Genomic DNA, 70,269 nt, shown 5'->3' with positions numbered 1-70,269 from the left:
TCAAGTTCATCCCTGGGGTAATTCCACTGATGTTACAGGAGGAATTATTTTGGGCCTACTGTAACTCTACACAGAGCTCAGCTATAGAACAAGCTGCCAGGGAGGGAATCACGATAATTGGTGGACCCCCATCTATCAGGATGAGATTCAGGATAATGAACCCAATTCCACCGAGATGCTGGGGGACAAACCAGATCTAACTCACTCAATTCTGTGGTCTGAAGATGCCTGGGAAGCTCACAAAACGGGTTGCCAATGTTGACTGCGAGAGCAGTCTACGGGCTTGTCTACACATTGAGTTATTCCGGAATAGCAAGCCTTCATATTCAATTGACTTTTCAAACTGCCCAGTCAAGCTGTGAACCAACATCCTTCTAGCTCAAAGGGACATGTAATAAATAGCAACCACCTTTCTATTGAGTGTACAGATCATTACGTTGTTTACCTCCATCCTAGAAACATTCCCGTTAAGTGGATTTATTGGCTAGGAAGGACCCATTTTATTGTGTTGGGGGATGCATGGTGATATTCACAGCCCTCTCATTGTTACTATAATCCATCTCTTCTCCAACTCTCCCAGCCTCCTCAGGCCTGCCGATTTGAATATGTTGGACACGGACCACAAGTGTCACATATTAAATAATAAAAGAAACAGGGACAATGGGAGAAAATGGCTCAATCTACAAAGAAAGCCATTTAAAAGAACCCCGTGCCTCATTAAAAGACTACTGAGATGTTACCAACAGGCCACAGGGCAACAAAAGGCATACAGTGCACACCAGAAAGACAAAGAAAGAAACCAGCATTCAGGAATGCTACCTACAGACACTACCTGACACAGTATACTGTGATGGAAGACAGGAAAACAACCATCTTCCTGGGATATTACCTTCAGGACACAACAACTGGCCAATACAAATTGGGAAGACAGAGAATCCACCAACCTATGAACTTCTAGTCAGGCTATGGAGAACAAGCAGGTGTCTTCTATAAAGGGCTTTTAAGAAGACCTGCTTAGATTCCACAACAATAAGCTTAGAAAAATCTAAGATCACTAGAAGATGCCGGATGGAAGCTTCCCCTTCTTTGTACAATGCAGTTGCTTTCTTGACAGAGAACTGGTTGATTCTACACCCAGTTCATTACTACCCCACAACCACAAGGGTTTGTAATCTAGAATAGGCCTTTGGATATTACTCACTGGCTGGGGGCAGCAGGCACTCATGGACAGAGATTTCTGACAGGAGGGATAGCCACACAACAGGCAGGACAGTGTTTTCAGAAATTCAGAAGGGATCCCAGGGACCCACAGGTGGTGTGCATGCCACACAGTCTCGCACCAAGGAGGTACAGGACGCCCAGCTAACACTGAGCCTACGAGGCGCACCAGGACAGGGAAATGACTCTGAACCAGGCGGGGGGTTGCAAAGAGAGCACAGTTAGACATTCACTGAGTGCTCACATTGGAAGGCATATTAAGGATCCTAATGAAGGGCCAAAATGCCCCAAATCCTTGATGCTCTTTTCCTTTGAGCAGGGGTAGAGGATCCCTAAGTAGGCCAGCTCTGGCCTCCTATGGCCCATGGGGTAGCGCCTGCACTCCATCTTAGTTCTTGAATTCAATTCTTTCTGTACAAATTTCAAATAACTGTAGTGTTCCCAAGCAGCAAGGACCTGAAATTCCACGGCCAAGGCTCTTGGATTCAAAGGCACTCCAGGCTGGCTGACTGGAATTTCTGGGGCAGCTTCCAAACAATTAAAGTCTGAAGGCTTTGACTGAATTAAAGAAGGAAGCAAATAATATTATCAGGACAGAATTCCTTGTGTGATTTCATCCGCTATTACATGCAATTCATTTTACTTGAACATAAGAACAGCCGTACCGGGTCAGACCAAAGGTCCATCTAGCCCAGTATCCTGTCTACCGACAGTGGCCAATGCCAGGTGCCCCAGAGGGAGTGGACCTAACAGGTAATGATCAAATGATCTCTCTCCTGCCACCCATCTCCATCCTCTGACAAACAGAGGCTAGGGACACCATTCCTTACCCATCCTGGCTAATAGCCATTAATGGACTTAACCACCATGAATTTATCCAGTTCTCTTTTAAACGCGGTTATGGTCCTAGCCTTCACAACCTCCTCAGGTAAGGAGTTCCACAAGTTGACTGTGCGCTGCATGAAGAACTTCCTTTTATTTGTTTTAAACCTGCTGCCTATTAATTTCATTTGGTGACCCCTAGTTCTTGTATTATGGGAATAAGTAAATAACTTTTCCTTATCCACTTTCTCCACATCACTCATGATTTTATATACCTCTATCATATCCCCCTTAGTCTCCTCTTTTCCAAGCTGAAGAGTCCTAGCCTCTTTAATCTCTCCTCATATGGGACCCGTTCCAAACCCCTAATCATTTTAGTTGCCCTTTTCTGAACCTTTTCTAGTGCCAGTATATCTTTTTTGAGATGAGGAGACCACATCTGTACGCAGTATTCGAGATGTGGGCGTACCATCGATTTATATAAGGGCAATAATATATTCTCTGTCTTATTCTCTATTGCGTTTTTAATGATTCCTAACATCCTGTTTGCTTTTTTGACCGCCTCTGCACACTGCGTGGACATCTTCAGAGAACTATCCACGATGACTCCAAGATCTTTTTCCTGACTTGTTGTAGCTAAATTAGCCCCCATCATATTGTATATATAGTTGGGGTTATTTTTTCCAATGTGCATTACTTTACATTTATCCACATTAAATTTCATTTGCCATTTTGTTGCCCAATCACTTAGTTTTGTGAGATCTTTTTGAAGTTTGTCACAGTCTGCTTTGGTCTTAACTATCTTGAGCAGTTTAGTATCATCTGTAAACTTTGCCACCTCACTGTTTACCCCTTTCTCCAGATCATTTATGAATAAGTTGAATAGGATTGGTCCGAGGACTGACCCTTGGGGGTCAGTTACCTGATCACTAGATTAACTAATCACTAGTTACCCCTCTCCATTCTGAGAATTTATCATTAATTCCTACCCTTTGTTCCCTGTCTTTTAACCAGTTCTCAATCCATGAAAGGACCTTCCCTTTTATCCCATGACAGCTTAATTTACGTAAGAACCTTTAGTGAGGGACCTTGTCAAAGGCTTTCTGGAAATCTAAGTACACTATGTCCACTGGATCCCCCTTGTCCACATGTTTGTTGACCCCTTCAAAGAACTCTAATAGATGAGTAAGACACGAATTTTCAATGCGCTGCAGAGTTTGGTACCAGCAATGCCTGGGTACATCATACTGGTTGCCCTTGGGGAAGCTGGAAGTTTGAGTAGTTAGGCAGGGGGCTGATGGGGGTTTGGGTGTGTGTGGAAGGCAGCAGGAAGTTTCTGCTAAGGTAAACAGCAGTGAAGTAGTTAATGTAGATATTTAAGTTTCAAAGTTAACCCCTCACTAGGATGCACAGAGCAGTTTGCCCACTGCTCTCTGAGTTATCGTTTCAGGCTCTCTGCAAACTCAAGCAGGTGCCACCACATCAGTTTACCCTGGGTTCACGTCAGGAAGGTTTTCTTTCCCCAAAAGAGGTTTTGTTTTGTTTTTAAATGTGAGATTAGCGTTCACTGCCCAGTTCTGCAGCAAACCCTGCTACTACCGAAAGGCTCATAGACTCATAGACTTTAAGGTCAGAAGGGACCATTATGATCATCTAGTCTGACCTCCCGCATGATGCAGGCCACAAAAGCTGACCCACCCACTCATGGAATAATTCTCTCCCTTGACTCAGCTGTTGAAGTCCCCAAATCATGATTTAAAGACTTCAAGTTGCAGAGACTCCTCCAGCAAGCGACCCCTGCCCCATGCTGCGGAGGAAGGCGAAAAACCTCCAGGGCCTCTGCCAATCTACCCTGGAGGAAAATTCCTTCCCGACCCCAAATATGGCGATCAGCAGAACCCCGAGCATGCGGGCAAGATTCTCCAGCCAGACCCTCATTGACCATTGTTACTAATTACCAGCGATGGCACGTTATTGACCTATTGACTAAAATCACATTATCCCATCAAACCATCCCCTCCATAAACTTATCAAGCTTAATCTTAAAGCCAGAGAGGTCTTTCGCCCCCACTGTTTCCCTTGGAAGGCTGTTCCAGAACTTCACCCCTCTGATGGTTAGAAACCTTCGTCTAATTTCAAGTCTAAACTTCCCGACGGCCAGTTTATATCCATTTGTTCTCGTGTCCACATTAGTACTGAGCTGAAATAATTCCTCTCCCTCCCTGGTATTTATCCCTCTGATATATTTAAAGAGAGCAATCATATCCCCCCTCAGCCTTCTTTTGGTTAGGGTAAACAAACCGAGCTCCTCGAGTCTCCTTTCATACGACAGGTTTTCCATTCCTCGGATCATCCTAGTGGCCCTTCTCTGTACCCGTTCCAGTTTGAGTTCATCCTTTTTAAACATGGGAGACCAGAACTGCACACAGTACTCCAAATGAGGTCTCACCAGTGCCTTGTATAACGGAAGCAGCACCTCCTTATCCCTACTAGAAATATCTCGCCTAATGCATCCCAAGACCGCATTAGCTTTTTTCACGGCCACGTCACATTGCCAACATGCTGTAGCTCTTGAGCAAGATGTCCATTGCCTCAGCTCATCCTCACTCCAACACCCACCATGACGGGAGCTTTACTGATCAGTGCTAGAGCTGCATCCAAGGAGGAGGCCAATTACCCTCAAGCCACTGTGCTAGCCAAGGCATTTATTCCCAGCACCCTAGGCCCATGGCAGATCCTGTCCTATCACCCCCCAGCACATGCATTGCCTTTATCTCAAGTGTTGCAATAGGTGTACGGTTTTGATCAAGTGCTCTTGGCTCCCACCAAATCTATACCCTTTACTCATGCCTTTTATGCCCAGGAAATCCATGGCAGCTGCTTCCAAGAGTCCCAGGCCTCCGTTATGGCCACACCCTTTGCTCCCAGCTGCCCACTCTCCCCCATTTGCTTCAGAGTCACTGATTTCAAGTGCTTTAGGCTCTAAGCACATTCAGGCTGCAACTCCTGGGCTGGGACCCCTAAGCCCCCATCACATGCATCTGAGCACCCTACACTTGTGCCACCCGCAGAATTGTAATCCCAAGAGCCTCCAAATCCCATCCCTTCCAAGGGCATTGCCCTCATGTACCCCAGCCCTGTCAAGTCCAGCTCATCTTCCAGAATGGGATGCAGGAGGCGGAGAGCACAGGTACCAGGTGAGAGCTTACAGAAGTGCAAGGTGGAGGTACAGGCTGTGGGAGGTGGGGAAGAGTGCTGGGGAGTGTGATGCACAGGTGCAGTGTAGAAGACGGGGTGCCCTCATGTATAAGAAGGAATGTGGTACTTGGCTATGGGATGTAGGAGGTGGAGAGCATGGGGTTTTAGAGGCACCAGACAAGGGAATATCTGAAGGCAATAGGGGTGCAGGCGGCTGCTCTGGGGGGGGGGAAGGAAATGGGAGCTTGGAGTGAAGTTTTGAAGGGCGTTCCAGCCTCTGAAGGAGTTGGGGAGCGGGTGTGGTGTGGGGCTCTGAGAGGCACCTGCTGAGGGTATGGCTGCAGGATGCGGGACATGCCGGCATTGGGTATGCCTGCCCCTAAAGTCTGATTTCTTCACAAGGTTGGATGGAGGTGGACGTGCTAGTTCCCATCTTGAGCAGAGCCTGTGCTGAGAACCGCTCCTGCTAGATCCTCCCACTCCCCTCATCCTGAATCCCGCTCCGCCATCCCATTCCCTGGGCTCAGCCAGACAGGGCTCTCAGTCCTCCCAATCCCTCCAGCCAGTCAGACCGGCCTCCCTCGCCCTCTGCCTGGCCTCCTCTCAGCTCACCAAGGATCAGCTCTGAGTGGAAGTGACATCCATCCGGCTCAGGAGGGAGCAAGTTCCCAGAGAATTCAGGACACAGAGACTGTAAACAAACTGCCTTCCCTACACCCCACCTCTCCCTAAGAGGCATCAGGACAAGAGCTCCCTGGAGTCGCGGAGAAGGAACTGGGCAACAAACATCAACAGCTCATTATTCTACTTGACTGAAAAGAAGAAAGGGAGCCTCACTGCTCCTGCTGAATGCTGCTCGGAGAGACTGGGACTGGAGTAGCTGTGAGCTCCCCCAGCCAGTGTCCCTATACCATTCCCTGCAGTGCCTCCTGCTGTGAGAGACTGGAGTAGCTGGGGAGCCTCCAAAGCCAGTGCTCCTACATTGTCCCTCCAGCACCTGCTGTTGCTGGCAGATGGTTGAGACAGAGAGAGCAGCCCCGAGTCAACTTCCCTATGCCCAGGGCTCCTGCACCATTCCCTGCAGCTGGGAGCAGCCCGCATGGGTTAGCGCCCAGCTCCCTTGTAGTGCCCGCAGGCAGCTCCTCTCTGCTCCCCGGATCTGGATTCAGCGGCATGCCCCGCAGATGCAGAGGCGAATACGGACTTGCCGCACACACACACGCGGCGCTGATGCACATCCCAGCCAGGACAGGGCAAACTTCAGCGCTCCTCCATAGCCAGGGCCAGAAGGGATCCGACCCCCGGTCCCCGAACGGGCAGCGCCCCGCCCCCGCCCCGTGCGGTAACCACAGCAGCCGATCCTCCGCGGCAGGCTCACGCACAAAGCCCAGCGCAAGAAAAAGCAATGGGGGCATCCCCCCCCTGTTCCCCGGGTGCAAACTTGCAGGGCTCCAGCATCGCCCCCGGCCGGCGCAAGGCGGACAAGGCTGCGCGGGGCTCGGCAGGCTGCGCGCGTCTCCTGCACTCCCCTAATGCCGGCTAATCACCGGCTCCTCTGACAGCAGGAATCCGCTGCCTGCCCTGCCCTGCACAGCCGCGGCACCTTCCCCCGCCGCACCGCCGGGCGGATCGCAGCCCTGGGCGGGCAGGTGCGGAGAGGGCACGGCCCCCGCTTACCCGAGCCGGACTTGTTCCTGCATCCTCCTCCCAGCCCCGAGGCGGCTCCCCCCGGGCGCAGGTGGGTGTCGGGGCGGCTCGCCCTCCCCGGCCAGCCCGAGCCGCGGGCGGCGATGCCCTGCTGCCGGTCCCGCGCTCTGCCTGCAGAGCGACCCCGCTCCCTGCCCCTCCAGCGCGTCTGCCTCCGCTGTCGCTCTGCGGCCCGACACCGCCGGCAGCCAATCGGGGCTCGGCTCCGGGCTCGCGGCGCCGCTCAGCGGGGATTGGCCGGGTGGGCAGGCACCGGCCCGGCGAGCCCCGTGGCGGGGGGGAGGTGGGCAGGGAACAGGCGGGGGGGAGGGGAGTCCCCGTGTCGCTCGGGGAGCTGGGCTGGGAAGGGGCTCGGCGGGCAACGAGTGGGGCTGGAAACAAGGATCCTTCTGTGCTGGTGCATGGGCAGCCGCTCCCTAGGGAACAGGGTCCCTCCAGGTGTCATTGTCTCTCTCTCACACACACTGTCCCTAGGGAACAGGGTCCCTCCGGATGTCCGTGTCTCTCAGACACACACTGTCCCTAGAGACCAGGGTCCCTGGTGTCAATGTCTCTCTCTCACAAAGTGAGTCACACACGCTATCCCTAACCAATGGGGTCTTTCCAGGTGTCATTGTCTCTCTCTCACACACTCTCTAGGGAACAGGGTCTCTCTGGGTGTCACTGTCTGTCTCACACACATACTCCCTAGGGAACAGGGACCCTCCAGGTGTTGGTCTCTCTCTCTCTCACACACACACACACACTGTCCCTAGGAAACAGGGTCCCTCGGGTGTCAGTGTCTGGCTCACACATACACATTCCCAAGGGAACAGGGTACCTCCGGGTGTCAGTGTCTCTCTCACACACACTACCTAGGGAACAGGGTCTGTCTGGATGTCAGTGTCTGGCTCCCACACACACTCCCTGGGGAACAGGGTCCCTCCCAGTGTCGGCCCCTCCCACACACTGGGGAACAGGGTCCCTCCCACACACTGTCCGGAGGGAACAGAGTCCCTCTGGGTGTCAGTGTCTGGCTCACACACACACTGTCCCTAGGTAACATAATCCCTCCGAGTGTCAGTATCTCACACACACTGTCCCTAATAAACAGGGTATCTCTGGGTGTCAGTGTCTGTCTCACACACACTGTCCCTAGGGAACAGGGTCTCTCTCTCTCTCTCATACACACATACACCCAGACACACTCTCTCTCCTCTCTCTCTCTCCCTAGGGAACAGTGTCTCTCTCTCTCTCTCTCTCACGCCCTCTCTCTCTCCCCCCTTCCCCCTCCCCTGCCTCCCCAGGGAACAGGGTCTTTTCCAGTGTCAGTGTCTCTCACACACACTCTTTCTAAAGAATAGGTTCTCTCTGGGTGTATCTCTCATACAAAAACTCCCTAGGAAACAGGGTCTCTCTTTGGTGTCACTGCATTTCTCTCACACACTCTCCCTAGGGAACAGTCTCTCTGGGTGTCTCACACACACTCCAGGGTATGGGTTCCTGTGTGCACCTGTTTCTCACATCCACTTGTTAAGGAACAGGTTCTTTCTGTGTTTCACAAAATGCTGTCTAAGGACAGTTTCTCTCTTGCAGTCTCTGTGGAACAGATTTGCTCTCTGTTGCATCCACCCTCAGGGAGCCAGACAATCTGTCTTTAGAATGGGACCTTGTGTTTCTATCAGAGAAAGGGGAAGTTTTGGGCCCAAGCTTTCCAGCCACTTGCACCCACTGATGTCAACGAACGGGATGATGGGGGCCCTGGGCCTGTCTTTTCTTGGGACTGAATGATTCACTCTTTCTAGAGACCAGGACCTCAGTCTTGTTCTGCCATGGAATGATGTCTTCAGAATGAGAAGGCCTCCTATTCTGGTCATAGGGAAGTGGGCTACAGTGCCCAGATATGACCTTTTTCCTCTTGAACAATTCTGATTACTGGATCAGGCTAAACTGGCTGTTTTGAAATCCCATAAGGAAATCCTGGTGGATGGGGAAGGGCGTGATTTGCTTGGGGGTCTCCATGTGCTGATTCTGACTAGGCTGTGAACCAATCACGCCGCATGTAAAACGATTGCTAATCTGGACGTATTTCAGGCAGCCAGGTGTATTAATGACATTCTGCATGATGGTGGTGGTGGCAGCGCATTAGGGATCCATATGCAATCCCTGCTGGAGGGTTAACTTATCTATCTCTTTGCACACACAACTGCCTAGTGCATAGTTGTTATAATGCCTCTTGCTGGGGATCATGTTCCACGCATGATGATTGCTTAGTTAAATGAGGGTGTTTTTCACATTGTACACTCTCTAGGATGCGACCATCTCTCCCTTTCTCTTGTATAAAATGATGCCACCTGGGGCCCACCCTGGACCCCCTCTCATGGGATGATCTAGAATTTTTCCTCTCTAGACTGGGGTGATCTCTCAGTCACTCTCTCTAGAATAAAGGTGACATGTTTTGCTCTCTCAAAAAGTGGGGTCTCTCTCTCATTCAGTTGCTGTCCCTAGCAGCTTGAAATCTCTGTCTCTCTCTGCTCTCTGGGGAGTGGGATATGTCCCTGGAGGTTGGGGGGCGGAGGGAGGTCTCTCTCTCTCTTTGGCAAGGAATGATTCCCCTGCAGAGTGTCTCCCTGTCGGTGGTTAGTTTGTAGGGGGAGACCACAATCTTTCTCGTGAGGCTCTGGCCTGTCAGATCAATTCTTAATTAAACTGTGCTTTATTGCACAATCCCAGAAATCAATATTAAATCTGTGCAGGGGGAGGGGCCGGGGAGAGCCGGCTGCCAGTGCCTAGGTAATCCTTTAAGAAGGAAGTCAGGAATGCCTTCCTCTTCCACTTCCCATTGCCCCCTCTGCTTGAGTTCAGCCCAGCCCCACATTCCCCCTAGCCCAGCTGGTTCCTAGGAAGGCAGGCATGGCCTCACCTCCCAGGGAGCATGGAGAGTAAGGAAGGTGACAAGCTAAGATGCATCTTCCTATATGTTATACACAATGGTGAGAGACGCCATTTTCTCTCCTTTTCTCCAGCCTCCCGTATGGGGATCAAAGCTCCCCCTTGTGTCTGGGACCATGTCTCCCTGAACTGCCTGGTGCTCACAGATCTCACATCAGACCCTGGTGACTGGCTAATTGCGAGCCTGGTTTCCCCAGGATCAACAGCCTGAATCCTTCAGCTGCTTCCCAGCTGGAGGGAGGGTGGGGGAAAGGAGGGGCTTTCCATTAATCTGCTGTGGAGCCCGAGCAACAAGCTTAACCAAGTGGAAGAGTTGAGTGGTACCATGACTCAAATCAGGGGAAACCGCGGGCCCACTCCCAGCCCCTGTGATCGAAGATGCAAGACACACAAAGAAAGGAGAGTGGCAGGTGTGTGTGTGTGTGCACGCGCACATGCTCACACAACATACATGGAGCTGGCTTGCCTGACCCTTCTCTCCTGAAATCCCTCCCCGACCCCAGGGTAAGTAATGTAAACACAATGGAACACAGATTCCCTTCTCAGTCATTCAGGTTTTCCAGTAAAGAACTAGCTGGAAAACAAAGTAGACTTTCCCCCCATTTCTTGCTGCTCCAGCTCTGTCCCCAGTCTGTATGGGACCCGAGCAACATCCCCCCCCCCCCCCACACACACACACTGACCAGGATTTGCCTCCATCAGTCATTGCTGTCCCTGGAGTTCATGTCCTTTCCCGCCCCCTCCTGGGCAGCGCCTTCATTTCCGGGGTAAATCCCCTCCTCCCCTGGCCAGCAGAGTGTATGGGAGGGGATAAAACTCTCCATCACTGGCAGGCCTTTTTTAGAAGGGAAAGGGGGTTGGGGGTGGTAAATCACTCTGGCAGACAGTGGGGAAGAGAGAACAAAGTCTTTCATCCCTTGCTGATCCAGTCCCAGGATTCCTTTGCCCTTAGCTCAAGGATCTCCTCTGTGCACACACACACACCCCTACCCGGGGACGTAGCTGCCTCTCTCTTCTCTCTTACTTGACTATATTTCCCTTTCTCTAGGGGCCATGGCAGAGACACTCACATCTATCCCCCTGCCTCCTCCTGCTGCTTCTGTCTGCCCACTAACCACCGAACCATCAGCCTTTAGCCTTTCATCCACCTCGTAAAGAGGCCATCTCCCTAAAAGTGTCACCCAACATAAAACCCTCCAAAGCAGCAACACTTCTCCTTCCCCAACCCTTCTGCACATCATGTGACCAGGACACCTGACACAAGGAGCAAAGCAATGGAAAAAAAATCAAGCCTCTTCTCTTTAATATAACCCCCCAGGGCCGGTGCAAGGAAGTTTCGTGCCCTAGGCAAAACTTCCACCTTGAGCCCCCACCCCCAGCCCTGTGGCAGCTCTCCACCCTGAGGTGCCCCTCCCCTGTGGTAGCTCCCCCACCCCCGGCAGCAGCTCCCCACTCCCCCAGCCCAGGGAGCCATGCGGCAGCTCCCCACCCTAGCTCACCTCTGCTCCGCCTCCTCCCCGAGCACGCCGCCCCTGCTCTAATTCTCCTTCCCTCCCAGGCTTGCGGTGCCAAACAGCTGATTGGCGCTGCAAGCCTGGGAGGCGGGAGAAGTGGAGCGGCGACCGCACGCTCAGGGAGGGGGCATAGGAACGCTGTAAAAAAAATTGGGGGCACCGCTTTTTGGCACCCCCAAATCTTGGCATCTTAGGCAACTGCCTCGTTTGCCTAAATGGTAGCACCGGCCCTGTAACCCCCCCAAAACCAAAACCCAAACAAACCCTAGACACTTCCAAACAACCTTAACTCTGACCCTATTTCACCATGCCCATATTTTGTGTAATACAGCTGCTGAACAATTTGATAATAATTTCCAGGACTCTGAGGCTTTATTCTTGGCTCTGCCGTTGTCTTGAGTGTAATGTTGGAAAGTCACTTAGGGTCAGCATTTTTAAAAGTGGCTTATAATTTTCAGTGCCCAACTTCAGACACTTAGGTGCCTAAATACCTTTGAAAATCTGAGCCTATCTACCCTGGATCTCAATGGAAGTTAGGAGCCTGAATACTTCTAAGGGGCTGAACTGGACCATTGGAGCCAAACCCCCTTTGAACTCTGACTAGGTTTAGATCAGATTCTAGATCCAGGCCTCAGCCTTTGTGTTTAGCTCTGGTTGGAAGGGTGCTGTCTTCTGACTGCCATCTCTTTGTGAACCGCTGTGTTTTGTGAGTCAGATTAAACCTTCACGCATCCGAAATGGCATGCAGAATAGATTTGCTTGGCGGAAGTTAGTGGCACCAAGAAGGAGGGTCAAAATGTGGCTTAGAAGGAAAAGCTAGTGACAACCTTAACTAGAAAGCTGTGGTCCATAATAGCCAGCTAAAAACATTCCTCTGCTCAATTTAATCTCATTTCCCCTAATCACCTCCACTAACTGAGTCCTCTTCCTCCTTGTTATTCAGCCCTTTCAGTCCTTGCACACGGTTATCATGTCTTTCTTACTCCTAGCTCTGCCAAACCACATGCAATCCCTTCTCTCTCTTTCTCAGCAAGTCCCTCAAGCCCAGCCGCATGTTTGTTCTTCTCAGGACTCTCTGCAATTTATCTATATCTTTCCAGTATTGAGCAGCCCAGAATAGCCCAAGTGCAGTCTCACCTAAGCCATATAGGGGATGACTATCCGCTCTCTGCTCTGCAGTGAGGTGACACTGACACTGAGGTGCCCAGGAATGAATGCAGTAGGTCATGTGTGGTCTCAGCAGAACCATACAGGCCAGATTGGCCTTAGCCCTAGCTTGGATAGGGAAGCGAGCAAGGAACCTTCTCCACCTGAACAAACTCCAGTGACAACTGCAGTTGCCAGCAAGACCAGTCTTTGCTGCTTCTCTGTAAATATTACAATATGTTGGTTGTTTGTACCAGGCAGGTGGTATGAAGAAAGGCAGGCCACAAAGCTGGGAACTCACGAAAGGTTAACCTTACATATGCGATGCCTCAATGACGAAACTTCTGTAGCAATTAGTTTATTTTATCATTCATTTATCATTGTGTTGTCTAGTGTTATGGTCAACTCATAGAACCATAGGGTTAGAAGGGACCGCAAGGGTCATCTGGTCCAATCCACTGCCAAGATGCAGGATTTGTTGGGTCTAAACCATCCAAGACAGATGGCTACCCAGCCTCCTTTTGAAAACCTCCAGTGAAGGAGCTTCCATGACCTCCCTAGGCAGTCTGGTCCACTGTCCTACTGTTGTTATGGTTAGGAAGTTTTTCCTGAGATTCAGTCTAAATCAGCTATGCTGTAGTTTGAATCTATTGCCTTTTGTCCTGCCCTCTGTGGCAAGAGAGAACAACTTTTCTCCATCTTTTTTATGGCAGCATTTAAAGTATTTGAAGACCCCTATCACATTCCCCTTAATCTCCTCTTTTCCAAACTAAACATACCCAGTTACTACAGCCTTTGCTCACATGGCTTGCACTCCATCTTTTTGATTATCCTTGTTGCTCACCTCTGTATCCTTTTCAGTTTCTCTACATCCTTTCTATACGGTGGTGACCCAAATTGGACACAATACTCCAGCTGAGGCCTAACCAGCGCCGAATAGAGCGGTACTATCACCTCCCATGACTTACATGCTATGCCTCTGTTAATGTTATTTCATATATAATCAATGTGTGATAAATAGATTTAAGTTGTAGGTACAGGTAGAAGTAAAATAGGATTATAGAAGTATAAGATTAACAAGTATTTAGGAGAGATGAATGTGTATTAGGTATATAAATAAAGCATGGCTGTAATGGAAGGCCTACAGGCTGAGGCTTTAAGATTTTACCTTAGCCACACTAGGCCTCAGGCTTACAGATGCTTGACGTGAGTGGGTGACCTAAGAATAACCCGATGTCAGTAAGGTTACAAGATTACTGCAAAGAATGTGCCAATAGGTGATGTTCTGGAAATATGTTATAAGGTACCATCTAGACACCTGATTGTAACATCAGGGGATGTCCTGCTTTGACTGTGGATTGCCATGGGTACATGCTGTGTGTAGATGCTAATGAGAATAAGGGGAACTAAGAGAACAACCTATGAAAAACAGGGCACTCCAACATTCCCGGGGTGTGGAAGTTCAGATAAGGAAAGGAGGGTTGAAACCCTCATGCATATGCATAAGGTGTGAGGCTTCTCAGGCTGTTCTGCTCACCTGTAGCACTCTCTGCTGTTCGGGGTGTGGGCTCCTCAGACAGCTCAGGGCCACCCTTCTGCTCCATTTCCCAGGCTCCACACAGCTCTGCCAATGCAGCACACTCCTTGGCTGAACCCCCGCTCCCACTTTTCCCACTCCACCCCGCGCCCCTTGCACAGCCTGTCACTAACATGGACAGAACTGCCTGTCCCACCCACTTGGACAGGCCTGATCCAGCTGCCAGTGCAGCCACCTTCTCCCACAGCCAGGCTGCTTTCACCCTCTAGTTTGTCACGAAACATCCATGCCAGGATGCAGCCCAGGGCTGGAAGCCACAGCTGCCATTCATGCCCTAGGGGATCATTTGTAATTGATTTGTAATGGGGTCCAAATGGGGCTATTCTTTCTGGAGGCGGGGGGCTGTCAATGCATGGGGAGGGCCCCATGGCCCAGATTCTGCCTCTGGTACACCTGCATGACTCCTAGTGAAGTCATCTGGAGCTGTGCTCCCACAGCTGAGAACAGCTTAGCTCTGTATCTATTGGCAGCCCCTACATTAGTGATAGTTTGTAGCCTGTCTAGCTTAGGCCACTGGCCGAACCACGCAACAAGCCGAGTACCCCCAGCTCCTACTGAAGTCAATGGGAATCGAGAGACCCTGGCAGCTCCAGCATCTTGCCAGAGCCAGGGCACCGAGTGGGCTGCTGAGGGTTACCATAATGCAGATAGCTGACTGCACAGCTTGGACACAGCCTCTGAGTAACCCCTGCTGCTCTCAGGACCATGCTAACCCACCAAACACCCAAGCTGTAGATTTAAAAAGCTGCTGCTGTGTAAACTAATTCTTTTATGAGCTGATGATGCACTTATCTGTTACCTCCCCCAGCCTGGTGGCTAGGGATATACTCTCTTGGTGGAAGATACACTCTCTTGGAGGACTCCTCCACAGATCCTGCTGTACTCTATACTCTAGGCAAACAGACATTAACGGAGAGGTGGACTTCCTCCTCCAAGTCCCCAAACAAACCTAGTCATTTTCACACGTCACTTCCTGCCCTGGACTCTTGTTCAGTGTTGCTATGTGCTGTTAAAAAGTCACCATGTTCCACCCCAGAAGTGGGTGCATGTAAGAAGTGATTTCTGTACGTATTTGGCCAAGCACAGCCTCCCCTCCAAAGCTGGCACAGGTCCGTGCCGCAGAGGCAATATTAATCTCAGCCCACAATCTGCTGGTTGTTACCTGCAGGAATAATCTACACAGGATGACCCTGGCGTTGTCATTGCAGAATCCTGCATGGACCTGAGGGCCACGCCCAGGCTCTGCTCTGGAACCTCCATCTGCAGCTCTTGTTGCCAAGGGACTGCTGAGCAAACCCTCTAAGGATCTGGAGCGGAGCCAGGATAGCAGGAGATTCCCAGCCCAGCCCAGCCCAGCCCCAGCTCTCCCTGCAGGGTTTCTGGCCCACAGCTGTGCAGAGCAAGCAAGTGGGATTTGGTCAGCAGTGAAGCACTCTGGGAACCTTTGGGGTGAACGGTGTCATGGAAATGGAAGCACAGCCTGACACTAGCCCCACACAGGAGAAGCCTGAATGTGGTCCCTGCCGGGTGAAAGCAGCACTCTTCCCTCCTCACTCCTGGGGGGCGCTGTTCAGGACACAGCCATCACTCCTAACAGGTATTTCATCTGCTCTGCAGAAGGGAGGAAGCTAATAACAGTGGGCTGAGTGGGGCACTTCTCCCCCTGAGGGGAGCCTGGCACCAGGCTGCTCCCTCTTGAGGACGGCCAGGCCAGTGCAGAAGGGGGCACAGAGCGGGTCCTCAGCTGCTCTGTGGTCAGGACCTACAGCAGCTCAGGATGGGGAGGGGAGCACACATGAATCTGCTCCCTGCCCCCTCTGGATCCTCCTTCCCTATACAGGGCTTGGAGGACTTGCTGAGTGGGGTGCATGGGCTAGAAAGAGGGACTCAACAATGGAGGGGGAACTCAAGATGAGCCCCCCCAAACACAATGCTTGTGGATGTGGGGGCGACAAATGCCCCCCTGTACTTTCCCCTGCTTGCAGGAAGCCTTCCAGGCTGATGGGTCCCTATGCTGGCCAGTTCCTATGCTGAGAAAGGATGGGGCCCCTTCATCTCTCCAGGAGTCAGTCAGGTGGGGAGACCCATCCCCCCCATAGAGGGGACACCCTTCTGGCTCTGAGTTTCAGGATTTAGAGCATTCACATCTCAGAACTTCATGCTGCATTAACCCAGTTTCCTACCTATAATATCCAGGTTCTAATGGGTGGTGCACTGAGCTGGGAGTCAGCAGACCCAGGTCTGCCGCTGAATCACTGCATGACCTTGGCTGGTCACTTAAGGCTGGATTTTCAGAGAGGAGTTCAAAGGGGAGCTGTGGGTGCTCAGCCCTTTTCAAAAGCAGGGCTTCACCTCACGGTGCCTCTGTTTCTGCATCTGCCATAGGATGCTAATCCTGGGAGTAGGGGGATTGAACCTGTGTGTGCGCAGTGCACTGAGGCGCCTTGCTGAGAGGGAGAAGGACAGGGCACATGTGTTGTGTTACCTCAGAAGCGACAGAAAATGATGGCAGGGTGTTAAAAGCAGCAGTTTAAATACTTAAAAAAAAAAATAAAATGAAACAACACAGAAAGTTGTTCTAAGCCCAGCCTGGAAAATTCCGATCACTGCGGCGAGAAGTTAGCGAAAGTGGCTAACAGCAGGAGACCAGTGTAGCAGGAGCTCTGAGGCAGAGTAATGAGGTGTTTACATGATCCCTGGCACTGGGGCAAAGAATCTGCCACTAGAGACACTAAAGCTCACTTTGGTGTAATCTTTATGCTGGGTCCCAGCCGTGGGCTAGCAGGGTTCCCTCTTAGACAGCCAGAAGGCATCCAGTTACCCAGCTCTCAGCACCGGACAAGCTCAGGCCCCTCCTCAGTGTTTTATGTCCTGAAAAGCAGGTGCTGAAGGGGAGGAAAGGGGGGATGGAAGGAAGCACTGAATAGGAAAAGGCACGCAGCTCTTTGATAATGGTAACCGGAAGCCTGGCACCACTTCAACAGCCTCAGTGATGTGCTGTCAGCCAGAGGCTCCGTCTACCCCCAGAACTAGCACACAGTTTGCACTCACACTTAAGTTTCCCATGCGTGTTAGAATCCTGCTGGGGGGCGGGAGTGGGGGTAGAACAGGACTCCAGGGTGGTTTGTGGTAGCACATTTGTTGAACAACAGAAATCTCTCTCCCCAGTGGCTGGTGGGACAGCAATGCCAGGCACAGCCCTGTCTGGAAAGGGTTGATGAGCACAGTTCTTATACCAGAATGTGGGCTGAGGCCTGGTCTACATCTAAACCTTAGGTTGACCTACCTATGTTGCTCAGAGATGTGAAAAATTCACACTCCTGAGAGATGTAGTTAAGCAAACCTAGGCCCTGGTATAGACACTGCTTGTTCAGCGGAAGAATTCTTCCATTGACCTAGCTACCGCTGCTCTTGGGTGGGTTAACTACAGCGATGGAAACAGCTGTCACTGTTGCAGGTGTATCCATTATAGTGCTACAGCAGCAGCGCTGTAGCTGCACCAATGCAGCGTCTGTAGTGTAGACACAGCCTGAATCTCTGGTGCCAGGCTGTCTGCTGATGCCACTCCAGTAGCGCCAGGTCCCCCAGCAGTCTGCGCTGACAAAAGATTCATCCCCCAGGGACTGACTGGAAAAACCCATCTCCAGGAGTGAAAAGCTTCAGATGTTGCTGGCATTTGTGGAAGGGAGGTTTGAGAGGGTGAGGAGTCATGTGAGAGAAGTCAGAAGACAGGGGTGAGACTGGGGAAACAATAGAAGACAAACCCAGAGCCACAGCAACCTCACAATATTTCTGATCAAAACTAGCAACACCGGGGAGAGGGCTGGATGGCTCAGGGGACAATGGTCACTAGCTCACGCACAGGAGAGGAGCCGTGAAAGGTTCCTAGCACGTGAAAGCTGTTCTTTGGGAAGTGCACTGAGAGGCGTCGGTCCAGCTCCTGGTGGACTGGAGCCCAAAACTCAAATCCAACCCAACTGCGCCCTGGTTGGGGGGTCTGGCAAAGGGATCCAGGGGCGGCTGGGGCTGCAGATGGAACTACCGAATGCTCACACCCAGAGCCGGTCCCTGCCGGCAGAGTCCGAGGGAGGCTGATGTGGGGAACTTCCCTGCCACTGCCCAGCCTGTATCTGGTACATCTATACAGAGAGGTCTTCAGCCTGCAGGGCTGCCACCTGCCCCCTCTCACCCACGCTGTAACAAGAGCAACGGGATTAGGGGAGACGTTTCCAGCCGCTTCCTTCTCTGCGGAGGGCCCAGCCTGCTCTGTAACAGAGCCCCAGAAGGGCTGTGACGGGAGCAGGGAGAACGCTGGGTGGGTCCCGCAGAGTGGCTCAGTGTTTGGAGTTTGGCACAGATGGTTGTTAATGCCCCTAAGCTTCCAGGCCAATGGCTACATCCTGAGGGCTGGGCAGCGGGAGTGGACAGCTGGACAGCTCAAACAGTGGGAGCGTGGCCATGTGCCAGGCCCAGGAACGAGGCACTACAGCGCCAATCATTAAAGGTATTTAGGTGCCTAGCACCTATTGATTTCAAGGGGAGTTAGGTTCCTAAATACCTTGAAGAGCTGGGCCTAAAACTAACTCCGCTGGCAGCATCAGGCTCCGGGGAGCAGTAGAGGCTAAAACGTATTGACGTCCCCGACCGCCTTATCCACACTGGGCACTTTTAGGGTCTTCATCTCTCCTGAATTCAGCACTTCCTCCCACTCAGCTATGTGTCCTTTTCCTTCCCAGGGAAAGCTGCTGCTGCCTGAGCACAGAGAGCAACCTCCTCTTCTGAAAGCAGGTGCAAACCTGCTCGCTGGCGTGAAAATGGGCATCGGAAACCGCCCCCTGCTGCCTGGGCAGCACACTGCTGGGGAAGCGTTTCTGGCAGAATAACCAGGCTGGGACTTGGCTCTCACGTGGCACCTTTCGTTGGCTGCACAAAGACAACTGTGAACATTAAGGGCTGGGTCTGCTCCTGTTGACATTTGCAGCAGGCATCACTGGGAGCAGCATCCAGGTTTAATTAGGTCCCCTGCGAGGTAAGCATTGTTACCTCTGTTTTTCTGATGTGTGAAGAAGCTGAGGGGTGGGTAATTGACTCACCCAAAGTCACACAGCAGGTCGGGGCAAAGTCCTGGATAGAACCCAGGAGTCCTGACCCCCTGACCCCTGCTGGAACAACTAGACCTCACTGCCTCCACAAATTTGCAAAGGGGAAAAGTATTCTGGGACTAGCTCATGTAGGGTACCTTTTGAAAGGTCCTGTTTGCCTCCAACGACCTGTATGAATTTCTGCTGAGAACGAACAAGGGGAAGAGGAAAGGGGGTGGGTGGAATGACATGCTGAGTTGGCTAATCCAGGGCCATCCCTTCTCCATTTGAATCCACCGTTTCCTCCTACTGGCTCTGGGAAATCTTCAGCTGGTTTCATTACACTTTGCTTTGCACAAGGCCAGTGTGTTATTTCCAGATGTTGATATGCCAAATGGATTCACGCCTGACCTTTCACTTCAGAGTCCCGCAGGTTACACTGAGGTCTGGTCAATCTCCGTCCCTTGGCCGTGAAGAGAACAGTACCCAGTTACTAATGATTTTGCACCCACGGACCAGGGAAAGGCACTAAGCAATATGGTCTAAGGGTAGCACACTGAAGTGGGAGTCAGGAGACCTGGGAGCTAGTCCCAGCCCTGCCACTGAGCTGCTGCATGACCTTGGGCCACTTCAGATCCCTGGAGCTCATTTTCTCCTCCCACTGTTTGTTGGTCTTGTCTAGTTAGACTGCAAGCTCTTTGGAGCAAAGACTGTCTCTATTGTGTGTTTGTGCTGCACCTAACACCATGGGTCCCTGGTCTCGCTTGCTGTTGTAATGCAAATAATAATAATAATACAGCATGTGGTAATAAACAGAGTCCAGGAGGCAGGCAGGCAGGCAAGAAATAAGCAGGTGGAGCATATGGGTCAATGATACACCAGAAAGGTATCATCTACCAGGAGAAAGTCCAGGGAAGAGCAGCAGCAGTTAATGCAGGGTAGGCGGGACTGTCTATGGAGAACAGTGAGAACACTATGGACCCCCGCAGCCTGGCAGGACGGGATAATAGAATCGAAGTAACTGATAGGTGTAGAAACACCAAGAGTTCCCGGGATGGTTTGAGGAGGAGTAATTATGATTAAGGGATGAAACTGAGCGCAAGCAAATCTAGGCTGAATATCAGGGAAAAAACATCCTGACATGGAGATGTATTTGGCAGCAGAATCGTCTCCCAAGGGAAATGACAGAACCCGCATCCTTTGGGGGCATTGAAAATATGGCGAGACCTGGAGAAGAAGCTGTAGGAGTGATCCCACCCTAGCTGTTAGGCAGGAGCCAAGAGGTCGTGTCTAGCTCCTATGTGGGTGATCTACTTCCATAATTAAAATGAGGGTTTTACTCTGGCTGGGTACCAGGATCCACCTCTCATCCAGGTGTCTGTGTGCAGGACACCATCTGCCAGAGCAGGATGAGAGGTGGGTGAAAGATTCCTGTGACATCAGAGAGGCCCCTGCCTGCCATGCGTGACCAAGAACAATGGTCAGTGGGGTGGGGTTGCACAGGGCTCACGGTAGGCAGAGCTGGCCCCATTAATTAAATAAATCTCTTCTTCAGCCTCACAACACACCCTGAAATAGAAAACGCTACTCCCAGCACAGATGGGGAAACCGAGGCACAGCAGAGTTAAATGACTCACTGTAGCGGGCTGAACGCCCGCTCCAGCCCTGAAGGGGTTGGAAAAGCCCTGCAGAGGGCTGGGGCTGTGTAAAGGGGCAAAACCCTGGCTGATTGGGGAAGTGGCTGCAGCTGGGGCCACGCCCCAAACTGAGCCACTCAGCCTTATAAGAAGGCCAGGATAGCCAGAACACGAGTCTCCCTCTGACAGGAGAGAGAGACAGGCCTGGCTGCAGGGAGCTCACCCGGGGACCTAGAGTGAGGCAGGGGTGGGGAAAGGCCCTGGGGGCTGGGAAGCCCTAGGCCAGCAACTCCCCAGGCTGCAGGGCCTGGTCCTAGGCTCATATAGGTATTGGGGTTGCAGAGGGGCAACCTGAGGGTGGGTAAAGGCAGCCAGTCCAAACTCCTTGTTGCTGGTGATGATTGGCTGATAGACTGCAGTCTGCCCCAGGGCGTGGAGGCTAGGTGGTGACTGGCAGTAGCCACGACTGAGGCGACATTGGGATAAGGGGTAGGGGTTCCCCTGGGTGGGGAGACCCAGAGAGAGAGTGGGGTACTGCCGGGGGGGCAGCACCCAAGCCAAGGGCACAGGGGTCCAGGAGGGACACGGGGGCCAACGACAGGTGGGACACTTGGCCTGCAGAGGGCGCTCCGGATGCTGGGTGAGCTAATTCCCGAGATGACCAGCAGGAGGCGCCGCAGGGGTGAGTCCACGCCTGATTACACTCACCAAGGTCAAATAGGAGCACAGCTGGGAATACAAACCGGGAGTCTTGGTGTCAGGTCACCTGCTCTAATCATTATGCAACAGTCTGAAGGGACCCTAAAATATACACTTTTGACCATCAGGGAAATGCCAAATGATATATCTTATCATTTTAAGTGAGTTATTCCATGCTTATATGTCAACCCCCGTCTTGGCAGACACACTGGGGATTGAACCAGGGACCTCCAGAGCTGCATGAATTGCTATAGTTTGAGCGAAAGAGCCAAGCCTCTGTGGGTGGTGGCTATAGCAACACCTAACCTGTGGATCGGCACAGAGTGGGACCTGCATCGCTCATCGCATGCAGAACTGTGTCCCCCTAGCAGGGCTGCTGCTAAGTATCTGCAAAGACGCAGGGGTCTTTGCAGACCAGCTTGCAGGATTGGGGCCTACATGGAAATTTGCCTGCCTGTAAAATTCACAAGTCAGTCACAATTCTCGTCCCAGAAAGGGTGACCAACAGTGGGTAGATCACTTGACGATTACCTGTTCTGTTCATTCCCTCTGGGGCACCTGGCATTGGCCACTGTTGGAAGACAGGCTACTAGGCTAGATGGACCTTCGGTCTGACCCAGTAAGGCCGTTCTTATGACCACCTCCTTGCACAAAGGGAAATTTTGCTCCATTGAGCAATGGTGGGGGCAGCTTTCAGCACAGTGGAGATCTCTTCCCTTAGGGGAGAACTTCTGGCTCCCCACTATGGCAACACAACAGGAAAGAGATTCCCTGGGCCTGAAGGTGCGCTTCATGTTCCGGATCAGGGCCCGCATGCTCTTATCCTTTCTAGTTTTCTAGTCACCAAGTTGCACAGGGGGTGAACTGTCCAAGGTGGATTAAATGCAAACAATGCCCCAAAGTGCTTTAAAGCTAATCCACAGCAGCCATGCCACCAGGAGACCTGCCAGTGAATGGATAGTTCAGAATCCGTACCATTGCTGCGCTGGATCGCTAGCCCTCTCAGACATCCTGCAGGTGTCAAACCCCTCTCAACACATCCATGTACAGCAGAGCAGCAGGACCCACTGAGCCACATAGGTATGGAGCGGACCTATACAGAAGAGATAAGGGACTCTAAGAACCAGGATGGATTTGAGGAGAGGTTTCTGGTTCAACTGGGCAACACTTTATAATTGGCCCGGGTAGCACTGCCTAGTTAGGTTGTCTGACACTTATAAGACCCTGTTTTCAGTTGCTTATAATGCTGCCAGACTTTAACCTTGTGGGCTGAAATTTTCCATGCAGGCTGAATTGTCTTGCGAAGTTTCAGCCAAAATGGTTCAACTGTTTCAAAGAATGAGGCTAGGGGTAAAATACATTGTTTTGCACTGTTAAAAAGATTGTGGTGACCTGTTCTTTGGTTGCCTCTATTGCTCCTTTGCTGCGGAGTAGATGCCTGAAACTTGGCAGGGGATGGGGGGTGTTTGTCAGGGATGTGCCTTTTGCTGTTCCTGTGAAAAATCGGCCCAACTTTGGCCGAGTTCCGAGACCCTGAAAAAAAATCTCACATTGCACGTGCCCAGTAGAGACTTTGCTTTTAGCAGCTTCTGTGCACACCAAGCATGCTTGAGCCTTTCCCAGTGCTGATCAGACTGTGCGTGCACCATCCCCACAGACTGGTGGAGCATGCTCCCTCCAGCCCTGGGCTGAGAGCAATTCCTTCATATTTATAATTGCAAGGAGTCTGTCCCTAACTCTGGGCACTTTGGACAAACATTTATAATACACACCACCAAAGGAGGAAAATACCCCAGGACAGAGACCTGCTCCAGTACAGTACCTCCTCCTCCTAACTCACCCTCATGCAGCCACCGACTCCCTCGGCCCTGCCCCCCAGGCTCCCCAACCTAGAGCAGCTTTGCAGTGTGCTGGGAAAGGCAACAAACTCAGGCTGAGTTGGACTGAAGTTCTAGAGTCAAGGAACCCCCATAGAGGACCCTGCCAGCAGCTTCCCCTTTATTAACCAGGGATGGTTACCCCAAAGCCACTCCATTGCAACTGCAGTGGTATCACCTTGGCAAACAGCTGGTCATTGGGACAGCCAGGTCCAAATGCTACTCAGGGCTTTACAAGTCAACACCAACCCTGGAAGCTGCATCTGGAAACGAACAGGCAGCCCAGACTAAGGAGCCCTGGTGTGATGTGATGTGCGCGCAGCACCCCTTCATACCTGGGCAGGTGTATTTTGGAGTAACTTCAGTTCTGCAGGTCCCATGGGGTAGCCCAATGGCGAATGCTTTGGCGAGTCTGCTCTCCAGGTGAATAAATGTAACAAAGGCCCTGAATCCAGAAGCAAAGGTTACATCCTCCTCATGGGACATGGATGGGAAATTTGCTCCTAACCACAGCTGCTACCTGTGCATCCAGGAAAAGCTGGGATATACCATGAATCCCAAATCTACACTGGGCGCGTTCCCTCCATCAAGGGAGTTGATCTCATCTTCATCCTCTATTCCAGATGCTCCCCCACTACTTACCACTGCCACTGGAAGTGTGTCTGGACTGAGCCTCTGGCAGACAGCTAGCCCTTCTCCAAGCCCTGATCTCAGCCAGATGCTGAGGAGCTGACTCAGTCACCCAGACAGAGGCATGAAGGTGGTTGTCAGGATACTGAAGCATATGGAGCATAGATGGGGTGACAGTAACCTCCCAAGGCTACTTTCAGACAGGAACAGTTGCTTTGGACCCTCCCATCAGCCCCTTAGGAACAGCTGTAGCAGCAAAGCTGCACAGTGGGGAGACTAACAGCACCTGGCACCTCTAGGAAAATCAGTATGGGCATTCGAGCGTCATCCATTGTAACGAAGTCAACACAACCGGTGCAGTTTGCCATAAACAGGCCTCAAGCCTGACTGGTTGGGGTCATGGAAATCCAAGGACTCCAGGTGCTGCCAAAACTGCCTGGCTGTGACCTCACCTGGAATAATCTCCCAAGAAAGGGAGATGGAGACAGGCCACTGGTTGGCAAGAACTTCAGCATCAAGAGGTGGTTTCTTACAAGGCCAAACAAGTGCTGCCTTAGGTTGACAGGCACCGTGCCCTCCTGCAGGGAAACGCTGACAGTCTCCATGAACAATGGGCCCAATGCCTGCCCCGGCCCCCACCAGCCAGAGAGGACATGGCCGCAGCCCACACGGAAGCCACAGGAACCTGATCTGTTAGCACAGAGGCATACAGCTTGGGCTGGGGCAACTCTATCTTCAGAATTAACAGAGATTCTTCATGGCCAGGGGAGCCAAGCACAGCCAGCCAGGACTTGCTAGTTGGCCAATCCTGATGTTCAGGGCTTGGCAGGCGGTACTGTAAAGGGGAAGAAATACTTTCTTTGTCCCCCAGAGACAGGGCAGAAGATCACAACAGATCTGTATTGCAGTTGTCCAGATATGAGAGGAGCTCTCATGGACCTTCCCTCGCACTTCATCTGCTGCATGCCATACGTGAGCCATGAAGCCAGCAGAAGGTGTTTGGGATCCAGGGTATTGATACTTGAGGACTGAAGTCCAACCAGACCACCAGCAGAGCGGGCAGTCCAATGAGTCACCTAGAGATGCACCAGTTCCATTAACAGCGAAGGGCAGAACATCAAAATGGTCCCTTCACCCTGGCAGAAGAGCTGTGCCTGAGGGGGAATAGTGGGCCCCTCCTCACACTCCCTGAACCTCAGAGCCATGTCCAGAGAGCGACCAGCTACGTGAGTTGTGCTAGAAACCCGCCGGCTCTCACATATGGGTTCACACACCTGGAGATCTTGGGCTAACGCAGATGGACTGTCATCTGCACAGCCACCAAACTCAAGCAGAGCAATCAGCCTTGGTGACTCGGAAGCCACTGGAGTGAGGAATTCAGTCAGTTCATAAAGGGGCTGGGCAGCATGGCGGGGTGACCTAAACACCCAAACGAGTCAGATCTTTATCCCAACCTGGGACTCAGACCAAGTGAAGACACTCTGTCAGATGTAGTTTTTGGGGTGAGAGACCTGCAATTAAAGCCAGATGCAAACAACACAGCCCGCCCACCTCCCCACTCTTTCCTCACCTCCTCCTGATCCTTATGCCCGGACAGAGACAACTGTATCAACAGCAACCCTGCAGCGTGCTCCAGCCAGGACTCGGTTATAGGTGCAAAATCATGAAGGCTGGTAGCTCTTAGCCACCACTCTCACATTTAACAGCACGAAGCAGGATCACCTCTGGTTAGTGAGTAGAGACATCAAGCAACCCAATGGCACTGAAATGAACCCTCTCAGCCCACATATACACACACCTCTTACACAGGAGATGGGCTGTAGGGGGAATGGGCTGCTTTTTGCTGCTATGGCACTGTCATTGGGAGCTGTCCACACATGCCCCCAGTTAGCTGAACATGGACCTACAGACCCAGTCACACCCATGGCTTCTCGTGAATTGCCGCACGGACCCCTTCTAGCATTAAGCAACCCCATTGCTGGTCTACTATTGATCATTTCACCCATAGTCTTTAAAGCAGAGCTTTGTCAACCCCTTCTCCTCAACACCAGGTTCTCCCAGCACCTTTTCATGTGTACACTGCTCCATTCCCCAGCCCCAGCCATCAGCCAACAAGAATATCCTCCCATCTCGTGACAGAATCTTTTTGCTATTTGAATCTCTGTCCTCCCTGGGCCTATCTTCTTTCCGCTGTCCTCTTTCTGACCTCCTCTCAGGACTCAGCTTTCCACAGAGATTTCCCCTCAGCCCCTCCCTGGGCTATTCTTCTGACGCTTCCTCCATTTTCCCTTTTGCAGCTTCCTAGCTAGCTTCTAAAGCAGCGGTTGCACTCTCATTAGCCCAGCCTGGGAGCACCAGATAAGTCATCAGGGAAGCTGGACTTGCTTCATTTAAAGGAGCCAGACACTCCTTGCCAGGCACCTTACCTGCAAGAATCTCAAAGCATTTTACAAACAATACATTCAGCCTCATAACATCCCCACCTTTGTAAAACAGAGAATGGTTATTACACCCATGGGGAAACTGAGGCACTGAGATGCTGAGGCCTTGGCTCTCCCAGTGGCTGAGTATGGTGTGGATAGACAGGGAGGAGGCACAAGCAATGCAGAGAGCTCGTTGCAGTTCCTTGATTTAGGCCTGACCAACCCTGCACAGCGTAAGGACAGCCCTGATGTCACTGGAGGACCACCTCTATCATATGCATCCTGTGTGACCTAAGACAAAGCGCATCTCTCTCCCCAACAGAAGTTGGCCCAGTAAAAGATCTCACCTCCCCCGCCTAGTGTCTCTTAGTTCAAACCACTCCCATCCAGCTCCTCAAGGTGTTTAGGGGCCTGACTCCCAGTAATTGTTGGATCTGGGCCAGAATTTCCCAGGTGCCTCGTGGGATTGTCAAAAGCCCCTAAATAGGTTTGAACTTTCAAAAATCTAGGAGCCTAAATACCTTTGACTTGCTGGACTTCTGCGCCTCGGTTCCCAGTCTGTACAATGGGATGAGAGCACTTCCCCACCTCTCGGGGTGTTGTCACAATGACGATTGGATTCCCTGGTGATGGGGGCCAGACAAGTACCTTAGAGAGGTAGACAGGTGTCACTGATAGACAACTGCCCCACAGGATGCCCTCTTGTGGCACAGCATCACCCTGCAGGTGCACTGACCTCTACTCCCCCACCTGGCTCTTGTACAATGCCACTCCCAGGCCAGAGTACTGTGAACTGAGATTTCCGCTGCGAGGGGTCTCGTTTATTACATCTCTTATGGTACATCCCATTAGTCCTTAGCCCCTCCAGTGCATCCATGGACCCCCCCCTTGATTCAGGGTTCCCACAGCCTTCCTCCTTGGGGGCAGCACGGATAACTCTGGCTACCTGCAGACCTCAGTCAGCTTCTCCAACCTGGCCCCGTCCAGGTCTGGGTCAGCAGACAAACTTCTTCCAAGATCTCTGCCCTCTTTCTGTTTGGCTTCTCCTGCATCTCCAGGCCTGACCTGATTTTGACATGACCGATCTGTCAGGTGGCTTCCCCACCTGGGGAGGAGAGCCGAGTGAAGCATAGATGGTGCTTACTTCTTAAAGGGCCAGTCACCCTGTGACATACCCCTCAAATTGCCCCCCATGTTGGCACGCAACCAGCCAACCATGACAATCAAATTGCCCACTCCCCCTTGGCAGGGAAGCTGGCACCGCTGTCCAGGCTGTGAGTAATGAGGGGAATTCAGTTCCCAGGTCTGTCAAACCAGCTCTCAAAAATCATTACAGAAATAGCATATTATTAAGAGCAGGAAGGATGCTCAGAAGCAGTAGCTGGGCTCCACCTTCAGGAAAGTAGCTGAGTGGTACTTTGAGCCCAGGTTCTGGAGGACACTTGCTCATGAGTCTACCTGCATGGTTCTTTTGTCAGGGGGCACTTTGTACAGCCGCCACTGCTAATAGCAGTCATCAGCATTGCATTATTTGTAGAGAGTGGTACGGAGTTCAAAGAGATCCCATCTGACTCGAGCCAGGACTGGAGAAATCGACTGAAATGCAGTCAGGGGCCAGCACTTTGTTTCTGGATGGAAATGCCGCCATACATAGTAACACAGATTACACGGGGCTGGTGCTTGGACAGAGGTGGTATGCTCAAGGAAAGGTCATGGACCTTCTGGCTGATCCAGCCTTCAGGAGCAAATTTAGCACTGGATTGGCAGCCCTAGAGATGGAAATGCTCTCCTTAGCTACAGCATGGGCATGCCCTGTGTTTATTCATAGCACGGGCACAAAATATGCTCTGCTCATTCCTTGGTCTCTCTGCCTAGACCCCCTACATAGAGAGACAATTAGTTCCATCACTTCTGTCCATTGAGACCTACCAAACTCATCTCCCATGGCCCTGTTAATGTTCCCTCGCCCCACCCCAGAACGGCCCAGCCACTTAACCCTTGGCTGTCTCCCCATCAGCCTATTGCATGGCTCCAGACACAGCCCTTGGCGATGCTCGGGTAGGGGCTACTTTGCCTTACCAGCCTCTCTTAATTGTTACTGATACTGTATGAAATTCATCAGAGGCAGCCAGACCCACCCAGCACGACAGCCCTGAAAAGCAGGGGGAAAGCAAGGAGAAACAATCACTTCTATTTTTAAAGAAGCCCTGCACAGAGTTGTTATGGTAACTGCACTAATAAGAGAACACATCCCTTCTTCTCTCCCCGACTCAACGACACAGCGATGGGGGAAACATCCTCCCACACCCCTTCCGAGTGCCGACAGGAGGGGGACCATCCATGTGAGAGGAGTGGGTGGGGAGGAGGGCTGACAGAAGGAGCCTAAGGAGGGTGATGGGCAGAGGAAAGGCGGGGGATGGCAAAAGGGTGAGGGGGGGTGACAAAGTGGAGAAGGGTAAGGGGCTGAGGGGGCTGGATGGGAAGATGGGGGTCGGTAGCAGGAGGAGATGGAAGTCAAGGGCACAGAGAGGGCTAGAGGGAAGATGGGGGTCAAGTGGGCATAGGCAATATGGGGCAGGGCAGCTGAACAGGATGGGCAGGAGGGAGGGGGACAGTGGGGGAGTTGGGGAGCAGCTTGAGGGACAAACGGGGGGCTGATGGGTATGAGAGCCAGATGATTTGTAGCCTGGGGGGTCCAGAGGAGTTGGGTGAACTGAGAGTCCCAGCACTTTCGGGGGAGCTGCATGGGCTGCTTCTCTGGGGGAACCTCCCTGGGGGAGACCACCCATGGGGGGAGGGAAGAGAGGCACCATGGAAAGGAAAAAGCATAACCCTGCAGAGCCGCCTCCAGCAGGGAAGGGAGAGGGGCAGGGACCCAGGAAGTGCATTAGGGAACTAGGCACCCTGTAGCCTGGATTTCCCTGGGAAGGGCTTGGACCTTGGCAATGGATGTGATCAATCAAAGCTTCCCCACTCCTCTCCTCCTCCCTCACCCCATAGCTTCCTCCCATCTCACCAGGGGCAGGTGAGGCAATCTGAAGTGGGAACAGCAGGAGGCACTGGAGTTTATGGGGCGCCTGATGGGAGAGGGGCTGTCTGAGCTGGGAGCTCTCCAGCTGCCTCCTTTCTGCCCCAGGAAGATCTGGAGCCATGCCGCACTGGAGGTGGCAGAGAGGAAAAGGAGCAGATCCGGCTGCCTCCAGCCCTCTCTCCCCTCCAGCCTGTCCCAGCTTCTCCCCAGCCAGAATGGCCTGGCTGCCCCCCCTGGCACTCTCAGAGGGTGTGTGGGTGGGGGCAGAAGGTTGAAAGCAGAAGCCCCACACGGGGTGCACCATGTGTGGCTGGCTTGACATCTCCTTTCTGATACATTCATGCCCTATTCCCTCTTCTCCACCCAACCACAGCCCCATACATAAGGGGATGCACCTGATGGGCACCCACCCCTGTGCGGACATGCACCTGCCTGCACACCAGAACTTGGGGCTCCCAGCCCCCTTCAATCCAATAACTGCTGGGTGAGAAGGGACAGTGGGGGAGATGGGGGGCAGGGTAGTATGTGGGGGCCAGCTGAGGGCAAAGGACAGACAGAAGGGGTGGGGGAAGGGGTCACTATGGAAGGGGGAGAGGCAGGGATGGTGGGGTCAGGCTGAGACGACCGAGGGAGAGCCAGGCCAGCGTGGGGGAGCTGAAGACAGGGAGGGCTGGAGAGGTGGGGCAGTGTGAGGATGCTGAAGAGGGGTGGGGGGAAGGGGCTGGGTGGGTAACGGGGCTGTGTGGTGCTGGGCAGGCAGAGGTGTCTGGGTGGGGGATGTGTGGGGCAGGAGGGGGTAGGGGAGGACATCTGTGAGGCTGGGGGCAGAGTGGGGAACAGAGGGGCTGGTTGGAAGTGGGGGACAGAGGGTGGGGGTTTGGGTGGGAGATGCATGGATGGGGGGCTGGGAGGAGGGGATGTGGGTTGAGGCAGAGGGCTGGATGGTGTGTGGGTGAGGGAACAGTGTGGGACAGAGAGGCTGGGTTAAGGATGAGGGGCAACAGTGGAGGGCAGAGAGGCTGGATGAAGGACAGAGGATCTGGGTGGGGGTGGGACTAGGAGGGTGGGCAAAGGGGCAGGGTGTTTCTGGGGCAGGATTGGGGTGTGCATGGGGATGGGGGTGGGCGGGAGCTGGGGGGGGGCCGGGCGCGGTGCTCCCCCGCCCCCCCCCCCCCCCCACTTACCGGCAGCGCCGCCCCGGTCGGGCGGGGGTCCCGGCTGCGCGTGGTGCTGAAGGGACAGCTCCGAGCGGGCAGCCCAGCGCGCATGCGCACCGCCAGCCCCTCCAGCTGCTCCCCCGGCCGGGGAGGAGTGAGATAGGAGCGGGGGGAGGTGGGGTCAGTGTGTACGAGTCTGTGTGAGGGATGGTGGTGGGTGTGGGTGTGTGTGGGTGGGGATTGTGGGTGGGTGTAGGGGTGGTGGTGAGTTGTGGTGATGACTGTGGATGGGTGTGAGTGGTGGGAAGGGTGGTGGTAACTGTGTGTGGGTGTGAGGGGAGGGTGGTTGTGCACAGGGTGATTTCATGCCCTTTCACACAGGCTGGACACCCCGTGGTGCTGGGCCAAACACCGTGTGTACAGAGCTGAGGCTGGTCCCTGGCCAGCGTGCTGGGAGGAGGGGTCTTCATCTATGGCAGGGGCCAGGGCCGGCTCTGGCTTTTTTGCTGCCCCAGGCAAAAAAGCCTCCCGCCACCCCCCCCCTGCCCCCAGCGGGGAGCGCGGCAGGTGAGGGCGCCGAGCCCGGCCGCGGGCCTGCTCTCCCCGACCGGCCAGAGTGCCGGGAGGAGGGCGGAGAGCCCGGCCGGGGCTCCGCTCTCCCCGGCGGCCAGAGCGCCGGGGGGGAGGGCGGTGAGCCCGCCGCGGCTCCGCTCTCCCCGGCGGCCAGAGCGCTGGGGGAGGGCGGCGAGCCCGCTGCGGCTCCGCTCTCCCCGGCGGCCGGAGCACCGCGGGGAGGGCGGCGAGCCCAGTCGTGGCCCTGCTCTCGGGCCGGAGCGCCGCGCCGCCCCCCTCCAGATGCCGCCCCAAGCACATGCTTGGTGGGCTGGTGCCTGGAGCTGACCCTGGCAGGGGCCTGCCTTCAGAAGCAGCGTGGGCCAATCCCCATGGCACTACAGCACAGCCCTGCTGGCTTCCCCTACCCCAAACTGTGCCCTGCCATGCCCCCAGCCTGCACAGCCCTGATGTATCCCCCAGCATAGCCCTGCAGTGACTCTCCAAGCACAGCCCTGCCATGACCTGCCCCAGCACAGCTCTGCTGTATCCCTCAGCACAGCCCTGCCGTGCCTCCGTCCACCCCCCCAAGCAGTGCAGCACAGACACCCCCGGCAGTCACACAGCAAACCAGGCATTAGCTCCTATCTGAAATCTTGCACCTGGAGGCCGGTCCTCACACGTGCGCTGCAGAGATGCAGGCAGAAGCCAGCCAGAGGAGGCAACGGGGCTTTACTGATCACCGGGGCAGCATCTGACCTTCTCATCCCATTGGTTCCTCCCATCCTATCCTGGGTGGCAAAACCTCCATGGACGCTAGGGGGAGCCTTCCCCCTGAAATTCCTCTGCGTTCCCGGGGGGAGGGGCCTTCCTTCACCCAGAAATCAAGCAGCGGCCTGGTGGGCTGGACTGTGGGCCCTTTAGGGCCTGATCCTGCAAGCTGCTGAGTATTTGGCCCTCCATCCACTGAAGCACATGCTTACCTCTAAGCATGTGAAGGGGCCCATTCAGCATGTGCTCCAGTGCTTTGCTGGATCAGGGCCACAGTATTAGGCACATTGCAGGATCCAGCCCTTAATGCCAGAGACCATGGGGACCCATTGGAAGAGAAATGCAGTGTAAAGCAAATGATTTTCTGGCTGTATGTCATTGCCCCTTTCCTACCTCCGTTCATGAGATCCATGCTTCTTTCCCCTCATGCTTCCCTTTTTTGACTGCTATACACCTGGATCCAAATACAGCACTGGTGTAAAGGGACATGACTGTATTCACGTTGGTTTGAGTTGCAGCCCCTTACAGTAAGTCTCATTTTGGGGTACCATTATGGGGTATTTCCTTGCAGTCATACAAGCTTGAAAAGCTGCTTAGCCCACCTGCAATGTTTAAAAACAAAAGAAATGCAACAGAACATCTAATTTGCCTTTTATGTTCTGTTTGTTTTTTGCATTTCACTCAGCTTGGCTCAGATGGGTCAGTTTCACTTCATCTTTAGCCAGTTTCTCTCCCAGGTTCTCATGCGCTAGCCCAGTGCTAGCCTGTTTAGGTTTCTAACATTATTAATTATTTGTATAGCACCAGGAATGTGTTAGGCATGTATAAAGACAGGGACTAGTTTCTGAGCCCAGTTCCACCAGTGTAAATCCAGAATCCCTCCTCAGTAAGGGAATTAGCTGAGAGCAGAATCTAGTTCTGCCCCCAAAAAACTTACAGTCTAAAGAGCAGGGGGAATGTTTAAAGGTAAATGGTTTTAATTTCAATGTTTTTAAAATCTTGATTCATTTCAGCATAACAGGGTTAGAAATACATCTGCCCATATGTTCTATATTTTTAACAACATTGACATTTTTCTCCTAAATCACTTGACGTATGTAGCCTCTTTACATTTTGAAATATATCACCACAAAACACAGTCCTGCTAATTCCCCTCCCCGCATAGGTCCTGCCAATGTCTTCTCCCCTTTAATTGTCCCAAAGCTCACAGACATGCAGTGGGGCAATGAAAAGGACAGGGCAGCAATTCAGATACCAGCTGCACATTTCTCTCTCTCTAGCATTGCACTTTATCAATGCTGACAGCAGTACTCTGTTGAAGGGATCTCTGGTCAGGGTCACATAGAAGAGATCACTTTTCATTTCCCCTCATGGGGCTGGCATTTCCAGTGGTTAGTCTGAATTCTAGGCCTTTACCTGTCTCCTCGGAACCATCATCCTAAGGAATTTCACAGACTCTGTATTTTCATCACAGAGCAAAACTTGTTCTGGTTTTACACGTGTAAATGCTTGATCCTTCCTCTGTCTGACAGGGGAGGGGAAATACGGCCCGGAAGGCAAACTCTGGGTCTGGGCACCTGAGCTCAGCCACCAGCTGACCTTAGGCAAGTCATGGGTACCCACACTTGAAAAAGTGGCCTCTGATTTTGGATGCCAACATGAAATACCTAAGGCCTAATTTTTAGAGGTGCTGAGCACCTGTTACCCGATCACCACCTCTAGAGTGCCCCCTTGTGGCATGAGGTAGCTTTGCAGGCACCTGCCCTCAGTTCTTTCTGGGTTCTCTGCAATAATTCCTCCCTTCTACAAGGATTTGGTCTTCCAGCTACATCACACTTTCCAGGTTATCCAGGTCCAAGACAAACGGAGTCTCTCTCTTCCTGCTCTCTATCCAACAGCAACTCCCAGGGCTTCTTGCTTGGAGTCTGACCTCCCTGGCTCTTCCACACACCTATGCTCCTATTTCTTCCCCAAGAGATAATTTAGTCACATGACCCACCCGTCATGTGACATTACCCCTTGAGTCACTGGGTCACAAGTGGGGCTGGGCTTGTTACCTGGGCGAGACGGCAGCAGGAAATAAATCAATGGGGACACGGCCGTCCGACCAACAGATGGTTGACACAAACAGTATAATACAAGAGTGCTCTTACTTAAAGCTACACTTCATTTAGTCTCAAGTACTTACGGTTCACAACAGGTTAGTAAAAACACCCCAACCCTCACATAATTACCGAAGTCTGGATCAGTTTTCAAGTGGTACAGCAACAGACGTCCAATGGGGGGGGGGATAGCTCAGTGGTTTGAGCATTGGCCTGCTAAACCGAGGGTTGTGAGTTCAATTCTTGAGGGGGCCATTTAGGGATCTGGGGTAAAAATCTATCTGGGGATTGGTCCTGCTTTGAGCAGGGGGTGGGACTAGATGACCTCCTGAGGTCCCTTCCAACCCTGATATTCTATGATTCTATGATGATCTTCCGTTGGGGACCCTCAGATATGTCCACAAAGTGATCCAACTAGCCCAAATTTCTCCCCCCTTATTTATTGTTATTATGACAATAACATGTCAATCAAAAAAAACTTGTTAAGCAAGCAATTTTAAACGTTAAGCAAGAGATTTCCTCAGACCATTAATTAGACAGATGTGTTTTTGCAAAGTCCGCAGGCTTGAGGGTCCTGACAAACACATCCCAGAGGGCAAATAAGTTTCCTGTTTTATAAAATCACATTCCTCAGCAATTCCAACAGAGATCTTATCAGGAAGGACGCAGGGCAAGGCTCCTTTCTTATGGCTGCTCAAGCCCCCCTCCCCTCCTGGGTGAGCTATGCTAAGGCTGCTGCATAGGCTCACTAAAGGCTACTGACTTGGCTGTTTTAGGCAATAAGCATGATAATCGACATTCCAACTACCGGTAGTGGTCCAGGCAATTTACCGATCCACCAAGATCTCCCCGTACAGGCCCATCTCGCCTTAAAGATGCCAGTCACCCTGTGACAGCATCTAACACTTCTACCAAAGTCAATGGGAGCTGCAGGTGCTGAAAAGCTGGCCCAAGTCTGGCCCCCAGATTCAAGAGGCACTTTTGAAAATGGGAGCCTTAACCCCCCTGTGCCTTACTCCGCTCTCCCACTGACCACAACAGAGTAACCTCCCATTCACACAAATGTCAGTAGATCACAACCTGGCTCTGTTGAGTTTTCCCGTCTGTAGCACCCCAATCCTGGCCTACCATGCAGGGGTGTTGGGAGACTTATTTCCCTAACGTTTGTGAGCTGTGCCCAAGATGCTATGGGAGGGCAAACTATGGTAACCTCCTTCACTAGGCCAGGACCTGCAGGTTTGACAGGAAAACAGCACCCAGCCCAAGAGGCTAGAAGCTCTCCAGGTATGAGGTAGCTGCCACAGAGGATAGGATGTGAAAAGTGCTCTCTTGAAGTCAGAGTCTGTAATTACATTACTGGGAGAGGCGGGTAGGTCCTAGGACAAGCTGCCTTGCAAAAAAGCCACACTTATTTGGGCCACTGGTGTTGAGGGAACCCAGTGGCAATCTCTGTGCAATGCAGTTTACTGCCTGCTGGGAATCCAGGCTATTTCAAAACAGGAATGAGCAGCAGTTCCAGGTCCTGCTCCTGAGTCTCCTGGCCCATGTGTGAGGTTTTGCAGCCATATTTCCTTACACCATTAAATGTGCTTCTCTCCCGTGTTGCTGTGACGGAGCCACACAAACGGCATGGAATTCTCCGCCCTGTGTTATACATGAGGTCAGATGAGCTGATCACAATGGTTCTGTCTGACCTTCACATCTAGGAAACAACCAGGGAAAATGACAACAGGACCATTTCCCCCAAACGTGACAGCTGATTCTAGGTGTCCAACTGGAGGCACTTTGGTCCTGGTTTTCAGAAGGGCTCAGCATCTCCAGCTGACCTCAATGGGAACTGCAGGGGCTCCGGAAAAGAGGCCCAAAATGACAGGCCAGTTTTGAAAAGGAAGCTGTGACTGTCACAACTGTCACTGGAAAATGTGAAATTGATTATACCCAGGGGGCAGCCAGGGTGAAACTGACTCTACCCAGAATGCAGCCAGGGTGAAACTGGCTATACCCAGAGAGTAGCAAAGGTGCAATGGGTTCAACAGAACAACCTTCCAGTCATAGGTATCTCTGGGGTTATCTGGCTCGACAGTCAGTGACACATGTTCAGGCAGAGTTTGATACTGACAGTGCCTGTTTAACAGCCTAGAGAAATTATCTGAAGGGTTAATACTTCACAGTGAAGCGTTCTGGGCATATCTCGGCTTTGCATGAGGCAGCAGCCATTCCCCATTCCACTCCTAGAGCAGGTGCTTCTCTCACCCTGTGATATGTTAGCACCCGGTTTTCCAAATAGCTCAGCTTCCATTTAGGCAGGGCCGGCTCTGGCTTTTTTGCCGCCCCAGGCAAAAAAGCCTCCGGCCGCCCCCCCCTCCGCGGGGGAGGGGCGGCCGGCCGGGGGCCCGGGGGGGGGGGGCCGGGGCCCCGGCGGGGGGTCCGCCCTCCCCCCGGCGGCCGGGGGGAGGGCGCCGGGGGGGAGGGCGGCCGGAGCCCCGGGAGGAGGGCGGCGAGCCCCGGCTGGGGCTCGGCTCTCCACCCGGCGGCCAGAGCGCAGAGCGAGGGGCTCACCGGGGGGAGGGCGCGGGGGGAAGAGGGCGGCCAGAGCGCCGGGGGGAGGGCGGCGAGCCCGGCTGTGGCCCCGCTCTCCCCGGTGGCCGGAGCGCCGCGCCGCCCCCCTCCAGGTGCCGCCCCAAGCACCAGCTTGGGTGCCTGGTGCCTGGAGCCGGCCCTGCATTTAGGCACCTGGATGCAGGGCCCAGATTTCAGGTGCTCTGTGCCCAGCAGCACCCGTTGAGAGCAACGGAGGCTGCTGGGAGCCAAGGTCTTTGGGAATCTGGTCACATGATTTAGGTGCCTAACTGGAGCTGTTGGAGGCTGAGCTCTGTGGGAAATCAGACCCTTAGTGCATATCATGATTGTTTCTTGGCCTGACTTAATAAATGGTGCTCAGCCCCTCTAGCTGCCACTGACTTCTCGGGGAGGGGAAGGTGCTCAGCACCCCCAAACATCAGCTCATCTAGGCCCCCACCTTTCTAGGGGCATGAACAACGCAAGGTCTCAGACAGATGACTGTTAAAATCCATACTGCCACCAGATCGTAGAATCATAGAATATTAGGGTTGGAAGAGACCTCAGGAGGTCATCCAGTCCAACCCCCTGCTCAAAGCAGGACCAACCCCAACTAAATCATCCCAGCCAGGGCTTTGTCAAGCCTGGCCTTAAAAACCTCTAAGGATGGAGATTCCACCACCTCCCTAGGTAACCCATTCCAGTGCTTCCCCGCTCTCCTAGTGAAATAGTGTTTCCTAATATCCAACCTAAACCTCCCCCACTGCAACTTGAGACCATTGCTCCTTGTTCTGTCATCTGCCACCACTGAGAACAGCCGAGCTCCATCCTCTTTGGAACCCCCCTTCAGGTAGTTGAAGGCTGCTATCAAATCCCCCCTCAGTCTTCTCTTCTGCAGACTAAATAAGCCCAGTTCGCTCAGCCTCTCTTTGTAAATCATGTGTCCCAGCCCCCAATCATTTTTGTTGCCCTTCGCTGGACTCGCTCCAATTTGTCCACATCCTTTCTGTAGTGGTGGTGGGGGTGGGGGTGGGAGTGGGGGGGGGGAAACTGGATGCAATACTCCAGATGTGGCCTCACCAGTGCCAAATATAGGGGAATAATCACTTCCCTCGATCTGCTGGCAATGCTCCTACTAATGCAGCCCAATATGCCGCTAGCCTTCTTGGCAACAAGGGCAATTGTTGACTCATATCCAACTTCTCGGTCACTGTAATCCCCAGGTCCTTTTCTGCAGAACTGCCGCTTAGCCAGTTGGTCCCCAGCCTGTAGCAGTGCATAGGATTCCTCCATCCTAAGTGCAGAACTCTGCACTTGTCCTTGTTGAACCTCATCAGATTTCTTTTGGCCCAATCCTCCAATTTGTCTAGGTCACTCTGGACCTTATCCCTACCCTCCAGTATATCTACCTCTCCCCCCAGCTTAGTGTCACCCGCGAACTTGCTGAGCGTGCAAGCTATCCCATCATCAATGAAGATGTTGAACAAAACTGGCCCCAGGACCGACCCCTGGGGCACTCCGCTTGATACCAGCTGCCAACTAGACATCGAGCCGTTGATCACTACCCATTGAGCCCGATGATCTAGCCAGCTTTCTAGCCACCTTATAGTCCATTCATCCAATCCATACTTTTTTTACTTGCTAGCAAGAATATGGTGGGAGACTGTATCAAAAGCTTTGCTAATGTCAAGGTATATCACCTCCACTGCTTTCCCCATATCCACAGAGCCAGCTATCTTATCATTCTTTTTATACTGCTCTGTTTTTACATAGCTGTACATGGATTACATTCCCTTTATACATTTGGGGCAGTTAAGTTCCAATAGAACCCCCCCTATGTTCTTTTAGCAAATTTGACTAAATTGTCCATAGCCAAATGATTTCAATCAGATTGTCGCTTTGCCTGGACTATTTACAGACATTCCTTTGGAAAAGGGCCCATTTTCCCTTCGGAATGGCTGCAAAGAAACCAAGAAACTATCTTATCATAGAAGGCAATCAGGTTGGTCAGGCATGACTTGCCCTTGGTGAATCCATGTTGACTGTTCCTGATCACCTTCTCAGCAGCCTCAGACCCCATGGCAAAGAGGTGCTCTTTAGATGCCAGATTAGATAGAGATTAGATCCGCCACAAACGATGGAAACCCTTCCCCTTCAAACCTCACCCCCAGGAAAAACGCAGCTGAATAGACAGGTCTTCAGTTCGTGCCAAGGATGAAGAAACCCTCAGGCCCACGGGAATGGGGAGGCACCAGGGATTGAAGCAGGGACCTCCAAAGTAAAGAGTATGAGCTGCTACAGATCCCTAGCTGGTGCTGTATCAGCGTCATATCCTCCTTGGACCAGGCATAAAGGGGGACCCATCATACGCACTGCTCTGCGGGTTACACAAGCACTCCACTGAGAACGCCCTGCCTCCAGCGGTGAATCTGCATGTGAATTCCAGGGGATCTCAGCAGCCCAGGGCAGAATACGGGCAAAGAGAAGGTTGCCAGGACACATTATGATGGGCCTGAAAGGTTCCAGACAGCCAGCAACACGGGTATGAGACGCTCCCTGGGTGAGATGCCCCAAGACTGCTGAGCTGAGCAAGCGGGAAGCTGATTCCTCACTGGATGTTTTATCAAGCACAGTGGGGGATTCACTTTGGGAACCTCAGGGCCCCTTCTCAGGCCATGCCCAGGGGTGACTCGCTTTGAGAGCTGGGCTGAGCTCAGGGCAGCCTGGTGGTCTGGCTAGCATGGGCTGGAACAATCTCCTCCAGCCTGTCTGGCACCTGATGGGACTCACCCCCTGGTTATTTCAGGAGACACCTCCAAGTGTGCACAGGTGGTGCCTGTCCTGGCTGGAGGAGGGAGACAGTGCGAGTAGGGCACCTGCTCTAAGGCGCATATCCCTGGGGAGAGCTGTGCCAGCACATTCTCGGTCAGCGCCGGCAGCTCAGTGATCCCGCCTGAGTCTATTGCCTCGCCAGAAGGTGCCTTAATCCCTCATCTGCTAAATGGCGAATCCTATTTATTCACCGGTACCAAGTCTCAGATCATAATAGCCACATGCTGCATCAATGTCTGCCCTGCTCCAACACTCCCTCCCCCACCCCCGGCAGTGGCGGATTAGTCACAGGCCCTATGGGGCCTGTGTCCCGGGGCCTTGGTCAACTGAGGGGCCCCAGAGCCCCAGCCACTGGGTGGGCGGGGCAGGGAAAGTTCCAGCACCTCAACCCCGCTCCCAGGCAGCAGCGCCTGGTGGGCAGGGCGGGCGCAGCGGTGGAAGCCCCAGCGCCCCCTGGCCTTGGCAGAAGCCGGGGGCAGCCCCCCCCCAACCCTGGTCTCCAGAAGAAGCGGTGGGCGGGGCGGGAGAAGCCCCAGTGCCTCGACCCTGTCCCCCGCAGAGGCGCGGGGGGTGGCCCACATGTACACCTCCACCCACACAATTAAATTCAAATTGATTCATCCCGGGCCCTGTTGGCCAAGATTAACCCAGCACCACTGCCTCAGGGGATCCTTACACCCCATAGGACCCCAGTCCTTGCACTCAGCAGCTACTAGCCGGCTGGCAAACCCCACTGCCCAGCTCCCTGCTCCAGGCCCAGAGATCTACCTGGCTCTGGGCTGAGCACTGGGGCTAGCCCAGGCCTGGGCAGCTCAGCCACCTGCCAGGAAATAGGAGTGAACACATCCATTGTGAGTGGGGAGTCCCCCGTTCCCCACTTTGTCCACAGTACCCTCCCAACTCAAGGGAGACAAGCTCCCTGTCCCTTCACTGCCCCAGAGCTGGCACTGACCTTGTGGCTCCAGTTTCATTTCTGTCTGCAGCTGGGATACACTCCTGTTTCCTCCCCCGCCACCTGTGTTTCAGGGGGTGGGTAATTTCTCTGGGAGAGGTTTTAGTTCTGGGTCTCTTTGTAATTAACAGCATCAGTAAATTGGACACAGCCCCAAGAGACACTGATCTCCCCCCACTCTGTAGTAAAACACCTGGCTTCTCTCCCTGCCCCCACTCCTGGGATTGTTTTGTCCTGCTCCCCTCATTTGCCCCCTGCACAATCCTGGCCCTTCTTTTTCTCTGATCTCACCAAGCCCCGTTGCCCAGGTGTTTCTCCTCTTTCCCCCTCTTGGAGTCCCTGTGAGCAGCAAATGGGGAAACTGGGCTTATCACCTCCATGTTAAAGACTGGGAAACTGAGGCACGGGGTAGTCAGAGGACTTGGCCATGGTCCCAGGGTGAGTCAATGTCCCAGTACTCAGGTGTTTCTGACTCCTCCTCCTGAGCCACCTGTCACATTGGCTATAAGCTATGACTAACTAACAGTAATCGCCTCTCACAGGCCTGACATCCTGCAGGGTCCAGAGGCATCTCACAGACTGTGTGTATGGGACCCCACAGCTAGCTTGAAAGTGTGGCTGCCTCCAGGGAGGAGTGTCTGTACAACAGGGTTTGTTAGGGTAGCAGGCAACCAAGTGACCCCGTGGGGGATCTGAGCAAGCCAGTGGGGGGTAATCCCCCAGTTTAGACAGGAAGCTCTACAGGAGCAGGGACTGCCTCTCACAATGTGTTTCTGTAGCCCACGCCCACCCAACGTGGTGCTCTCTCCACCTCTTGTGGTGACAGCCACAAACAGGTGATGAGCCTGCTACTGCCTTGGCGAACAGAGCTGGGCTTTTCGGATCACACAGCGGAGACTCATGCTATAAGATCCAGAGGTCCCAGGTCTGATCCTCCCTGCTGGTGCCCGACCCAGGATGCGGACAGTGTAACATCTGTACAACACTCAGCACTGGGGCTCATGCTGGTTGGCCTCTGGGTGCTGCTGAGTATAAATGTTCAATAATAAAAATATCTCACCATACACCAGAAACCCCCAACTGCTCCCAGGACCCCCAGTATGGCCACCCCTGGAGAGGGTCCACCTCCCCTGCCGCCCAGCCAGGGTGCTCGGTAGGTAGAGCGGCCCCTAGGGCTCCCTGCAGCACGTGATATCTCTCGTGATCTCCCCTCCAATGCCTGGACCCCACTTTGTTGGGAAGCCTGGCCAGGATCACAGCCACAGACAGGCTGGACTAGCCCTATGGGTTGATACACAAACTTTCTGCCCCCAGACCTGGGGACAGGGCTCAGCCCTGGGTGATCCGCCTCCAGACCAGGCAGGCGTTGGAAGAGGGACAGATTCAGTCTCCCCCGGCCCCCGGGGCTGGACCCCCGCCAGGCCTAGACCGGATCGTTTTTCTCCGGGTCGGCGGGCCCAGCCGGACAGACCACATCAGAGGGACGGACGTGTCGACGCTGTAGCGCTCGATTGAGTTGGTCTGTGGGAGGGGGCACCCGCATTTCCGCCCCGCTGAGCGGCATGCTGGTGGATGACATGCTTAGCAGGCGCCGGGCGCCATTGATACGTCATCGCTAGGGGCGGGGTAAGCGAGCCGGCCGGCTGGCGAGGACCGGACCAGAACCCGATGGAGCCACCAGGGGAGACTCGGCCCTGCCCCAGGTAACGGCAGCTGTGCCCGGCCGGGGAGGGGGAAGGCAGCGACCTCAGCAGTGCCCGGCTGGGGGGTGGGACGCGGCGGCGGCAGTGTCCCCGGCTGTGCCGGGCCGGAGCGGGTAGTGCCCCTGGAGGCAGGCGGTGTTTAGGGCCAGAGCAGCCCCTGCCGTGGGGCTTTCACCCTTGCATGGGAGCCAGCGCTGCTAGCAGGGAGCTGGTCTCTGTGACCGATGCAGGGCTTGGTCTCTCTGCCTAGACTGGCAGGAGGGCACTTAGTGCTGCTGGCTTGCTATGTGCACGGGAGCCCACCTGCCAGGCCTGGCCCGGCCCGGCCCAGCCCAGGGCTCCCTCGCAGCTGTTGGGCAGGAAGTGGGTCATTCCTTGCTGGTGCCCTAGCGATGGGAGGCTCCCTACTCCATCACCAACCCCCGCCACAGCTGGCGACCACCCAGCTGCCTCTGCAGTTTCCTCTGCAGGTGACACTCTCTCTGTGGCTTTCCCTGGGTTGAAGGCTCAGTGATGAGCAGGGCGATGGGGAGTGGGGGAGAGGTGTAGGCACTACTGACACGGTTGGACTGGGGAGTGTGCGTTTACCGGCTCTGGGTGTAAGTGACTCCCCCATTACCTTCACTGCTGCTGGAATTAGTTTGCAGAGAGGCACTCGCAATGGTAGTTAGAAGAGTTACTGCCTGACAGTCATGCTGAGGCAGTTGCTCTAGCTCTGCCTTTTAAAGCACGGAAAGCTAGTTACTGCTCCATGTTTCAGTCCCTTTAAAAAAAATGGACAAAACTTTAAGCAGAAAACTTATTTTCTCCCCCCTGGAGGCTGCTTCTGCTGTACGGTGTGTTTCTTTTGCCCTCCGTGCCTCATCAGAGGGTGCTGGGCTCTGTTCTGCCACAGCAGAACCACTTACATAGTGCCAGGGCCTGCATGACAGCCCCTCCCCCTATTTACATGTAACACTGGCTGCCCCCACTGCAGACCACCCATCTGGTTAGGCCTTGAATGGGAAGGATTGGGTGTGCGACAGAATAGGAGCTGAACAGACTGTCTGTGCAATTGGCCTTGTGCTTCAGCTCACCGTCCTTACTGTCGAGAGAACGCCTGTCCAGCAGCTGGGAATTGGGAGGCCTTTTTGACAGCCTGAAGGATGGAGGGCTTGACTGGAGTGTGAGCACATCTGAGATCCCCTGGAAAGCTTCACAAGAGAGCAAATCCAGCCTTGAGCTGGGAGTCTGCTAACAGCAGCCCTCGAGCGACTAGTTTCCCCTTCTGGCAGCTTGTTTTCTGGACGTACTGGTTGGCTGCTGCCCAGCCACTGTCGTGAAGCAGGTTGGGCTTTTACTAGAAACAAGGTCTAACTGGCATCCCAGGGTTTACCTGCCTTTGCTTTTCCTTCAGGGGCCACCTCCTGGACCTGCCCTGGGAGGACATCCTGGTGCCACACATTCTCTGCCATCTGCCGCTGCGACAGCTCCTGAGCCTGCAGAGGGTCAGCAAGTCATTCCAGACTCTCATCCAGCTGTACCTGGCCAACATGCGCTGCTTTGACTCTAGCCAGGTATGGGACAGTTCTACACTTGGCGCTGGGGAGAGCTGTTACCTATGGGAAGAACCTACAATGGGAAAGTCAGGGTAGGTGGGAGGGAGGGAGGCAGGCAAATCACAGTGAGATTATTAATGCAACCCTCCCCCCCCCCCCCATGCTTTCAGGGGCTGACAGGAGTGCTTTAAGTCTCAGCAGTGAGCAGATTTATTTGTTAATAATAGGCTATTAGGCTGACAGGAATGATGAAACCAGAAGCCCCTCCCATGGCCCTATCCAAGCACCAGCTGGGGGGAGCAGAGAGGCCCTACGCTGGGAATGAACTCTCTGTTTTGCCCAGGTGTGGAGGTGGGTGGGAATGATGCCTGCAGCTGTGTGTGGAATACGATGTATCTAGATAAGTCTGGCTCCTTGAGGTGAGGGGATGGGAATATGATGTGCGCAGGTGTGTCCAGCCTTAGGGGCTGGAACTCACCAAGCCAAGCATTCTTCCAGCCTTACTGGAAAGGTGGTACGGGGGGCTGCAGGGATGGCTCTTCCTGATGAGCAGGAAACACAGGAGATTATAGGTTGGGCCTCACTGAAGAGCTGATCTACACACAAATCAGCACAGAAATGGTAAGAGGTGGATGTTAAACCAGTTACGAATAAAACCACTGGAGTTATTTTAGTGCAAGTCTGAGTGAACACACTTATTACGGAGTAACAGTGGCTCAAGTGGATTTAGTGAAATTCAGTTTGTTACTAACTGTGGCTAAAGTCACTTGAGCTGCAGTTATTCAAAAGACTGTGTTCACAGGGGGACTTGCACAGTTTAGGAGAGATTGAATGGAAGGAGTGACTGGCTGGGAAAAAAAAAAAAAAAAAAAAGAGCAAAATGGGCATTGCTTGCCCTAGCACTGACTAAGAGGGGCAGGACTGTCTGCAAGTATTTACAGCTGGAGACTGTAGAGAGGCAAGGATTTAGAAACAGAAGCAATGCAAGGGCATTAAGAGGAGGTAACCTTGGATTGCAGAGCTGGAATAACTTCTTGGGCAAGAATTCTCGTACTGTGGAATGGTCTCCTAAGGGAAGCTGTGGGAGCCCCATCACTTGGGCCACTGAAGTGGAGAAGAAGCTGCAGCCCTGGCGGGGGGGTGGATTTGGTGACCTACCAGGTCTCCTCTGGCTCTTGACTCTTTAATGTGTCTGGTGCAAGGAAGAGGCTGGTGGGGGAGAGAATCTAAGAGCCAGGGCAGCGTTGAAACACTGGAGGTCTCGTTCTCTGTTCTCCCAACGCAGGTCGGCCCTCACCTCCCCAAAGCTGCTTTCTGTAACCTTCTGAAAGACAATGAAGTCCTGCAACAGTTGGCGCTCCAGAACTGCTCTGATTGGCTGACTGACAAGGAGCTGCTTCCTGTGATTGGCCAGAACCACCACCTGCAGGAGATCCAGCTGAGCAGCTGCCTGCAGCTGAGCCGGCATGCCCTGGTGGCCATCTCGCTGAGCTGCCCCCACGTGCGCTGTCTCTCCCTGGCTCACTGCGAGTGGGTGGACAGCCTCTCTCTGCGCAGCCTGGCTGACCACTGCAAGGGACTTGAGTCCCTGGACCTGACGGCCTGTCGCCAGCTGAAGGATGAAGCCATCTGCTACCTGGCACAGAAGTGCAGCAGGCTGAAGTCCCTTTCTCTGGCTGTCAATGCCAATGTGGGAGACACAGCAGTGGAGGAGATTGCCAAGTGCTGCCCTGAGCTGGAGCACCTGGACCTCACCGGGTGTCTGCGGGTCAAGAACGAGTCCATTAGGTACCAAGTTTGCTTAACTGTGCATGCAGGGTGGGGGCCCTCCATGTAGGGTCAGAGCGGGGGTGTGTGTGGAGGAGATGGGGAGGGGAGATCAGAGAGAAAGAAGGGAGGCAGGGTCTCTTCCTTGCTTGCTTCTGTGGTGCTGGGTGCAGTGGGAGCTCTGCGCTGCTGGGGGAGGCTGCTGCCAGGCCCTAGAGGACAGTGTAGATACTAGATGCAATGGATATGGGCTTGGCTACAGTAAGCTCTCTGGGACGCCATGGAGAGGGATCAGGATTGAGCTGATCACCAGATTATCATCTCCTGCGTGTGCTCTATGCCCAGGCAAGGTCCTCCTCCCATGGGACAGGGGTATTGGGTGTCACACAGATTCACCTTCCAGTAACAGTGCAGGGGGTTCTTGGAGCAGGAGCTGTGGCCTCCAGCCTGCGCTCTCTCTTGGCAGGGTCCTGGCCGAGTACTGCACCAAGCTGCGCTCGCTGAAGGTGAAACACTGTCACAAGGTGGCCGAGTCCAGCCTGAGCGTCCTCCGTGGCCGTGGGGTGGAGCTGGATGTGGAGCTGCCGCTGCAGAGGGCCCTTGTTCTCCTGCAGGACGGGGTTGGATTCGCCCCCTTCATTAACCTTCAGATCTAGAGAAAGGGGACGGCTGCTGCTGCTGAGGGGGAGAGAGAGCCCAGCTGGCCTCTGCCTCCTGCAGGGTGCTGTAAGAAATTGCTGCTGAGACACTCAGAGGGAGCAGTCAGTCCCATCAGTGTGGCTGGTCCTGATGGGGCTCTCTGACCTCCTCTACCCCCCGCCCCCTTGGTGCTCTTTAGCCACTGCTGTGTTTGTAATGGGGCTCCCTCATTGCCTCCTGGGGGAAGCAGCAGCCCTTTGCAGTGGTGTGAAAAGCGAGAGGCACTCTCAGCAGCACCGTGGTGCTGAACACGTCCCGGATGGGCCAGGTCGGCTGGTAAATGGGATATATTATTTAAGCAATATTTAAAATCTCTAAGCCCAGCATGCTGGGCATCGGCTGTACAGAGAGCAGGACACTGTGCAGGGACTATGGCCATCGACTGGCTGCAGAACTGTTGAATAAACCAGACCACCTCTGCCCTATTGAAGGGGAAGTGTGAGCTCTCCTCCCAGCCAGGACAGGGCTTGCTGAGCTGGGGGGAGGGTGTCTCAGTGATAGCTACAGCACGCTGGAATGACCTTGTCAGAAACCAGAGGGCTCTGCTCCCTCTGGGTGGGCCATCTCCCAACAGCAGTAGCACAGGCTAGTCACCCTGACCATGCAGCTGTGGTTCCGGGCAGCTAGCCTGTACCACCACTCGCTGCGTGTGCTACTGCAGCTACACTGCTGTTCTTAGCATGTGGCTCGATGAGAGCTGGGAATCACAGCCCTAGCTCCAAGTGTGGGCTGGAGGGGAAAGTGACACTAGCCCTGGAGAGGGGGGGCCTGATTCCCAACTGCTACGGCAGGGAGAAGAGCGAGGCCTCTGAGGGTTCTTACTGCCGGGGAACTCAGTTCACATCTGAGTTTGTTCAGAAGTGTAGCAAGCCTTCATCCTGAGCTGTGTCCCCTGCTCATCACAGGGCTGGTGGCTGCCACTCAGGTTCCAGCCCTGAAATAGCAGGGCCCCGTAGGGGTGTCCTCAGCTGCCGGCCCCATCGGGGTGCTGCAGATCCAGCAGGAATTGTGCTGGCAGAGGTGTGGGGAGCTCACAATACCAGGCCTAGTTTCTAGCCTAAGCCCTTACACTCGCTGTGCATTCAAACTGCTAAAGGAGCTGCATGTAGCCAGTCTGCAGGCACCATCTCTGCCACGTCCCCGCCTGGGGCATGAGAGAGAAGGATGCAGCTTGAGCCTCCAACCAACCATGAGACCCTGGTGACCCTTCCCAGGAGCAGACATGGTCTGTCTGAATTCCACACTAATTCACACCATCTTTACTAACAGTCATAATCAACACTATTGCACACACATTTAAAAAGGTGGCTGTCAACTGCACTAGCCACACATTAGCTATAAAAAATCCCCATGCAAGGAATGGCAGAGAGGTCCAGGACACACAGCAGCTGGGTTGGTCAAATTTGCCATAGCGACAGCTGGCTCCTGGCTGCGGAGGGACAATTTGGAGGGTTACACAAACAGCGTTGCTGAACAGGCTCCTCTGTGGCATCATGCTATAATTAGAGGCTGACAGCAGCATGCTGGCTCCCAGTGGTAGGTTAGTTCCAGTTAGAGGAGTGTAGAAGGCCCCTCTCACCCTTCCTGCCCCAGGGCTGTCCCTCCATGCCTCAGGCAGCAGGGTAGAGGACGATGCCTTGCAGGGAACGTCAGTCAGTGGAATTTGTATTTCTTGGCTGGCTTGAGGCTGATGTAAGTTCTCTTCATCTCCTCACTCTCTGGCTTCTTAATGTCTTTGTACCTTTCTCCCTTTGTACTCACCACCTGGTTGTCAATGTAGCGGATCAGTTTCTTGGGAGCCTAGGAAGGAAGTGAAGTTGATGTGAAGTGGAAAGTGATAGGAGCCCTGGGTGGGTCTGCGGGGCAGGTGCAATTGGCATCAACTAAAAGGGTTAGGTTCTGTGTCTCACACATTCTTTAAGAGCAGGACTAGCTGAGCTCAGCGGCTGGAGAACTGGTTAAAGAACTGGTAGGAAAGCAAGATGAAGCCACTGGTGTATACCTACCCCCTCGTGGGGAACCACAGCATTAGGCTGAAGTGGTAAATAGTGACAGCCCCTGCTGGCCATCTTACACCAGTTCCCCCTTCCCTCCAGCCAAAGTCTCTATGAACGGGGCTTTCACTGTGGCAGATTCACTCTGCTGCCGACCGGTAGTTAGACCCCGTTACAGCAAAAGACTCTCATAGCTATGCCGAGCGTGGCTCTCCTCACCTCCTTTGGTGGCACCGGCCTGTGTGTTTTCTGGTCCTCCTCGCTGTCCACCATCATGTATCTGAAACACAGACGGGGATTAGTGAAAGCTGCAACACACACAACACTGTGACTATCAAGGGCTACTCACATCCCGTTTCCTTACCCCCTGCCCCATTTTCAGTGTGACCTCAACACCTGCTGCCCTCCATTTCCAGCTGGAACCTGGGGATGAGCCCAGGACTAACAGTGGGAGGGAAGAGGTACTGCAGCATCAAAGGCGCTATCCTTCCAATGGGTGAGATCCTGCACAGCCAGCTAAAGGTCCCTGGAGCCTGGGGTGACGTCCCAGGCCGTGTGAAGTGTACCTAAAGGCAGACTGGCTACTTGGTTTGCTCAGGTAGGCCCAGATCACCAAGGTATTTAGGTGCCTAGCTCCTAAATGGGAGTTAGGCGCCTAAATACTTTGGAGGATCTGGGGCCATAATCCTTGCCCTATCAAGAGTTGCTCAGAGATGTAAGGGCCAAGTTCTGATCTATTTTAGGAAGCAGGTTTGCTACTTTCCAATCTCTGTGGGCGGGCAGCATCGACGACGTGTTCTGAGCACCACGCAGCTGAAGGACACGATGGTGGGTTCCTGGTAGCACAGTGCTGAAGTGGCTGCATCTCTCCTTTCAGAGGAGATGACTCCCCTTCAAAACTTCATGCACTATAATCCTTTACTAAAGGAGTTTGTTTGAGGGGTAAAGTGTCACCTCGCTCCACGTTTGACTGATGCACAGGTACTTGCTCACAGCACTGATGAGTTCTTTACTTCTGTTCCCACTCTGGAGCCAATTCAACTACGTGACAGCACAGCCAGCCTTGGTCATTTTCCCCCCGAGCTAGAATAGCTGCTCCTGTGTATTTCCAGCTAGAGGACTGCTCTTAATCACTGTGTTTGAGTTGTGTTGTAAGTGCAGGACCTTGCCAATGCCACCATTAAAGTGAGATTAGCATATGTGACTAAGTGGCACCTTTTTGGTCAACGCATCTGCTCCCTCGCGATCACGCCAAGCTTGTGTCAGATCAGCTGGAGCTAGGTTAGCCCTTGGGAGACAGCACGGCTTTGGGAAAGTGAGCTGGGTTCCGTTCGGCCTTGCTCACACCCGTCAGCTGAATTCCAACTGTCGCTTATCCCTGGCAGTGACGTAAGGAAGCAGAAAGAACCAGCCTGGAGGGGCAGATCCCATCGGGGCAGGTGCAGGCTGCAGCTTCAGCACTTATGGATAGCGGCTTTAGGCTCGTCTGAACCAAACATGGCTGTAAGAATCAATAGGGAAACCCCGAGCAGAGTTCAGATCCCTTCTCTGACTGGACCTGCATTTTGAGATTAGCCATGGCCCAGACATGCCAGGATCCTCCCCTTACCAATGGCCCAACTGCAGAGTGGCACACACCAAAGCTCTCGGATAGGTTGGTTTGGCAGGGTAGCCTGGGTGGGCAAGTTCCATTTGTGACCATTTCCCCAAGCTCCTCATTGGAGTCCGTTCTTGCCACTGAACAAGGACATGAGCTTGGTACTTACTTCTGTAAGATAAATCGTTTGAGATCCTCTTGTTTGGGTGCTCGGCGGGGCCTTGCTGTCTCCTGGGATTAGAGAGTAGGAAAGGATGTGTGTGAGCTACAAAGCAATCAGCCTGTTCAATCCCATCCTGTTAGCTAGTCCCCGTGTGGAGAAGCCACCCCGGCTGCCGGCCAGTTGACGTTAGGGGAGGAGAATGCCTGTGGCACAACCTCTCTTATGGCAGCCCAGCAGGCTGGACAGCCTGTACCTGGAGTCCCTGGGGAAGGAGCCAGCTCAGTGGGATCTCACTGCTCTGCTCACAGGGTGAAGACCTGCTGGCCTCTTCTATTTGTTATGGGGACATGGAAGATCCCCACAGCCACTTTCAGAGGTAAAGAACCACATTTCAGCTTGTGCGATGCCCTGCTGTATTTGTGGACACTGCTTCCTCCAATCCCCCCCCCCCGGTGCTGCTGCCAGGGCCACAATACCTTCACATTAGCGCCCACTGCGCCAGGTTCCACCTTCTCCTCCACCAGTAACTGCACCGCCTCTTCCAGGTTTCCCAGCACCATGGCCAGTGCCTTCTGAGCCTGGCTGAGGGTGCAGGCTGGGAACATCTCCAGGAGCAGCTCCACCCCATCCTTCAGGTCACCTTCTGCTCCCTGGTGAGGGTAAAACAGACCTGGGATGAGCCTGGAGAGCAGTGAGGGGCATGGCACTTTAGGCCAGGAAAATTGGTTTCCAGTAAGCCAGATATTTTTCCACAGCTTCAATAGAACCAAGTCTCCTCACAGAGGCAGGTGCAAGCCTCATCCCTGAAGCTAGGGAGCTAGTTATGGGTTTAGCTCTTTGCAGGCCCTGCTCTCACACACAGCAGCAAGGAGTCTGGATATTATTGGCCTACCTCTTGCCAGCAGATTAGCAGTCCCCCAAGGTAGGTCTTCTGGGTGTTGGCTCATTTGCCTACTGTGCTGCTACACATCCATCCCCCCAGAGAGACAGATTCTGGGAACTGGCCCATTTACCTGTAGCCCTGACAACTGGCACTCCCATCGTGTGGAGTCTCAGCGAATGGGGGGGGGGGAGGGGTTTAAGCACAGCATGCTACCGCTGCAGCAGAGATGCTGAAGTGCAGCAGTGACAGTTTCTATAAAGCAAGTGGCAAATGGTGACAATCACCAAGCAAGAAGAGGGCATCAGTATGCACGTTCTAGCCCCAGTGCAGGGGGAAGGAGAGCAGGGATGGGACCGGGTGTGCAGGGAAGTGCTCACAGTGGGGATACCAGCTGAGCAATGCTCCCTACAGCTGGAGCACAGCTGATGGGCCCTGGAGAGTAAATGCTGGCTTGTCCCTGAATTGCACAGAGGGGATGGAGGACAGTGGCTCGTATTTAATCAGTGCTTGTTATCCAGCACAATACAAACATTCCGAACGAGTTCTGCAAACTCTCTCTTCAGGAACCACGGCACCGACCACTGAAATGCAGCCACCTGTCCGGTGGAAAAGGGAAGCCATATGATGGTTTAGGACAGGAAATGGAGAATATAAGAAATTAGAACTTGGGGGGATTTAGGGATGCAGAATGCAGCAGTCAAAGTCGGAATTTGGCTTTTGTGAAAAGTCCCATGGGATCTTTAATGACAAGCAGGCAGACGCTCTGCTACCTCCCATCCAGAAAGTAGCACAGCGTCCCCCAGCTGTAGGGCTGGTTCCATGCTGATTCAGAGCTGTGGAGTTGCCCACACCACTTCTGGCAACCTTTGAGTTTTCCTGGGAGGTTTCCCCTCCCAGTACTGACAAGACCCTGATCATCATATATCACAAGCTGAGGTCACATCCTGAAATAATACTGCTTCTGGCCACCTGCACCACATAGACCCCTACAGAGCCAGATTATGTCCAGACACCTATGGTATGCAACTGTGTCTGTCCTGTGTCTAGTTCTCTATGGCAACATTCCAGTACCTGAGCTACAGCTCCCTCTGCTGGTATATGCAGCCTCCTCTCATCAGAAGCTTCTGCCCCCTGCTCATCGCTCTGGTTCAGCTCTTCAGCGGGGGCTCTGCTCACACTCTCCACAGCCTTTTGGCAAACGTTTCCTTAAAGACACAGTGCACATTTATTTATGAGCAACCCTGTAAAGGTTACCGCTACCTATACCTTTCGTTATGGGAAGGACAAAGTAGCTACTGTGCCATATGCCAGCACAAATTCCTTTCTCCATGATTGTCAAGTATCAGGGGGTAGCCGTGTTAGTCTGTATCTACAAAAACAACAAGGAGTCTGGTGGCACCTTAAAGACTAACAGATTTATTCGGGCATAAGCTTTCGTGGGTAAAAACCTCACTTCTTCAGTTGCATCTGAAGAAGTGAGGTTTTTACCCATGAAAGCTTATGCCCAAATAAATCTGTTAGTCTTTAAGGTGCCACCAGACTCCTTGTTGTTTCTCCATGATTGGTTTCCAGCCAATGCTCTCCTACTACTGCCAACCAGGTATGGCTGCAGCCTTGTTCATACAGCCCACAGTGGGGCAGAGTTAAGGTTGCTTAGGTGCCTTAACTGTGTGTTTCCAGACCTTAACGTGTTTGGATTTCTTTTAAGTGACACCTTAATCTTTTAAATGAATTTCTGGGGTTTGTATTGCTGGAGTTAGGGTAAATTACACCATCCCCGTATCAAGTGACCAGTACATACATACTCTCAATTGTTGTCTGGGAATTAATGCACATATAGGCAAGGCTCCTGCACGCTGTAAGGCCCAGCGTGTGTGTGTGTGTGTGTGTGTGTGTGTGTGTGTGTGTGTGTGATAAGAGGAAGTCATTTAGTGGGTATATGCCTCAGTTTCTCCATCTGTAAAGTGGGGATGATACTTCCCCGCGCATGTGAGGCACCTTGAGATTGTAGCTTGGAGGGTGCTGTGGCCATGCTGCGTATTATTGTTACGTTATCTGTAGGCTGCTCTCCGGTATGCACGATAAGGGTGGGGCAGTCTGCTCTATTATGTGGGGCCTTTTGGCTCCAGATAAGATGCCAGTGAGGCTTCAGTTGGGCAAAATCTGGACCCCTCTGCCCCGATGGGTCTCACCACCAGAGATTTTACACATCTGTTCTCAGGCAGAAAGCTACTGCTTTGCTTTAGTGCACTGATACAGCTGACTCTCAGATTCTAAGGCCAGAAGGGACCATTATGTTTGCCCTCCTGCATAGCACAGGTCAGAGAGCCTCACCCAGCAATTCCTGCAGCCAGCCCCTAACTCCTGAGTGGGCTAGAGCAGTTCCTTTAGAAAGGCATCCCATCTTGATTTACAGACGCCAATGACAGAGAATCCAGCTGACTCTCTCAGGCTAAGTATCACGTACAATAGACTGTCTGGGTTTGCAACCCTTGAGCCATGCTGCTAACGGGAATGCAGAGAGAAATCCCCAACTTACTGACTTTGGAAGGAGGATTTGACTTGGTCTGTCCAATCCTGTTTCCAAACTATGCACAAGACTCCTCTAGATACCTCAGGGGCAACAGTCCTGTACAGGAACCTTCCCCTTACTCTGCATTTGCTTTATATGCGGTTGGGATCACCAGCAACCCCAGGGATTTGTTCAAGTGGATTTTCCCACACAAGTGCCTCTAGTTCAGCCACAAACAAGCGCATTCCAAGCTACCAACCCTCCCACACACTCCTGTCAAGACTCTGACTCAACCCGATCAGAAGTCAAGCGATTCAGACTCCCATGTGAGACTCTCCTAAATATCCCAGCTTAAAATAGCAAGATCATGCATTGTTCTGCGACGCTCCCCATCCCTCAGAGAACTTAAGACTAAAACCACATCCTTGATGCACCTCCGCATGCCTGAGCTCCCACCGTGCAACTTACCTTTGTTGCGAGCTTCGCTGAGCCTTTCCGAGAGGGCAAACATCATTTCACAAATGTTCCCGCTGCAAGAGACAGTTGCAGTGTGATTGGCATAGGGAGCATAAACATTGTCGCCTTCCAACACAAGCTTCTCCTGCTGATCTAGGTACTTACAAGTCCCCCACCCTGAAATCACTGTATAGTATCTGTGTAGTATTCCTCATACACCTGGCAGGGGTTGTGAGAGTCACTAACAGCAGACAGCTGCTTCTGGAATTCTACACTGAGGACATGCGACCCAATCGATGCAAAACAACCATATTGCTGAGCCACTGATCTAGAAAGATGGACCCTGTAAAGCCAATGTGTGCAGCAGGCTAGTGCCATAGTAAATCCAGTACAACAAACTGGGATCTCAGAAGGCCTGGGGCCTGCTTGCAATCTGTACTGGTATTAGTCATCACATACCCAAGTAAAGGCCAGATTCCGTACATGACTGCATGGTTTTGGGACCAGAAGATCCTTAAAGCACTGAGCTGCTTGATTCGACAACTGAGCTCTGTGGTACTAAGACACTTAGACCCAGTTCTTGAAGCGTGGCACGTATGTCCCAGATGATTAGAAGCACACACCTGTTGATTTCTGCAAAGCCAGGGATATACGCCTCCATCATTTCCACAAAGGTGTCCATATCAAAGTTCTCCTCGGACGACTCTGGTGAGCCTAGTTCTTCCAGAACACTAGCGATATAGGAGAAGAAGACTTCATCCATCCCACTGGAGACAAGGAGAACACAAGCATAGGGACTTGAGCTAACAGGTACTCACCCCTCTAGTGCCCTTCCACCTAGTGCAACTGCAGTCACAGGACCCACTTGGCCAGCTTCCTGTGCTATGATTGGATCAGATCTCGCAAGTGAAGGCAGGTAGGACCTCGTCAATAGTTGTAGGGCAGATTTTCAGGGATAATCTGAGGTCCTGCAGAAAATGACTTGTGCAGTTTAATTTGTGACCGTCTTCCTTCCCAGTCAGCACTAAAGTAATATCCCAGTACACTGCTGGGGGAGGGAGGACAGTATTGTTGGAGTTACAATGTCTGACCAAGGTCCTGAGCACTTGTGACAATGTTAGTTCTGGTGTTTCGGGCAGATTCCAAGGGTAATTGCACTCTGTAGATAGAATTTCAGGTCAACAATCTACTTCTGTAGTACTCTTCTTCGCTTTCTGTCCTAAACCTGCATACGGCTGTCACGTACTGCAAAACAGCCACCGCATTCCAACCTAGAGATGGCTGCATTTCACTAGTGGGCAAAGTTCTTGTTATATAAACTATGTACGGGTATATCAGTCTGCTGTTTGAAAAGCACTTTGGGATCCCTTTAAGATGATAGGAGCTAGAGAGATCTGTGTTAATGCATAAGAAATTAATAACCTTATTCCTTAGTTTCACTGGAAGCTACTGAATAGAAACACTAAGTTATGGATGGTGGGAGGGTTTTAGCAGACTTTGGACAAATTACATGCATCCTGAGATCTGGATTGAGGAGCAGCAGAATACAATACATGGAGGTTAGAACATCAGACCTGCAGTTTAATAAAAGGGGAAAAGGGGCAACTAATAGAAAGTCCAAATTCAAAAGATGAGCTGGAACATACCTGAGATCGGCATCAGGGACGTGGGACTGGATGAAGCACGTCAGAGAGTCTCGAATGATTCTTTCAAGATCCATGTCTCTTTAAATGGGTTTCTTTAAATGGGGGGGAAAAATCATAATTTCAGAGGCAAGAATGAGACCAGAGCATTCACATGCACAACACCTCCATGTAGGCTCATGCAATCAAAACAATTCATGAACTCCACCGGTCCAGCACATTGCCCTGGGGAACTGTCATAGGAGTTACCTGCAGTATGAGAAGCCACCAGAGATATCAGCCTAACATAGTCCGACCGCTCTGTGTTTCACAGCTTCTCTCTGCTAAAAGCTTCTCTGGTGTGAAAGGCTTTCACAAGTGCAGAGTAAAGATCCCCCCGCTCAGCAGGTGTAGTACAGCAAGAAATCCTAACACGTGGCAAGCTGCAGAGTTGTGGAATCAGATGGCAGGATGGACTCCGATGAAGAAAGGCTTCGGGTATTGCTTGCTCCCTGAGGGAGAGGACAGATCTTCCAGCTAACAGTGTTTTCAGTGATGCCGGGCTTTGTAAATGCCAGGATAGTGCCTTTCAGTGAAAGGGCAGCCTATAGCGGCTTTCACAAGGGAATACCAGGCAGGGCACAGCCAACTAGTCTGCCAGCCAAAATATCAAAGGTCTCCTGGTCAGGCAGGGCAGCGCCAGCAGAATCCTGCACACACAGGAGCCCACTGTTGTGCTTTGTGAATGAGCTGTTCTGTAGATGAATGTGACTACAACGGGAGCATTTGATAACAGTAACTGAGCAGGGGCATTCTAAGGATCACAGACCTCCCACGCAAGCAAGGGCAGGACTGCACTGTCCACCCACGTGCTCTCTGCTAGCGTCAGAGTGCAGTCTGAACCCACTGGAGAGACGCTATCCCACCGGCTTTTTCACTCATAACTTCCCTCTTGTGCTTGAGATACATGCCAGCTGACGGCACAGCAGGCAACCTCTCACTGCAGGGCCTGAGTTACATACGTGGGCACAGATGCCTACTTGAGGATGGTATCATGATTCCTGGTGAGCAATCTTGACACTGTACAGACAGCCTGACATGGTCACAACCCCAAAGAGCTTACAATCTACAGGCACAATCACACTTCCAGTATGCGTCAGTGGCAAAACTCCCTTGATTTAACTGGGAGCAGGACCAAACCCTAAATTAGGCAGCACAGGCCTCTAGGAGAGCAACTCTGAGGTGCTGAGCACCAGCTCTGATAGGAATTAAGGTTGCACACATCTCCTGAGAGAGGACTTTACCAGAGCTAACCAGATACAAACAGCTACCCCAGTGTGCTCAGCACTGGGTTTGAGGGCCCCTGTAGGGAACAGCACTTCCAGCCAGGTTATAAGCTTTGTTTTCACATGTGAATAGAATTTTGGAGGTCCCCCCATTGGCCAGAGAACAGCAGGGCTCTGTACTCTGCCAACCATGCCAGGGTTTAGAACCAATCACAGCAGCATTCTGTGCTCGAGCAGAGCAGGTATCAGAGTAAACAACTCTGGCAAATGGGAGAGATTCATAGACTCCAAGGCCAGATGGGGCCACTGTGATCATTTAGCCTGCCCTCCTGCATAGCACAGGCCAGAGCGCTACCCTGAACTAGAGAGATCTTTTAGATAAACACCAAACCTTGATTTAAAAGTGGTCAGTGATGGACAATTCACCATGACCTTGGGAAGTTATTCTAAGGGCTAGTTACCCTCACTGTTAAAAATTTACACCTTCTTTCCAGTCTGAATTTGTCTAGCTTTAACTTCCAGCCATTGGATTGTGTTAGATCTTTGGCTGCTAGACTGAAAAGCCCTCTCTTATTAAATTTTTGTTCCCCACGTAGGTACTTACAGACTGTGATCCAGTCACCCGTATTCTTCTCTTTGTTAAACTAAACGGGTTGTGGGATGCAGGGAAGACCATCTATACTCCTCCTGGTGGACTCCAATGCAGCATTTGATACTGTTGATCATTAAACTTTCCTGTCCTGCACAGGAGAGGCGCCAGGGTTTTTGCCGCCTTAGGCGGCAGCTCCTCCTCTGAAGCTGCATTCTCGGCGGCGGGGGTCCTTCCGCTCCGGGTCTTTGGGACACTCCGGCAGCAGGTCCCGGAGTGAGTGAAGAACCCGCCACTGAATTGCCGCCGAAGACCCAGAGCGGAAGAAGCCCCTCGCCGCCGAAATTCCGCAGAGGGCGGCGAAATGCCACCCCCCACATTCTGTCGCCCTAGGCAACCGCCTAGGGTCGCCTAGTGGAAGCGCCGGCCCTGGTCCTCCATCCCAGAGGCAGGAGTAGGTGGAAATGGCCTGCAATGGTTTAGGCCTTTCTTCTCAGGGTCACTATGGGCAATTGCACCTCTCCCTAGAAGACTCACGTAAGAGAGGCTGCACAAGGCTAAATCCCGCTCCTATCAACCTCTCTAAGAAGCCACTGTGGCAGTTAGTGGGAGACCACGAGCTGGAATGCCAGACGTACCCAGATGACACCCAGCTCAATGCATCCTTTACATCAAACAGCGATAACCCTGTCACCCAGCTTTCTCATTGCCTAGCTGAGATTAGCACCTGGATGAAGAGTGGCTGGCTGAAGATGAGCCCAGACAAAACTGTAGCAATACTGGTGGGGGAGAAGAAACTCCCTCATTCTATAACAGCCCCATTTATCAAAGGCATCTGCCATCAGATTGTTGCTGTGGTCTGGTTGAGGTCCTCCGAGTCTCTGCACTGAGCCTGTGCAACAACACACACACTGATGAAATACACCCACTTCCATCTGCTGCTGGCCAGAGGGGCACACTCAGTCCTACTGGACTCAGATCTGGCCATCATGATCTACAACTTTGTAACACCTAGGCCCAGCTACTGCAGTTCTCTATACTTAGGAATTAAGCAAGCCCCAAGTCATGACAAAGCTGTCGGGAATTCAAAATACAGCAGCTCTTCTGCTCAGCAGCAAAGGTTGCTGGGAACACGTTACCCTGATTTGCTTGTCCCTGCACTGGCTCCCTGCTGGACCAAGTCCAGTTCAAGGTTGCTCTCCTGGTTTTCAGTCTTGCCTGGAATGGGTCCTGAAGGACATCTTTCCCTGTGCCACCAAAACTTCCCACGACAGCTCCAGCTCCGTTTCACCGGCACAGTGGGGGAGGCTCATTACCACAGAAGACAGAACTTCACAGCAGCTGGACTACAGTACTCACTATCAGCTGGAATAAGAAACACCACCAATCTCAATTTGTTAAGAGCTAAAGGCCAAACCCACTTGTTCTCCCAAGCTCTTCTGCAACTGCAGCCTTCTGCCAGTATTCCCACTTTTCTAAATGTAATAGTTAAAAGACCCCTCCCCTCCCTGACTCTTTCCCATAGGTAAGTAATAATGAGGCATCATTGACATCATTCTTCTTTGGAGATGCTCAAATGCTCACAGTGAGGGGCATCAAAAAAGAACCTAGATAAATAACATACCTGCAAAAACAACAAAGGAAGGAAGACATCTCCAGCAAGACAAATATATTATTATTAACCAAAAAGGCTTCTTTGCAGTAATTGCAACATGAAAATTCCCATTTCATAATATTGCAATAAAACAAAAGCAAGAAAGTACCCTAATAAGAGCTCTCCAACACGGAGGCCTGGCCACATGCCACCCCTTTATGTGTCTGCTTGTTGCACTGCTTTTCCATTTTGGCTTAGGAGGACTCTTTGCTAGTAATTTTCTTGCTTCTGCAAATGTCATATCTTCAAGTATGGAATCTGATTATAAACAAACACCTCTCTGCTGTCCATGTGTTTTTTTTAAATGAATTGTATCTTCTTAGTTGACTGGCAAAAATCAGTTTGCCATCGTCAACCTTGCAGCTTTTTATCCACAGAAGAGCTAGATTCTCTTCTGCCTCAAGCATCATCAACCCAATTACTAGCAAAATTCTGACCTCAGAATCTCATTGTTGGGGAGACTGTGCTAAGCAGCAGTTCTGCAGATGCCAAGCCCAACCTGCAATCGCTGGTCACAAGCAAATTCCCTGAGTTTGCAAGTCCAAGAAAGGTCATTAGCCTTTACAGAAACCGTGGATGGACAACATATATAGAGCACTTGGGATGTCCTTTTTATAGTCACAACTTGTAGGGAGAGAGTTCATCACCCTCTTACTCAGAACCATCATGACATTCTGCTGGTAGGAGAAGAGATTTTTGTCATTTCCACGAGGCTGGTTGCTATTGCTATGCGAGAGAACTGTAACAATAACTTTTTCTGACAACCCAATTTACTGAACAATAGAGCACACCCCACCACATCAAAGGCACTTCTGCGAGGTCCATAAATTAGTTGCTAGTAATTTATTCTGATCAATAGAACTGACAAAGTCACTTGTCTCCCTAATCAACGGCACCTGCAGGGGAACATCAGACTGGGAGGAGAGGAACATAAGGATAAATAAATCAGCAACTGGAATATTGCAGCTCAGACCAACTACTAACTGATCATTTACAATCCCTTTCCAAAACCTTCGACAACTCCTGAGAAGATGTCAGTTTGTAACGATTTTGTCCCCCAGAATTACCCAGGTTGGTTTCCAAACAAAGGGAATTTCCTATGTTTATGGGAAGTAGACAGACAGACATTAGAAAGAAGCTTCACTCAATGCGCGTAGAGTCCTCAGCTTTCTCAGAATGACTATTTTAGCATCTCCCCAAACTTCATTTTTATCTCCTAATACAGCCAGATTTATGATTTTGTTCTCAGAGAAACCCACCTTTAACAGGCCTCTGAAGAAAGGAAACCCTTTTGTGATATATACATGAGAAGTTCCATGCCAGACGAGGGATGGGCGGAGTTTGGATAATCTGGGTGCTTTTTAGTGAGTCCTCCATAGCCCTCAACGTCCCTGCCACAGAGGAAAGTGGCAAACAAACGTGAAGAACGTCTCCACTGCTGAGCTCCCTTAGTTCCTGGAGCTACAGAGGGAGACTTTTCATAACACTATATGCTACGAACTCCCCCTGTTCTCGGATATCAATTAGTGACAAAGGACACCAACCCCACTACCGCAACCACCACCACAGAATGTGAGACAGCCTTCTGGGATGTCTGAACCAGGCTCTGTCTCCCCATACTGCTTAACCCCATCCTCAGTGGGCCACACTCTTAAGGGCCAATGCACATTTCCCAGTCTCCTCCCAGCCAGAGATCACCTTTCTTTGAAGGCTCTTCTTCCTTGGGATACCTACTCACCAAGAGCAGCTAGCCTATGATGTGCTGATTGTGGTAGCAGCATTATGGCAGGACATGGTCCAGATTTATTCCCTGTCCAGGCAGACTAAATTGGCAAAGACAGTCTCCTTTGTTCAAGCCCAGACCAGCAGTAAAATACACTGGTGATTATTAGTGTACCCCCCCCCCCCCAAAAATCCAACCACCCTTTTCTCAATCAAAGGCATTTATACTTTTCACTTTTTCCATGCCTTTCCATGCACAGACATTGGTTAGGCCTCAACTTCCCTGTGATGGTAGTCATTATTATTTACAGACGAGGAAGCTGAGTCATCAAATAGTAAAGTGACTTGACCAAGTTCATACATGATGTCTGGCAGAATTGGGAACCAGAACCCAGGTCTCCTGACTCCCAGGTCATTAGCAGATCCCAAACTGAATGCAGAGCATCCATCTCAGCAGAGGACATCAAAGAAATTTGCAAGGAAGTGGTAGTTCATGGATCATCCTCACAGCAAGATGGTTTTTAAATGACAGATCTGACAACTTCGGTAACTGAGTTAGCGCCATTGCTAGGTCTCCACCGCTGCCAGGTGTCTGGGCCCAGTAGGACTAGCAGCTCCAGCATTGGAGTCCATTCTTTTCCAACTCACAGGAGTCTGGAAATCACTACTTTAGTAAACTTAAGAGACTAATCTAGTCAAAGCAACGGCCTTATGGGATTCTGCCTTCTGAAGTTTGGAAGTCACCTCAGCTTATTAGTCGAAGGCCGATAAACTAGTCGATTCTCTCTATGTAACTAGCATTCTCTCTATGAAACCCATCTGGAGATGGGCGTGATAGGATAAGGCTGCCTCTCGGATGAGCAGTGTCTGATTTCAGCGGCCTTGCAGGAGGCTAGTTTCCGTTGCTGGAGAGAAATGGGTGTTACTGAGTCAGGCATAGTGTGATGTGTGTGTCTGTATATGCATGTTCTTATCTACATGAGTCTGGTTATTCTTAAACTGTGCACAAGCAATTCCAGGAACCCCAGTTCGGTCGCCCTCGGCTGCTGCCTTAGTGACTCTTCCCCCACATCTCCAACCATCCTTCCAGCTGCTGGAGCCTTCCCTCGCTGGCTGATCCAGCATCTGCCACTCCAGAACTAGAAGACCAGCAGCAGATTCTCCCTTAGCAGATTCATCACACTGCCCTCTGCTGACCTATTATAGCTCAGCGGATTCATTACACTATCCTCAGATGCAATTTCATGAGCAGAGCAGTCCTAGCTAGTGTGGTCAGAAGAGACAATGCTCCATCAGTTATTTTATCAGCAAACAGGAAGGTGATGAAAGTATGTGGCTTCCATGGGCTCCCATGCCCCACTTAGCGAACGGAAAAACATCTGGTTTCAGAATATTATGTATGGCCAGGAGAGGGCCAGTTGGCTTAGTCTCTTAATTATAAGTCTCAGAATGACATGTCAACAGGACAGTATTTTACCATATCCATCAACAAGAGCTGTACTTAGATAAACCTATTCATTACAAAGCCAAGCCATTATATTCAAAGTGCAAAGATGTGTTTTTAATTTAAAGGCTGCAAGATCTTCTGAATGTACTCCACTGGAGACCACAAGCCTTGAGCCCTCAGAAAAATGAAAGAACAAGCACATCTGCCGACCCAGGCACCTGTCTCTGAGACACACTTCCTTCTAAGGTACACAGGCCATCCAGAATTTCTCTTCCAGTGATACAGGACCTTGTATCTCAGACCTCTCCTTCCCTTTCACGTGGCACATTCATCTGGAATGATTGTGAAGTCTGAAGGCTCTCCTGCCTATCAGATTTCGTTTGTAGTTATTCTCCTGAAATAGAGAAAACTAAATAAAAACCCATGGAAAAATATTTGGAAACTGATTCTTCAAGATCAAACTAATCCTTGCAAATTTTGTTCTGTGTTATCGAAGTTTCAGAATGCCTTACCTTAGGACAGCAGAAAGGTCTTTGGTGCTGTACCTTCTTCTATTTATGACGTGAGAGGATTAACTGGGGGCTCTTTTACCAGATCTCATCCTTTAAGCAAAGTTTTGCAGTGAGCAATCTAAAGGCAGGGGAAATAATTTTCCCCAGGGCACAAACACAATTGTACTGAAATGATGCTATCATTCTTTTAAGCCTCCAGCCACAACTGCAGTGTGGATTTTAACATAACCACCTCTTTGGTGGGGGTTAGCTGGCTCAGCTCTCCACGCAGAACTCAATTATTTTTCACTATTATAAAATGGGCCTGAGAACTCTTCCTAGTTTCCTATGCAAAAACGTAGCTCTTCTTTCATGCATAGCCAAGAAATGGCATTACTGTCATTCTGCCTTGATCGGTTCTTTCAGAAGTGATTGTGTCATCCCCTGGCTGTGGTTACAACCTGATAGTTGTACACTGTCAGAGCTGAAGATCTCAGATCACTGGAATCCCTTGTCATCTTTTGGAGGGTCATATATAATAAAACCCAACCTATTTAAGTGCCAACACTTTGCTCAGGGGAGCTTACCAGCTGAATACAGGTATCCTGGCAGGATGGGTTCAAGTTGCCATATTGGATGGACTGCTTATTTGGTTTCCACAAAACTCACTTGGTAAGAGCTATTTCTCAAGCTGGGCTGAGAGAAAAGTGGTGTCATTTAGAAAAAGGTGTGAAGGGACTACTTGAAAATCTATTCCTTTCTCTATCAAATACCTTTGCTCATGGTGTTCTTGATACTATGGTTCAATAGGTTATTACACCATCCTATATATCTCAGGGTATATCTACAAAGCAGTAGCTGTGCACCAGAGCTAGTGTGCCTACCTGAGCTAGTTTGAATCCAGCTAGCATGGATAACAATAGCAGTGAAAGACAGCACAACGTGGCTCCAACACAGGTAGTGCAAGCCCTGCACAGATAAGCCCACACTGCATTGTCTCCATTGCTATCGTTACCCACACCAGCTGGATTCAAGCTCGCTCATGCACAGCTTTTGTTGTATAGACATACCCATAAACTGTCATGGTCAGTGCTACCCACATCCGTTCTCTGATGTGCCTGCATGAACAGAAGGAGTTTCCCCACCCCTTACATGACCTACACGTTGGGTCTTTGCAATGGAGCTCCAGAAAACACTCTCCTATAGTGATGGTATGGTTATCATGGTACAGTACTAATGGAAATACCTAGTTTCCTTTTATCCTGGAATCTTCTTGACTAACACACACATTCTGGAGGTGGAATTATCCCCAAATTCTGATTTTTCCCCCCAGTTTCTCTTAGTACCTGTTACTTTAGGGTAGCAGGCCCATGAGTCTCTGTTGCTGGACTACAAGAATTTCACTTACAGGCAGGACAAGAATGTTCTCTCACATACAACACAACTATATTTCCTACTGGTGCAGAGATCCATGCCAAAGCTAGAGCCCTTTATATTAGCTAGAGAGCTAAAGATGGCACGTCTATAATTGTATAAATTATTTAAGTGTCATCTTTCAAATATCTCTGCTCTGGAAACACAGGATCAAATCCCAGTGGAAGCTTCTTATCTTTTGACCCGCTGTAGTAGATACCTGAATTCCGTGCACTTTACAGCCTGTGGATCTTTTAGATGACACCTTAAAAAACAAAAGATGATCTGTCTGTTCTACACGAACATTAAAGATCCTCCAGCATTTTTTGTAAGGATAGATGCTGTGGTGAGGCCTACACACTGGGCTGGAGTCTTGCTGAAACTAAAGGGCAAAAAAAATCATGGTTGGACTTATGATGTCCAGAGACTTTTAGAAGATCACAAATTAGCAGAACAGCCTGATGGCTTCAGTAAATGGAAGGAGGCGTCTATGTTTCAGGCACCGGAGATTATTCTTGAATGGTTAAAGTGAGGGAACAGGGATGGTTCATCATGTCCCTTCTAGACACTGTTTGAAAGAGAGTTATTGGAGTGGTGGGATCCTTGGGATATGGAAAGCCCACACTTCAGCCTGCGAATTGTGGCCTCTGCGGAATACTCTGGTACATCCAGGGCATTAACCAGACCAGCAAGGATGTCAGACAACTGCTGCTGGATTCCAGATTATCTCTGGAAGTCAGAGTTAAGGTTGCTGTGGCCCCCTCACTCATGGGGCAATTTTGTTCCCCTCTGTTTTTTTTTCTAATTTTGTTTAACCAACTCTGAAATTAGCTGAACTCCACAGAACCACTGCCACAGGCTGGACTACAAGACAGACAGCATCCTGCCCTGATGCAAAGGAAATTGACCAGACGCATGTTCCAAATGCTGTCCCAAGACCGAGGGAGCGAGATAGACAGGTGAACTTTGCGCTCTGGATCCTATGTATGAGCTGCTTGTTCAACAGAACAGCAGGCATTACAGACACAGCTATATTTTCCTTTATTGTTCTTTCCTCTCCCCCTTCTTGTGCATTGCCTGTCTTAAAACAAACAACAACCCCCAAAACCTAACCAGCCAAAACAAAAAAAGGAACATTTTTCAACAACAGCTCCCTAGCTACAATCCAACAGCAAACTGACTCAGGCTGCTTCTCCCCCCACAGGAACTTTCAGTACAAGCAACACTCTCTCTAACAAATAATTTACTCTCTGAAACACTTTGTTAAACTTAAAAGAAAACTTTCCACAATGAATAGCCTCTAGGATATTTAGAGTTCCAGTATTTTAATGATTATGTTTTGGTTTTTGTTATTCTGTGCATAACAAGTGTCTGAAGGACTTTTATGGTGTGGTTGCTATGGGAGAGCAGGTCAGGGTTCTTGTACACATAACACAATTAACTTTATAGTGTTGCAACAGTAAAATCAGGCTTCTATCAACAACCCAATACCCTCCAGCCTGATACTTCTAATTAATACAACACACAGTACATTTGGCAATGGCCAGAATTTTCCCTCCCTCCCTGTCACACAGCATGCTGTGCACTGGATGGCTGCAACCCTCCTCTCCAGAGATGGCTGCACTTCAGTAGTGCTGTATGTATACAGAGCCCTATCTCGCAGCCCTTACCTAGGCAAAACTCACATTTACGTGAATGGAAGTTTTGCCTGAGTAAGGACTACAGGATCACAGCTAGGCTTTGTAAAGCCTTTTGTTACCTGTAGTATAGTCAGCAGTTCATTCTAGGACTGTTTAGCCCAAGCCAAGAATTAGGGAGACCTAGTGTGGGAAGCACAGAATGTGTAGTTTAGGAGCTAGAGACAAGGAATTGGTCTTTATGTAGTAGCCGAAAAGAATTTCCTTTATACGAATTACTACCAAATGATTTTTCTTCTCTATTGCAAAGGCACTACAATATCTCTCAGGATGAAAGGTACTATATACATGTAAAATATTAAGCTGAATATGTTAATAGGCATAGTAGCCTTGGAATTTTGTGGCAAAATTTCTCAAGTTCTACATTTCTGTGGTGGGGCTTGAAAAACCATAGAACTGGAGGGCTGGAAGGGACCTCGAGTGTATAATTAATACAGCAAAATCCTATTTCTAACCAGCAAAAGGAGCTGTCATCCCAGCTACAGCCACAAAACATTACTTGTGTGTTTTATTAAAGCAATAAGACACCAGAGGATGGAGGCTGAGCTGTGCCATCACAGCACCTTTGCATTTTCAGCATGGGCTTCAAAAGCGAAGTGTTAAACCACCCAAATAATAGGTTGCTTGTTAAAAACAGTCCTGAGCTGTAATCCCAGTTCTGACACAGACTGGCTATGTGACCTTGGGAAAGTCATTTAATCTCATTGACTCAGTTTCCCTTCTGTAACATGGGGATAACGTTCAGTTTCCTACCTCACAAGGAGTTCGGAGGATTAGTTAATGTTTATAAAACACTTTGAGCAAGTGCTAATAAGTGCTAAATGTTGTCATCTCAGCATGATACACATCCTGGAGTACCTTATTTCCTAATTTAATGCTGTTTTAAAAAGTAATTTGGTTAAATAGCAGCTATCTTCATACATCTGGGTGCTACACAAACAAACTGGGACTAGATAAAAGCAAATATTGTACCTAAAGTTAAACTAATCGTAACTTTTGTAATGAATTTGCTATAGCTTTGTCACTTTTCAAGACCCCCTGTCCCAGTAGCTTTTATAGTATGTTAGCCAATAGGCCAGAAGCATGAATATGAACTCTAGATAGTTGTATGACTGTAAGTCAGGATACTTCGAATATCACAATCCCACTATTAAGTGTCTGGAAGTCAAACTAAAATACAAAAATCTAGAGTTTAACTCCCCCATCTCATACACATCTTCCCAGATCCACTACCAAGAAACCCAAGAGATCACCAGCAAAAGAAAAAAAACAACACAAACATGGAAGAGGATTGAAGACAAAGGCACATTTGTTTTTTATTATAGTCAGATATATTTTTCCTGTAAATGTCATGTGACAGCTGTCAAATAAAAAACACAAAAGTAAGCAGGGCTATACAATTATCTCGGGGCTTGGCAGACTGGTGTGATGTTATGAGAACCTCTCTGGCTGCGTGTGTACACAATCCCCACCAAGGGAAATTAGGAACCATGGAGATAGAACCACTTCAAGGAGTCTCAGGGATGCAAGCAGCATTTTAGTGGTCAGAGTCAGGACTGGGCTGTGTTTCTGTCTCTGCCACTGACTTGCTGCATTGCCCATAGTAGGTCACTAGGGGGACAGGTTTTCAGCAAGCAGCCCCTATCCCGAATGCTGCCATTTTTAGATGTCTAACTTTAGACAGTTTGGGGCTGATTTTCAGAAGGGCCCAGCTGAGCAGTCACAGCTCCACAGTTCCTAATGACTTTGGCTGAATTCTCAGCATCTCTAGAAGTCGGGCAAAGGTGCGTCAAGCTGGGCAACCCAAAAAACAAAGGCACCCGAAATCAGAGTCTGCTTAGATGTGGCCTTGGTCTCAGTACACCTTAGATCTGCAGAGAAAGGTACCGTGTGGACGCCGTCAGCTATGCTAGTGCAGCCCCACGGACGAATCCAACACCCCGTGGATGCAGGGCCGGCGCTTCCACTAGGCAACCCTAGGCGGTCGCCTAGGGCGCCAGGATGTGGGGGGCGGCATTTCACCACCCTCTGCGGAATTTCAGCGGCGAGCGACTTCTTCCGCTCCGGGTCTTCGGCGGCGGGTCCTTCACTCGCTCCAGGACCTGCCGCCGGAGTGCCCCGAAGTGGAAGGACCCTCGCCGCCGAGAACGCAGCTTCAGAGGAGGAGCTGCCGCTGATTACTGTGGAGGAGCGCTGCTGCCTAGGGCGGCAAAAACCCTGGCGCTGCTCCTGCGTGGATGGCACTATGGCCTGGCCATTCCACACTTGTCTGTTGGGTGTCTGACATGTGGTCTGACCCAGGTGCTCAGGCCTGGCTGCTGGGGCCAAGGAGGGCACTCAGACCTGGCACTTTGCCCCCACATGGCACTTCTGCTGCCCCTGCCACTCCCAGGGTTAGTCTTCACCTGCAGCCACCCGGTGCCCCTGGGTGGCTCTGGGCGGGCGCTCACTGCCCGGGGGTGGCTGGGGGACAAGGGCCAGTGGAGCAGCCCCCAAGCTGCACCCAGCACGCAGGGCCCCGGAGACAGACACATGGACGCGCTCCCCGGCCCCCCTGGGGACAGACACACAGACGCCCTCCACCCTGCCCCTCCCCGGGACAGACACACGGACGCGCTCCCCGGCCCCCCCGGGGACAGACACACGGACGCGCTCCCACCGCCCCCGGGAGTCCCAGCCAGACAGACACAGGCGGCTGGGAAACGCGGCCCCAGGCAGGCAGGCGGGCGGACGGGTGGGGGAAGGGCGCGGTGCGGGGCGTCACCTGGCCTCCTGCGCGTCCGCGCCGCGGCCTCGCGCTGCCTCCGGGCCGGGTCCCGCGCAGCCAGGTTGAAAGCAACAGGTGACTCCCTCCGCCATAGAGTTGGGAGCGGGAGGCTAGAGCAGCTCCCGCCCGGTCGGGCTCCTGCACCGCCATCTTTATTGTGGGCACCAGGGCCTTCCCAAGCCGGCTGCAGAGGCTTTGTGCGGACGGGCTAGGGCGCCTGCCTGTCCGCCGTCGCTGCCTGGCCTGGAGCCAGAGGGGCCCCCCTTGCCACGCACCCCCGTGCTCCTCCCACTACCTGTGCCCCCCACAATCCCCCTAAGGTTGCCAATTTTCTACTCACAGAAAACTGAATGCCCCTGCCCCGCCCCTTCCCTGCAGGGCCGGCTCCAGCATTTCTGCCGCCCCAAGCAAAAAAAAAAAAAAAAGCCGCGATCGGCGGCGGCAATTGGGAAAAAAAAAAAAAGCTGTGAATGGTGGCGGCAGTTTAGCGGCAGGTCCTTCGCTCCTAGAGGGAGTGAGGGACCTGCCGCCCCCGAATTGCCGCGGGTGCCGCCCCTCTCCCTTGGCTGCCCCAAGCACCTGCTTGTTAAGCTGGTGCCTGGAGCCGGACCTGCTTCCCTGAGGCCCTGACCCTGCTCACTCCACCCCCCTCCCTCCATCGCTCCCTCCCCAACCCTACCCTCACTCACTTTCACTGGGCATGGGCAGGGGATCGGGGTGTGGGCTGAGCTGAGAGGTTTGGGGTGCAGGAGAGGGCTCGGGGCTAGGGCAGGGGGTTGGGGTGCAGCAGGGGTAGGGTGACCAGATGAGAGACGTGAAATATCGGGGGGGGGTTGCAGAGCAAAAAACCCCCCAAAAAACAAGAGCTGGCAGTGGAAGAAAAAACAAAAGCAAAACCCCCCCCCAAGAGCCGCCGGAGCATAGGAAAAATTGGTGGGGGATGAGCACCCACCGGCAGCTCCACGCCCCGCCCCCCCGCACTAGCTCGCCGCCACTCTGCCTCCTGCCGCGTCCTGCTTCTCCCCCCTCCCTCCAGCACTTGCGCTGCCATACAGCTGATTAGCGCAAGCCTGGGAGGGAGGGAGGGGGGAGGAGGAGGAGGAATGCAGCGTGCGTGGGGAAGAGGCAGGGCCAGGGCATGGATTTGGGGAGGGATCCAAAGGGGCAGTGAGGGGGCAGGGCTGGGGCGGGGCAAGGGCAGGAATTTGGGGAGGGATCCAATGGGGGAGGGAAGGGGCGGAGCCGGGGTGGAGGGGCACAAGCCCCCTCCGCCTGTGCACTGGAGGGCAAAATATCGGGATAATTCGCGTCCCGACCAAACATCAGTCGGGACGCGGGACAAGTCAATATTGGGACAGTCCCGATAAAATCGGGACGTCTGTTCACCCTAAGCAGGGGGTGTGGGCTCCAGGAGGGAATTTGTGTGTGGGAGGGGGCTCAGGGCTGGGGCAGGTGCTTGAGGTGTGGGAGGGGGTGTGTGGTGCAGCCTCTGTGTGCAAATTTGGGTGCAGGAGGGGGCTCAGGGATGGGGCAGGCGGTGTGGGCTCCAGGTGATGCTTATCTCAGGCATGTCCTGGAAGCAGCGTCACGTCCTTCTGGCTCCTAGGTGGAGGGGTCAGGGGGCTCTGAGCTGCCTGTGCCTTCAGGTGCCACCCCCGTAACTCCCATTGGCTGCGGTTCCTGGCCAATGGCAGCTGCGGAGCCGGCGTTCGGGGCATCACACGGAGCCCCTGTGGCTGCCCCTGCGCCTAGGAGCCGGACATGCTGGCTGCTTCCAGGAGCTGCACGGAGCCAGGGCGGGCAGGGAGCCTGCCTTAGCCCCACTGCGCCGCC

At 52.1% G+C, this 70,269-nt stretch overlaps 2 protein-coding genes across 4 annotated transcripts; one reads left to right on the top strand and one right to left on the bottom strand.

Moving 5' to 3' along the window:
• The first annotated feature begins 42,066 nt into the window (after positions 1-42,066).
• Positions 42,067-46,650, top strand: FBXL15 (F-box and leucine rich repeat protein 15). The gene is made up of 4 exons (XM_024218699.2): positions 42,067-42,139; positions 43,536-43,695; positions 44,963-45,465; positions 45,911-46,650. The coding sequence occupies exons 1-4, from the start codon at positions 42,105-42,107 to the stop codon at positions 46,098-46,100; spliced, it is 888 nt and encodes a 295-aa protein (XP_024074467.1). The 5' UTR covers positions 42,067-42,104; the 3' UTR covers positions 46,101-46,650.
• Positions 46,651-46,792: 142 nt separating this feature from the next.
• CUEDC2 (CUE domain containing 2) lies at positions 46,793-68,814 on the bottom strand. 3 transcript variants are annotated; one of them, XM_024218702.3, is made up of 9 exons: positions 68,777-68,814; positions 55,395-55,486; positions 54,372-54,515; positions 53,761-53,822; positions 51,852-51,985; positions 50,374-50,547; positions 49,904-49,965; positions 48,357-48,417; positions 46,793-47,943 (listed from the first exon to the last, which is right to left on the bottom strand). In XM_024218702.3, the coding sequence occupies exons 2-9, from the start codon at positions 55,466-55,468 to the stop codon at positions 47,797-47,799; spliced, it is 858 nt and encodes a 285-aa protein (XP_024074470.2). In that variant the 5' UTR covers positions 55,469-55,486; positions 68,777-68,814; the 3' UTR covers positions 46,793-47,796. The 3 variants fall into 3 exon arrangements, with proteins under 3 accessions (XP_024074470.2, XP_024074468.2, XP_024074471.2); XM_024218700.2 differs by lacking the exon at positions 68,777-68,814 and adding an exon at positions 68,434-68,520 and having other exon boundaries at positions 46,795-47,943; XM_024218703.3 differs by lacking the exon at positions 68,777-68,814 and adding an exon at positions 54,567-54,716 and having other exon boundaries at positions 46,796-47,943; positions 54,372-54,479; positions 55,395-55,480.
• Between the last annotated feature and the right edge of the window lie 1,455 nt (positions 68,815-70,269).

Source organism: Terrapene carolina, unplaced genomic scaffold (assembly GCF_002925995.2).
Source record: "Terrapene carolina triunguis isolate 2854851 unplaced genomic scaffold, T_m_triunguis-2.0 Scaffold310, whole genome shotgun sequence".
Classification (NCBI taxonomy): domain Eukaryota; kingdom Metazoa; phylum Chordata; order Testudines; family Emydidae; genus Terrapene; species Terrapene triunguis.
This window is presented reverse-complemented; position numbering and strand designations above follow the sequence as displayed.

Excerpts from the sequence above, each read along its gene's own strand:
- FBXL15 (XM_024218699.2), top strand. The coding sequence starts at position 42,105 with ATGGAGCCACCAGGGGAGACTCGGCCCTGCCCCAG. Across the intron at positions 42,140-43,535 it reads GAGACTCGGCCCTGCCCCAG|GGGCCACCTCCTGGACCTGC; the intron begins GTAACGGCAGCT and ends CTTTTCCTTCAG. Across the intron at positions 45,466-45,910 it reads GTCAAGAACGAGTCCATTAG|GGTCCTGGCCGAGTACTGCA; the intron begins GTACCAAGTTTG and ends CTCTCTTGGCAG.
- CUEDC2 (XM_024218702.3), bottom strand. The coding sequence starts at position 55,468 with ATGGATCTTGAAAGAATCATTCGAGACTCTCTGACGTGCTTCATCCAG. Across the intron at positions 54,516-55,394 it reads GTCCCTGATGCCGATCTCAG|TGGGATGGATGAAGTCTTCT; the intron begins GTATGTTCCAGC and ends CCTTGTCTCCAG. Across the intron at positions 50,548-51,851 it reads CAGAGGGAGCTGTAGCTCAG|GGAGCAGAAGGTGACCTGAA; the intron begins GTACTGGAATGT and ends TACCCTCACCAG.